The following is a 72,089-nucleotide window of genomic DNA, read 5'->3' on the forward strand; positions in this document are numbered from 1 at the left end:
TGTTCCAGTCTAACCCCCTCTTCCAATCACGGACGGGAGTACAGTCTAGTCATATATCTCTCATGGAAACCTACCCTATACCCGAAGTTTTCCTGCCAAAGCAGACCAGGGTGCATGCCCCCTGGGTTTCAGCCATGTCTCCCAAATCACTCGCGCTCATCAGGTGGACGGACTGGAGATTGATGAGACATTCCTTGTGTGAAAAGACCATTCAGGGATGGTATATGACTATTTGCTATGCGTGATTCAGGAAATGAAAGCTGGTCTACGAGCATGACCACTCTTCCTTCGTGCGGAAAACACATTACTCTAAAGAGTGAGGAGACAATAGCCTCCATGCAATAAATATAGTCTTGTCTAAGGAGTAGATTATAATGCAAGTGTCCTTAGACTACCATTACGTTCATTTGAACGGTTTTCCCTCTCAATGTTATGGGCACATTGGGAAGGATCCCTAACAGTCGACTGGTTCCTTTGTCAAAGCCTGTTAGATTTCTCATCTCAGGCAAAAGCGATGGCGAACCAAGCACTTTCCAAGTAGTCGAGGAAAGGATACTCACAGAAACCCCTTCATCTATGATGGTACCAGCCATAACCATTCTATATATTTGAACAATAATTCGGAATGGTACACTAGCTGGTAAACGGGGTCTGCCTAGTTGATTCCAGTCGAAGGAGACAACTAGGTTGCTTGGAGGTGGGACCAAATAGACGACCGGGTACGACTCTGACAAACTTACCTCCTACAGTAAAGGAATGGGTAAATTGCCCCCATGTTCATCGGAGTCTATGCTTATGAAAATAATTTGGACGGTGTCATCCTTATTCTCTTCTATGATTGTATCATCTGAAGACGGAACCTCTGAAGGCAAGACCGGGTCAACTGCCACCTCGACCTTTTGACTTTCGTCTGGTGTGGATTCAGATGGTTTTTCTTTGATGATAGAAACTTCGGCCGACCACTTGGGCGGGTCAACCGGATTCTTAACTAATGACGGACTCGGCAAGAGTTTTTTATATCCAAGAGGAAGTCGTAACAGTGAAACCGGACGATCGTCCAAAACTCTTTTAGCCTCGTCTAAGAAGGGACAACGGTGGACGACATGATCGCCTTTGCACAGTTTACAAGGAAATTTGTACTTTCCTTTTTGTCCTGGGGCTTCACTTTCACTAGTTGACGGTGTGTTTTCAACATGATTATTAGAGGTTGATGACACCAGGTTGTGCAAACGAGGAGACCAGTCCCTTAAGATCCGATGGATGCAAGGACAATCTCTATGATAGTGGTCTCCTTTGCAAATGACACATGGCGATTTAGGCCTGGTCTGTGCAGTGTGTGGATTTTCGCTAGACGATGCTTGGTTGCCCCCTTTCGCTTTTGGCTCCTTCTTCTTCTTCTCTTTCTTCTTCTTTTCCTTCTTATTCTCAGGTACTTTATTTTTGGCTTTACCGACCCCATCAAGCGAAGAAGAAGGAGGAGAGGAATAATTGGAGGAAGTAGAAGGTCGGCGGGTAACTCTGGATTCGTCTACTTGCTGATTGGATTGTTCAGGAATTGCGGTGTTCTGAACAACAGAGGTTGAGAAGAGCCATACGGGTAAACCGATTGTCAATCCTGGAAGCGACAATGTGGCCATATGGGGTGCACCAACATCTCCCCAAGAGGAGAAGGGACTAGGATTTCCTTCAAGGGGAATTCCTTGGTTTGTGGGTTCCATTTTCTCAACCTAAGATCAACGTAGGAAAGGGTGATGATTATTCCGTTTAAAATAAATTTTAAATGCTTTCACACAACTTGTTCTTTCAATTTTTAAGAGTCGAGAAAAAACAAAAGATGACTCTAGTCGCCTTCGATTTTTAATGAGCCTAACGTGACAAGTGGTCAGATGGACCTTTTCCGTTAAGGAGTCTGAAAAGGAACGAAAGGGACTGCTCTGGAAATCTAGGTAGAGGGATTAGCAAACCAATCGCAAAACTGCAGAAGACTTTTTACGGTATAGCAGTCAATCTTACCTAATGATGTGTTCAGTGCATTGCGATCGATAGGGTGGCAGACATGGCTTCCTATGGATAAAGGATTAAGCCTATTGTGGTCTCCCAAAATATACTCAACGGTACGTGGGAGCACAAGTCCGTACTGGCACTTATCGTCTCAAATTGGAGGAATCACCCAACCATCAGTGAGAAGAACAGTTACCAGGCTTCACGACGCCAGAATACGTCTCTAGCCTAGACTTCTAAATGTTGTGCGTTAGGTTTCAAAGTGTTGTTAGATTCATTGAATTTATTTTATAGTTGATCTTGTTTATGAAATTTTCCTTTCAGGTTCACCGTGAGATGTAGATGTGTAATTCCTAAAATGCAATCTAAGATGACAAACAGTCTTTTATCTTCTTTGTACAATGAAAATCCTAGCTACTAAGGAAAGAGAGGCAATATTCTTTCACAAAGAGAAAAGAGCACACTCTAAATGCACTTTCCTAAATCAAACCAATCAAATAGTCTAAATGCAAATGCACATGCATGTATTTGTTTTCGACTTTCTTAGTATGTAAATGGTAAAAATAAAGCTGATGCACAAATATGAATTACTTTTCAAGTGACAGTTATCAACAAGTTTCTTTTCTAAATAAAAAATGGAGGCAATCACAACACCTTATGATTTGGAAATGAATACTTGTTTTCGACACTAGAAAAATTACAAATTCAAACCAAATACAATAGTAACAGGATAATCGACTATCTACAGCAATCAAACTCTTTCCTATGCCTGAAAATGACACTTGCGACGCTTTCAAATCAAAGGACGACAGTACAATTACGTTACTTTTGCAAAGGAGAACTGAAAATGACCCAACAAACACACAAAAATATTTACAGTTCTTTTGTACAAAGGAGGCAGAATAACAACAAAGAAAAGGGGTTTCAAACAGAGATATACTGATCACAAGCAGCAAAATTCATGAATAGAACTAGAAAGAATGAACTACAGAAACCAAAACTGAACAATGCATAGTCTGATCAGCGCACCTGTAACACAGGGAATTTGAAATGCAGCGCACCTACTACACTCGAGAAGTGCGCTGAATTTCAGATTCACAGAACAGTACCTGCGCTGGGTCAAAGACGAGACTTTGCTTGGGTTCTGGGTGACATTTTACAGTTCAGTTCATGGGTTTTGGCCGAGCAAATGGTAATCAGTAATGCAACAATCAGGGGTAGATCTAAGGAGGATCTAAGAGCTATCACAAAGGGCCATCAGAGAGTTTGTAAATCAGTTGTTTAATTTATAAACAAATCCTGGAGATTGACTGAAGCGACATTTATCTACTTTGCATTTGCATAGCAAATGCAGTTCGAAAGCTACCTGGCTCGACTTCAGGCTCCGTCTGTAAGTTTATAAAATAGAAAACAAGGAAGATAAACAAACAAACTAATTCGTCCCCAGCGGAGTTGCCCTTTTGTTACAGGGAAAAGTGTCTACACAGAACTACTTATCCCACTAAGGTGTGATATCTACCTTAGAAACAAACAAAGCAAAGCTACTTTCATTTTTCCTTTATGAAGTATAGATGAGAGAAGAAAAAAGAAGACCAACCTCTGTCTTGCGCTAATCTCCTGATCCGATTCCTCTCTCTCTTGATAGTCTTTCGCTACTTGTTCCCTTGCACGCCCAGCTTCACAGAGTACCTGTAAGATCACAGTAGCATAGCACTATACAAGAACATGGATCTATAATCATAAACAATCTAGGATCAGATGCAAATTGACCATACAAATGCAGTAAACATAAATGATACAAGAATATGGAGGAAAACTTGAATAGCTTTTATTGATAAACAAGAAAGAGCCAAGGGGAGTTACAACCAATTGTTCTGACCCAACATCATCCTCTCAACAAGGAAGCCCCACTTCACCTCATACAAAGCTTAGATCACCCCACAATCTGATGTTGTCTCAAGAAACCAACAACAATTCCTTACAATATGCAAAATTCCAGCCTCTGGATCTCTGGAATGAGGGATCCATATGTAGATATCTGTAAGGGAGATGAGTCAGCATTTGATTTGATTAGTGTCTTCCCTCTGATAGTTCTTGCTTCCACTTGGATATTGATGATCTCTTACTCATCCTTGGTCGAATTCAGAGAGGCAAGTGTCACAGGAGAAGTTTCTGGAAGTTTCCATGCCTCTCCACCTCGCAAAATGACACTGCCATTTTTCACTTCTTGCCCATCGCACCCCATAGAAGGGATTTTTAAAATGCAATGCACCCACACAGTGCGTTTAGGTGAGATGCAACGCACTTTGCCTATGGAGCAGCTGAAATGATCCTGTTTTGACCAGTTCTGAGCAGTTTTTCATGGAGAACTTCTGGGAGAAGTTGTAATCAGTTGACCTTGTTCCTTTAGGGGTTAGAACAACACTTTTAGGGATTTAGGAGCCCTTGGTTTATGGACATTTCATGCTTGGAGTTGTAGTGCCCAAAAATGTCTATAACACTAACCAACATCCCTAATAGCCTATTCCTCCTATGCACTATATATCTTAGGCCTTCCACCCTGATGCTACGAATAATCTCTCTTAAGGTGCTCCTCACCACATGTCCAACACTCCAACGAACTAGTGCCCTCAATTTTATGTTGTTGTTGTTGTTTTGGCCCATGTCGCTGTCTAGCTATATTAAATCTCTTTTTACGATGCCAAATTTTCTTTCCCATCCATATGTTGAGGCATTTTCCTCTTACGATGCCATTTACCTCTACCTTTGTCTTTTCCTTTCCATCCATGCTGAGATTCATTCTTACACTTTTGTTTTTCATAACAATGCTTCAATTTCCAAATGACTTCCTCAAGTGACTAAGGCTCATCATACACAATCTGATCTCTAAATGCTAATGGAAAACCACTGAAAAATCTCTAAAATTTAGCCTTCTCATAAGTAAGATATGATACATACCTCAATAGCTCAAGAAACTTGGTCATATACTCTTCTTATGTCATTTACCCCATCTTTAACTCATATAATTTTAGCCTTTCTGTCGTAGTACCTTTTTGATAAGTACTTCTTCCTGAAAAGCCTCTTGAATTCTTGCCAACTCAAATCATCTGTCCTGATGTCTCTAACCCACTTAACATCTTCCCACCATATGTATTATTTACCTTTCAAGTTGAAGATAGTTATCCAGGCCTTTATGTTATCTGTGTACTCATGCAACTCAAAGAATTTTTTCATGCCAATTATCCAAGCCTATACATCTTCTAACTTATTCACATCTCCATCAAAAGTAGGTTGTGGTTTTTATTTCTTGAATTCATTCGGAAAGCACCCCCTATCATTTCTCTTGTTAGGGTGATTGCGATGACAATCATGATGTCTATCAGAACTAGAACTAGAATAATACCTGTACTCATCACCCCTTGTGGTGCATGTAAATTCTCAATGTGGACACAAATAATTCCTCTAGCCCGAGAGATCGGGTCTAGCCATAAACAAACAATCTATGGAAAATATCCTTAAGATAGAATCAAATAAGAGGGCCTACCTCTTAGAACACTATTCCACTTGGTGATGATCCTACTTCCTCACTCCAGCTACCTTTCATTTCCTTCCTTCGAATACCTGAAACAAGCAAACAACAACAAATGTGATAGCATACAAATTGTATATAGCCTACTTAACAGGTCAAGGAACATTAAGCCATAAAAATGTAAGATAACACTTCATGTAGGAAATCAATCAATAGTTGTATTCATGATGATGACGATGATGGTGGTGGTGGTGGTTAACATCCATTGAGACCAAATTGGTCTATCGGACCTATAATTTTCTTAGTTTTTAATTGTATGGCTCCTCGTCTTTCTTGGCGAAATTGGTGTTGTAGCTTTCTTTTTTTTCTCTACGGTCTTCCAAGTTTCTTTATCTTGCATCTCCTTCATCTCTTCTAGTTCTTGGGGCATTGGTGTCTTAGCTTCGTGATCTATTATGTTCGTCCTTTTGAAGATAGTCGGAGAAGAAGTTTGGTCTAGGAGATCTGTTTTGTTGTTAAATGAAGATTTCTTTTGTGTGGTATTCAAATCCTCATAACTGTTGATTCTTGAGGGGTTGTTGAGTTCACCCTTTTGTTGTTGGGCGGGGCTTTCCCCCTGCTTGTCTTGAGAGTTGTTTCGTTCTTGCCCGATTTCTTATGATTCAGATTTTTCTCGAGAGTATTCTTCTTTGATGAAAGTGTAGTGTTCTTTTTGTGCTCCTTCCCACCATGTAGATCTATGGTGATTTTTTCTAGTATAATTTTTCTGGGAGTCTTTTGGGAAATTTTTGGCTAGGTGGCCTGTCTCAAAGCAGGATCGACATCTAAAGAGGACACTTTCATAATCGAGTTTCTGGTTCCACACATAGTCTTTACTTGTTAGATGTATTTCAGCTAGGAATCTGGTGCTGAAGTCCACTTCCACACAGATGCGTGCATAGGTGGTTCTGGCATATTCCTCTGTTTCTGGGCACCTGCAATAAAATTTCCCAATTTCATTTCCAATGGTTTTTAGCGAAGAGAAATTCCATAGATGCAATGGTAGGTTTGGCAATCTCACCCAAACTATTGCTGAGGTTATGACTGTTGTTAAGGGATCGAATGATGGGTTCCATGGCCTCATGAATAAGCCTGATTTTTCCCAAAACCAAGGGCTGGAATCTAGAATACATTGTCTGCTTTCAAGGTTTTCAAAATATACTATAAAGAAACCCCTAGCATAGGGGTAGATATTAGTTGCATCAGGAATTAGAGGCTTCCATACCTCTGAGATCCAACTGTGGAGAGCTGTCAGCCGTGGCCAAAAACCATTGAATCAGCAAATTAGGGAACTTTTAGAGAACTTCAAAGCCTCATCAAGTGAGGCCTGGACCACCTGGATAGTGGGAGCTAGGGCTTCACTAACAATATGGGCAGGAGCTTACCGCCCAGAGGTGGACGGAACTGAACCAGCAGCTATTTTCGCGAAGCTGGGAGCCATCTGGAGAATGCTCTCCTGCTGAATATAAAAGATTACTGAGGAGAAGGCCACAAAAGATTGCCGAAGAGAAGTGAAGAGCCACAAATCTATAAACCACAATAAAGAGAATAGCCACAGATAGAAGGCCCAATCAATAATGAAGAGCCACAGATCTGTAAACTGCAGTAAAGAGAAGAGCCCCATGAAAAAAAAAATAGAGCCAGGAGGCCTAGGCCAACTGACGGCAACCACAATATCGAAAAATGTAGCACCAGTGCCGAGGGCCGCAGAAGGCCAAAAAAGATTGCCGAAGAGAAGTGAAGAGCCACAAATCTATAAACCGCAGTAAAGAGAAAAGTCGCAGATCTATAAACCACGGAAGGCCCAATTGATAGTGAAGAGCCCCAGATCTATAAACCGCAGCAAAGAGAAGGGCCCCACAAAAGAAAATAGAGCTGGGAGGGCCAGGCCAACTAATGGCAGCCACAAGATTGACACACCACAGATGTAGCAGCAGTGTCGAGGGCTGCATAAGGCCCAATCGATAGTGAAGAGATGCAGATATATAAACCGTAGAAGAGATTAATAAATTCAAAAAGAGATTACAACCAATGCCTTGACATTGTTGGTCTCCTCTGACGTATCCGGGTTCCCACAATTCTACTAGCATCTCATGGATAGCCCCAATAACGGAAGTTTTAAGGCCTCTTCCCTTTAGTCTCAAACCAAACCAAACACACTATTCTCCCTCAAACATACACTAGAAAGCTACAAGCTATAGATGTCTTGCTGATCATTCAAACTCAATCCAAAAACTAGTTTATCTTGGGAAAAGAGAGGTTTATATAGCATGGATGGAGGGGAGATTGTTGCTCTCATCATGGGAGAAAGTCTTATCTCTTGGGTTTGTTCCATCCTAATACGGGAAAGGAGCCCAAACTAACTTCCTCGGCTCCATCCAGCCCAACCATCTACCAGAGTTCCATTACAAAGCTTCTCAACCTGGAAGCTTTGACTCCATATTTAAAAAAATGTCAAAAGAGGATCGGCACGACTAGAAAAGGGCTCAGTCGCTCTATATGGTGCTAGTGCTAGTTTTAATCTTTGAAAAATGGTGCAAGGATGAAACTGATCAGTAGCGTTGGTCTTGTAGACTGGGGTAAAAGGAAGATTCTTGGGAAATGATGCAAAAGGGAATTATTTTGCTCATGAAGAGGGACATAGTGGGAGTTTCTTCATGATGGTAAAGCATATAGGGTTCACTGTAGAGGTCCTCTAGGATCGTGGATGGGGAGTACTGGGATAGTGACAAAATGTTGTGTAACAGATGCCCCCTAAAGCATGAAGGCTGAACTAGAGGGGTGAAATGCTTTACAAGTGGATGTGGGAAACCAAAGTCCGTTTTCAGAAAACCTACAAGAAAACCTATACATATACATAATTGAAAACTCTGACAAATGATACATGAATCATGGTATGGACTCAGCCATCCAAAGAATGATCATGTAAATGGATCCAAGGCATGGGTGTAGCCATCCAATCGAGAGGATCATAATGAAACCAAGGTATGTTCGTAGCCATCTGATAATGGGGAGGATCACATATAACAACTCATGGTATGGTCGCGGCCATCCATATGAAAGAGACATGTAATCAACGTGATCATGTCACATCACCTTGCAACCTGGATTTGTGTACTCTGAGCCCAGGGTCTTGTGCTCCAACACAACCCGATCAAAGTACAAATCCTAACATGTGAATGAATGTGTTGAAGTCAAACATGCTAGAAAGTCGCTTTATTACCAGTCAATGACGTGAACCGTTAACAAGTGCGAGAGAAACCACCAATAATGACAATGGCTCTCAAGGTACTAGAAACACAGTTCACGAAATGTGAATAAAGGAACTGAAGTTGAACACCCATGAAATCACCCGATCGAAAGCCAATGATGTGAACTTGCCATCCAGTGAGAAGAAATTGCCATTAGGGCATGCAAGCTCTAAGGTACTGGAAGGGAGTCTCTCGGCCAGCTTCCTGGATAATGAGCTGAAGTCGACAGGAAGCGACTGTGTCAAAGGACGGCCATGATGTATCCCACATCATCAACACAATACAAAGGGATGCAAATGATTTCAGATGATACAGAGAATTATAAGTAAGTGTAACTGCAGAGGGACTAACTCTTGGACATATTGGTCACACGACTCCGGTGTTTGCCAGCTTTTGGATCCATAGGATCGGCGGTCATGATGATGTGGCAGAGATCAAATGGAAGGAAAAAATTAATGGCCCAACCCAGGAAGGTCAATGATTAAAATGAGGATATCCCAACCCAACACGAAGCAGAAAGTTTTATGTTCAAGAGTGAGCTGCCGACACAACTGATAGAATTTCCAATTTTCCCCCACCATTCTGGTAGGTACCCCAATTATTTTTTACCACAAGATTGAAGGGGATAGCATGTGCTTGCACTATAAGTTCATCCTTCAGACAAATCCAACCTAGTAAGTTTAATGAGCCCTAGGAAGGAGAATCTCATGTCCATCATGGTGACGAATCCAATGTCATTTAATGTTTTAACAAGTTTGACAAAGGTGTAACTCGCCATCCTTTCCATGTTTAGAGAGTTTGAAAAAGACACGGAAAAGAAAAACTCCACATGGTCCCTTTTTGTACATTTGTGTCTCTCGAGCTCAAAAAGGTAGAAAATGATACTTGAGGGATTTGCTTGACTATTTTAGTCAAGGAGTACCTTTTTCGTAAATAGTTTGACCCAGCACGAAAAAGGGGTAAATGTATGCTCGGTAAACGATGTTTCGCAGCCTTTTAACGAGTTCAAAACGACAAGAGCTCAACAATATTTTCATGTTTAAAGGGTCGGAAAAGAGCTTGAAAGCAAACCCCCCATTTTTATTCTCTTTTACAAGTCAAAAATGGAAAAATACTCAGTGATCTTTTCATTTGAGTTTTACAAGTCGAGAAAAGAGCTTAAACATGACTCCAGTACCATCATCAACGATCTATCACCTGTCGATGCACAAAAGGTAAATGCATTATCCAATTTCTAAGGAAAAATAGGTCAAAAATATATTTAAAACCCTAATATTTTATGAAAAATGAATAAAAGGAGGAAAAATTAATTATTTTTTACCATTTTACCATTTTACCTTGTGTGGATCATTTTTCACCCATTTGTGCCTTAGATTTTTAGGAGCAGATTGCAGGAGATATGGGAGGCCATTTGACGATCCGTTAGTTGCAGGTAAGAGCCAAGACCTTTAGCTCCATTTTCATGCTTTTTTTGCCTGTTTTTAACTGTTTCTTGGATTTCTTGAGGGGGTTTTAGCAAAAAAAAATTACCCTTGGTCAGCGCTATTTCTAGGCACGAAATTGCGCTGATCAGGGGTTATGAACACTGTCAAGCACGCTGTCAGCACTATTATTTTAAAAACAATCATGCCAACACCGTGAACATAAAATTTTCAAGTTTTTGCCCAATTTATCTGATTGGATCCAAATTTTCTTAGCCAAGGAAGTTAATTGACTTCATTGTATGGTTTTTGCAAGGAAAACATCACAAAAAATGGTGGATTGGAAGGAACGTGAGAAATTATTCCTCACACCAGGTCTGCGGGCTCAACCCAAATTTATACGGTATTTGATCAGCCTCTGGGATGTCAATTAGGAAGGTTTTATAGTCTGGGACCAAAAACTGGAGTTGGAAACTTCCGACATTTATTTCATCACAGGACTATCCCGAAGAGGGGAACTAATAAATCTATATGAGTCAAGGCCTATTAGGGCAAGTGTGACCATGTTACTTGCAGAACACTACCTGGAAGCTATAAAATCAAAAGAAGTAAGATAGAGATCATGACTGTTTGGGATCTTGTGCTGAGACTGCTATTGTTAACCATAAACGAAGTAGTTGGGGCTTAAGCACAACATGAAACCAAAAAGTCAAAGTTTCAGTATGATATCAACCGTATGACGTGAATATCTTCAACTGGTTGGAAGCCATGAAGGTAAACATGAAGCGCCAGTTATCTAAAGAAAAGGTGGGAAACCTGAAGCAGTTTTTCTATGGTTTCATTCTAGTGACCTTCTTTTTGGAGAGGGTCCTGTTATTTCACTACCATCTTGCTGAGTTGGAACCACCATTTCCACGAGACCCATGGATGGTCCGTTGGAGTGCATTGATGCCAAGGATTACCGGGGGCCAACAGATGTCCTATAAGCTTCCCTTCTTCTCATGGTTATAGTGATAGTTGATCGTAGTAGAGGATTGGCCCTATAGTGGTACTGACTTCTGCAATGATCCAAATATGCCGCTCCCAGAGGGAGAGGATTATGACAATGGAGGTAAAAACAAACAATTTTAATTTTTAATTTTTTTGTTGTTTTTTAAATACATGCATTCCTGACATTTCAATTTTATAAATGCAGATGGGGGATGAAAGTGTCCTGTTGGGATGTCTTCGAGTGCCAGGCGCGTTGCTCAGTAGGTCAATGTCGCTCCTTATCAGGAAGGAAGCGATAATGAGGAGGAGATTGTGCGGAACCTCGAGGGATTGACCCATGGTATCCTAGAGTATGCCTGAGTGGGTGACATCCCATGCCAGTATCAGAGGCACACAGTGGGGGTATCAGACCGGATCCGCCGACTCCTGACTCGTGTAGTACGAGCAATTACATGCTACCATGAGAACCATGCCCATTAGTTCATAGGTATAGCATTCCACATTTTTTAGGCATGTGAGCCACGGATGTATCTAAACACACATATTATTTTTTGGGGTTTTTATGTATGACAAACATTATCGCCATATATATATATATATATATATATATATTTCCTTGCTTAGTATGATACAAATGTTTTTGTTTTTTTTATTTTCACATGTTTCGCAAATGTCTATCCAACACATAATTAGCTAATGCATCTATCAATGTATTCATATGCCTAGGAATATGATGATATGTAATGTAATCAAAATATCTCTCCAATAGACGAATAAGTAGATACATTTTCATATTTTGAGGGTTTCTGATGGAATATTTCCCGTTGAGTTGAAGAACAACAAGTTGTCAATCAAAGTTGACAACCAATTCCTGGATGTCAAGAGTGATAGCTTCTAACAACAATTCAATAACTACGCTATACTCAATGATGTTATTAGTTGTTCAACCTAGACAAATACCTTGAAGATCAATCAACTCGCCATGGGGGTCATAAATGGTCCATGCCACAGATGATAGATTCTGGGTACTATGGCAAGCACCATCAACAAAATCGATGTGAGGAGACACTGACATCTGAAAAGCAGGTAGAAACATAATAAGCAAGAAAGTTGCTTGCAAAACAACACACCAAACCACACTGCACAAAAATGAATAACACAGTATTGTGCAAAAGTAGCGATGAAAGATGACCTAGGCATAGTACTTTTTGAGATAAAGCCCATTACGTGGCTTTTCTAAGGGATTTCCCTCATAGTCAATAAGCTCATAGGCCCCTTTCTGTGACACACATTTAACAGTGTAGGGCCCATGCCACATGGGTACAAACTTTCTTGCCCCCCGCTTATCATTAGCTTGATCATACAGAAGAACCAAATCACCTTCAGAAAAATCTCGACGAGAGACAGACTGATCAAAATGGGACTTGACCTGCTTTTTATGTCCTTTTATGACCAAAGCAACAAGATGACGAGTCTCATCCAGTCATTCTAAATACAAGAGGACCTCTTCTTGAGGTGAGGTCTCAGGAGAAGTTCAATAGCCAGCTTGAGGGGTTGAATTTCGCACTCAATCGGTAAAATTTCTTCCAGACTGTAGACTAGCTGGAACGATGTGAATCCAGTTGCATCCTTGGTCGAGGTTTAGTAAACCCACAAAGCTGAAAAGTGCATGAGATGCCAATTTGACTTGTGCATCCCAATGGTGCGCTGAAGCATCATAACCAAGAATTTGTTCATAGCTTCAACTTGGCCATGGGCTTGAGGGTAATATGGCTTTGAGCCATCGTGGCATAGACCCAACGTAGAATTCATCTCAGCCATCATGTAATCTCGAAAATGGGAGCCATGGTCGGTGACAATGGCCTAAGGCACTCCAAACCTGGAAATAACATGATTGAATAGAAATTGAGTTACCGTTTTACCATTTGCAGAGTATGTAGGCATCGCTTCAACCCAATTGGTGAAATAATCCATAGCAATGATAATATACTCATGACCCCTGGCTGAACAAGGGTTACATGTCATATACTTGATGCCCCATTTGGAAAAAGAACAATGGTAATAACGGGGTGTAGGTGAGCGGGTGGGGCGCGCATTTTTCACTGATAAATTTAGCACTCATGGCACTTGCGAACAGCAAGGATGCAATCCTTGAAGATGGAGGGCCAAAAATAACCATTCTGAAGGATTTTTTGAGCAGTAGCATATCCAGATAGGTGACCGCCACATGTGCCAGAATGGCAGTCATTCAAGACTCTCTTAGCCTCCTTGAGAGTGAGAAAGCGGCGAAGAATTGAATCGACGCCAACAGGAATGACTGCTCATTGACACCAGTAGGAAGAGAAGCAGAGGGAAGGGAGTAAATAAACTTAGCGAAGACCAGTGGTTTCTTAAATTTGGAAGTAGTGAACACCAAATAGAATTCTTCGAGGATGACAATCCACTTCGAATACTTTCCCCCTAGCAACTAATGAGTCAGGATGTAGGTCATGGGGTTTCATTCATAAATCATAGTGGTAGTGCAGAGGAGAATGTAATGCAGAAAATGTTGAACAACTTGAACGACATTCAAAGACAACTTCTTGACATGAGCATAATGCATCTCGGTGTTGAGGAGGTTGCGGCTGAGGTAGTAAATAACATGTTCATTGCCTTCATCATCATCCAACACCATAGTGATGGTACTAGAGGCTGCAGCTAGATAAAGGAAGTAATCACAATGATAGTTCGGGAGGTGCAACAAAGGAGCACTGCTGAGGAAAAATTTCAGGTCATCAAAAGACTTTTGGGCAACCTCATCCCAAACAAACGGTGTACCTTGCTTGAGAAAACGGGTGAACCCTAAATCCATCTCAGCATAGTTCAGTACAAAATGACAAAGGAAATTTTCTTTTCCCTATAGACTCTATAGTTGATGCAACGAAGATGGAGGGGGTAAATTAACAATGGACTTGACTTTAAGAGGATCAAGGTGAATGCCTTCTTTCGAAACGATAAAGCCAAGGAGTCATTTGGATTCGACGTAGAAGACACATTTATGCAGATTCAACTGAATGTTGTAGTGTCAACAGCAAAGAAAAAATTGCCAGAGATGATCAAGATGATCATGGCATTTGCAAGAATGAGCGGGGAGACCATCCAAGTAAGGTTGAATGATGTTTCGAATGTCATGGAACGCATAAGACATCACTCTCTAAAATGTGGCCCTGACATTATTAAGGCCAAAAGGGATCTTTTTATATGTGAAGGTCCCCCACGAACAGATAAAGGTTGTCTAATATTGATCAGTCGATGCAATTTTTATCTAGTTGTAACTAGAAAAACCATCCATAAAGGAAAAGATTTCACTCCCAGCATATTCATGAATGATATGGTCAATGAAGGGAGTGGGGTAATTATCCTCTGGATAGGCACAATTGAGATCACAATAATCGACACAAACATGAATAGTGCATTATTTCTTTGTCCCCGGGACGATATTAGACACCTAATCTATAAGAGGGATTGGGTAAATAAATCCAGCTTTTAGAAGTTTTTCAACTTCACCCTTAATGGCGGCCGCTCTTCTAGGATGCACTAGATGAAGCCATTGGCGAACAAGCATCGCATGAGGGTAAGTCGGAATCTCATGCATGACTATACTTGGGTCAATGCTGGGCATTTATTCATATTACCACGCAAAAACATCCTGGAATTCTTGGAACATACGAGTATAGAACTTGATCTCATCTGGAGATCAAATTGCCCCAATATGGACATTTTCAACAACACCAGGCTTGACAAAAATATCAATTGGCATCATTTGGGTAATGTTACCCATGTTCCCTTCCGACCAAACTTCATGTGTCGTGATCGACGTCTAAAGTGGTAGGGTTGGGAACTGAGAAGATAACTTCTCGAGACAAGTAGACATGACCATCAGGCCAAGCAAGAACGAGGAATGATGATGAGTGTCATTCCAAGGTACTTCCTCCAAAGACATTACTTCCATGATACTCTTGTCAAGAAGAAAAGTATTGGCTAAGGGATTAGGGGATTTTAAAGAACCAATCCACAGGGATTGAGAGTACGCATCGAGAGACATTCTCGAAACAGGATGATCAGAGGATACTGAAGGAGAAGCTGAAACAATTTCCAAATAATTAATTTCAGCAGGGCTTAATGGCATAACCTTGCTCCATGTACCAACAAGATCTGATGAGGGAATGACCCAAGGATTAGACTTGACCAAAATCATGTTGACAGAGGAAACATGAGGAGGTGAGAGTGGAAAAATACCCATTAAGGTAGGATATTTAAAGAGTCTTGCCCCCACACTCTCATAAGGAGCACCAGTGTGCTTAACATACAAAACATTCCCATCCGAGGAGGAAGAAGAAAATAAGGAAATTGGTCGACTATGACTATCTTCCCTTGATGGGGAAAACAAATCACATGGAAAAGGGAGGAGGCTACACCATGCATGGCATGGGTCCAACTCCGTCCAAGTAGAAGATTATAGTTAAGATTAGAATCAACGATCTCTACTTCAACGTGTACTATCCTGCCCTCCAAAGTGATGGCAAGGTTGGGAAGGACACCAAATGGTCATGAATCACTTTCGTCAAAAGCTTCCAAAGTGTTAGGGGACTGGTTCAGAGTAGGAGAACCAATTGCCTTCCAACAAGCGACAGACATGATGCAGGTAGAAGCACCTTCATTAATGGTGGTCCTATGAATGGTTTTTTCATTTATTATCACGTGAATGAGAAAGGAAATCTGATGAGGTAAATGCGGAATGTGGTTTTCTAGGTCAAAACAAATGTGATTAGAGTTAGCTAGATCAATACCCCTAATTTCCGACAGTAATGATTTCTGCTGAGAAGGACAACTTTAAAGGACCTCAAGAGAAAACATAGCTAATGACGCTTGAGCCAAATCATCAACAATGTTATAATGTTGAGTGGCTCGAGCATTTGTATTGTACAAGGAATTTCGTAGCACACCTTGAGAAGGTGTTCATATGGAAAAAGAAGAAGGGGTAACTTCTTTCTCTTTCCCTACTGGCAGGGTAGGAGTTTGATAATATTTTAAACTAGTAGCCATGTTAATTGGTGTATTCATCATGAACACTTGTGAACCTGTGGAAGTGGATGACTGAGGCTGGTCTACCATTTGGGTCTGTTGGGACAGAAATGGCTCTTTCAGGACAACTGGGGTCCCTTTGAGCAAACAACTAACTTCAGATCATCTGGGAAAATCCTTAGTATAGTGATCTTCCTCATAAATGAAGCATGAATATTTTGGGTTTTGTTGGGAAGCATCACCAGCAGATGACTAAGGAGGACCCTGTTTCAGGGCATCAACTTTACCCTTGCCTTTGCCTTTCTTCTTACCTTTAGAGGATTTGTCTATTGTGGTAGACTGGACAGCGTGAATCTCTGAGGTTTTACCAAGGCTAGATGAATTGTAAGAGGAATCATTGGAAGCAGTGTTGGAGACTGACTTCTGTTTGGAAGAAGATTTGGCAGGGCTCTGAGTCACCGAACCAATTAATCCATCAATAGGAGGTGTAGTCAGAAACTTAGATGTCATAATATCAGATGATGGTCTAGGCACATCAGGTAACACATCATATAATGTGTCGGATTGTGAATAGATGAGGTCTAGATATTGGGCATGCGTGATGGCTTGTTCGTCAGTGACGCATCCACCCATAGCAATGTCCTCAACAATTTTGTTGACAAATGATTTGGTGAACCACTTAGTCGACAACTAATCAGCAATCTCAAAATTAATCAGGTGATGCCTACGTCTCCATTCATGGATGTGATCAGAGATGTGGGTCGCAGTGTCTTGCTTTAGCAACGTTAGCATATGGGTTCCCATTTCATAGTGAACTAACAACTGGAAATGTGTGAGAAAGGCCAGGACAAGAGTGTTAAACTCATGATAGGTATTTTGAGGTATCTCGATATACCACTTGGCTGCAACAACTGTAAGAGTTTGTTGGAAAAGTCGAAGATGAATGGAATCATCAATGTAGGAATTCGAGGAGCACCAGAGGTGATATGTCATCATGTGGGCTTGTGGATCCTCTTTCACTTTTCCTTCAAAATTCGGACAATCACTCGGGATCTTGGATGGAACTGGAGGTCAGTATGGTGAATGAAGAATCAGGTCATTCGTGAGTCTAGACACATCTGGCAATTCCAGTGTAGCCAAGAATGGAAATTGGGTATTGAAAGGCATCTAAGGTCGATAAGGGGACCCAACTAGTGAGACCCATCCCTGTTGGTAATTATTTTGTCCCCATAGTGGAGGATTTTGTCCATATCGCATTTGATTTTTCCCCCATTGTAAGTTACCTTTCCCATAGGGAGGATTCTTACCTTTAAAGCCTTGCAATTGTCCGTCCATAAGTTGTTGATAAGCAACATACAGATTAAAAGGCTGTTGATTCTAGTAGCCTTGGACATATGGATTTTGCACCTGATGTCCCTAAGCATAATTGTTTTGGACCTACTGTCATTGGACAAAAGGGTTTTGGCCCGGCTGCCCTTGGATATAAGGATTTTGCACTTGCTTCCCTTGTACAAAATTATTTTTGACCTACTGCCCTTGGACAAAAGGATGTTGAACATGTTACCTTTGGACATAAGGATTCTTCACCTATTGCTACAGGACTTGATCCTGACCTTACCCTTGCAAAGGTTGACCTTGTTGATATGAGTATAAGGGTTACTGCTACCCAGGTTGACCTTGTTGCTACAAGGGCTGACCTTGCAGCTGTAAAGGTTGTCCCTACACTGTAAAGGTTTACCTTGCGAAGGCATAGGCTGGGAGGATTGCGGCACATACTGCACTTGCGGCTTCATGGTTTGCTGCAATGGTTGCGAGGATTTCCCCTGTGGTTGTTGCAGTTGTCCTTGTTGTGGCATCATCTAGCCTTGCTGCTGCATGGATGGTCCTTGCTACAACGAAGGTTGCCCTTGCTACTACAAAATTTGTCGTTTTTGTTGCAATGGTACTTGAACAATTCCCAGAATGATGCCTTGAAAGTTCCCGAACTGTATCTGGCCATATCCACCAGGAGCGACAGATGGACCAGGCTACACATAAGGTCCGGGCTTAGGGATGTATGACAGATTAACCATCGCTGATGAACCATATGGAACATAAGGAGGTTGGTACTGAACTTGAGCCATATTAGGTTGCTGGTACTAGATTTTACTTGACCTAGATCGACCAATAGGGTTCAGTTGTTGGTACTGGACATTATTCGATCCAGCAGGACCAACAGAGTTTAGAATGACACTCGAAGAGAGCTAGTTCATTCCAACCATGTGAGCTCGTGAGCCACTCACATTGGTTGTACCAGACATCATAGAAACATGCGGACTTTGTCCCCCAGGCAGTGGCACATCCTATCCACTTATTGGAGGGATTACTTGTACCGATGAAACAAGAGGATTCAGAATGGTGGGTTGCACTAGGATTGAAGTAACTACAGAATGCACCATCAGTTGGGAGGTAGGGTTCTGAATGAACGGACCTAAGGTAGGCATAGCGACAGATGCCTAGATAGGGTTGTGATATAGCGATGATGTAGTAGGCATACCTGAAACCAACTGAGCTAAAGTCACGTAATTACACGGTAACTCAAGATGAACACTAATCAGAATGCTTCCTGTGTAAGGGAAACCTTCAGGAGGGAAATGATATTCCTACTCCTCGACTATGCGTGGAGTGGAAACCTATGAGTGTCCCAGAGAGGAGACTAGGATTTCGCCTTCTGATTCCATGGGTGAAAAAAGGTGACGATGGACGACCAAAGATGTTCGAGGGGATAATTCCAAAGGAATACCCGGATGAACATATGGACTATACAGATGTTGCGGTGATATCACAACAAGATCAAACAAAGGATTATGGGGATAAACAACCAGTCCAAGCTGACCTTCAGAAGTCAGTGGACTCTCAAGAGTCTTGATAGGATTATCCGAAGATTCCGATCCAATGTCAAAAAGTGACCCAGTATCTAAGGGAGGTGGAGGATGAGATGAAAAAGTTCGAATGCTCAAAACAATTCCAAGTTGAACACCTTGGTCCTCAAGTGATTGCGAAAATTCAGGAAAAGGCTCCTCAGATGATATTTTAGACAGAGGAGAGGAAGAGGAACTATGCAAACCTAATGGTTCAGCCACGATGATTTTGTCTCAATTAACCAAGAGATAGAGATCAATTCTAATGCTTTAAAATGTATTTAAAGGTATACTCACAATGTGGTCTAGAAAAAAGACTAACAAGAATGTTATATGATAGTGGGCAATTTGTGGTGCAGGTAAATTCTCAGTGTGGACACAAACAATTCCTCTAGCTTGAGAGAGTGGATCTAGCCACAAACAAACAATCCATGGAAAATCTGCTTAAGCTAGAATCAAATAAGAGGGCCTACCTCTTAGAACACTATTCTGCTTGGTGATGAACCTGCTTCCTCACTCCAGCTACCTTTCGTTTCCTTCCTTCGAATACCTGAAACAAGAATACAACAACAAACAACAAATGTGATAGCATACAAATTGTATTCATCCTACTTAACAGGTCAAGGAACATTAAGCTATAAATATGTAAGATAGCACTTCATGTAGGAAATCAATCAATAGTTTTATTCATATAAATTTAGAAAGAGATTACAACCAATGCCTTGACGTTGTTGGTCTCCTCCGAGGTATCCGGGTTCCCACACTTTTGCTAGCATCTCATGGATAGCCCTAATAGTGGAAGCTTTAAGGCCTCTTCCCTTTAGTCTCAAACCAAACCAAACACACTATTCTCCCTCAAACATACACTAGAAAGCTACAAGCTATAAATGTCTTGCTGATCATTCATACTCACTCCAAAAACTAGTTTAGCTTGGGAAAAGAGAGGTTTATATAGCTTGGATGGTGGGGAGATGGTTCCTCTCATCATGGGAGAAGGTCTTATCTCTTGGGTTTAGTCCATCCTAATAGGGGAAGGAGCCCAAATTGACTTCCTCGGCGCCATCTAGCCCAACCATATACCAGACTTTCGTTACAAAGCTTTTTGACCTAGAAGCTTCGACTCCGTATTTAAAAAACTTGCCAAAAGAGGATCGAAACGACTGGAAAAGGGCTTAGTCACTCTATACGGCACTAGTGCTAGTTTTAATCTCTAAAAATCGACGCGAGGAGGAAACTGGTCAGTAGCGTCGATCTTGTAAACTTGGGTAAAAGGAAGATAATTCTTGGGAAATGATGCAAAAGGGAATTATTCTATTCATGAAGAGGGACATACTCAGAGTTTCTTCACGATGGGAAAGCATGTAGGGTTCACTATAGAGATCTTCTAAGATCGTGGATGAGGAATACAGGGATAGCAACAAAATTTTGTGTAACACCCCTCCGTTCCGGAGCGTCCAACAACCTACCATCTCTCATCATGTCTGATATATCTGACCTGTGTCTACCAAGAGATCTACTGTCATATGCTCCATTTGTTCCATCCTCATGTGCATGGCTAATCTAAAGCAGCCCTTATCGTTTCAAGTCCAACAAACTCTAAAGAAGTATAGAATTGAACTTTGATTGCTTTTCTTGTGCCTGTATGATCTGATCATTATCTGGCTTACAACTCCTTATCTCTTCCTTCAAGCTTCTTAGTGTATCGACCAAATCAGAAGTATGCCCCACACCACGTTGCTCATCTGATGCATAGGTAAATTCTATGTAGTCTACCACCTTGTTATTCATTTGATCTATTTCTTCCTACAATTCATAATATGTCAGATAAACCAAATTATAATAAACCAACGAACCTTAGTATAGCTCGGGGATGATACCTTGTCGCAATATCACCAAATTAACGTGATACATGTATAACATAATCATAACAATGTATAAACATACACAAATAAATGTATCAACACATAAACATCACTCTAACTAGGATCCAATCATCAATGCAAGGCCATGTCAACAATGCATTCTATGACCTCATGCATGACAATAACCATTACTCCATTATACTCATTTCTACATGCAACTAACAGTATGCATAAACAATGCCTAGCCAACTACAAATACACATAAATGTATGTAGTCAAACATAATAGATCAGTTCTTACAAGCAATCCTACAAGACTGAACCAAAATATTCAAAATGTGACCTAACATACAAGGATGTAAGTAGGCGACATGAACTCAACATATAACTAACAAATAACCATATACAGTTAGTCACATACCCATGTCAATTACTCCTAATGAAATCAACATCAAATTCTCCATGATAACCATACTACAACCCTAATCCATCATTAAGAAAATGCAACAAGTATATAAGTGTAAGAGACACACATGCAATTGACATGCATGTATGACTAACACGTTCAAACCATTTAGTCCAAGAGTTGAACCATGCTATGATACTACTCTGTAACACCCTCCTCACACATCCACCCAAGTAACCATGCCAACCGGGGTAAACATGATACAAGAGACTAACTACTATGATTAGATTTGACCTCCTAGGTAACCTTAAGGAAGTGGAATAGATGGAACACCACACACCATCATTTAACATCGTCAACGGAACCCTTAGGAGACAAGTCAGTCACTCAGACAGTTGTCCCTAGCTCCCACTATTTCTTTGGACCTCTTGGGCCATAGTCACTCTCATGCTATGGGAAAGAGGGTGACTAAAGACCTAACGTCACTCTCATAGGCCTAACTGCCAGTGACTGTGGACCAAACTTGTCAGTTCTGTACCAGCAACCCCGGGAATTAAGCCACTTTTTCAGGCCCAGAGCCCAGGCCACTGCCTAGAATGGAACGAAAGCTCGGAATCAAGTAAAGCACATGGAAACAATGATGCAAAAGTAAATAGTTGATCAAAACCTTAACCAGACCCCTACTAGCCATGATAGGCATTTCATTAAACATATTGTCAACATGTAACCTACAGGTGTAAACAACATAATTAAGTGTAAGGATCTCATACTTATCTGAGAATCACCATGAACCATTGTTTCCTCATGTTATTTGTTGCCTTATCACTTATTAGGTCATAGATACAATATCCATTCAAATACAAGTAAGAACATGTTGAGAGCCAAACATAGTTCATGCCATAAAATGTACATATAACCAACATAATAGGAACATAAATACCATAAACATATCAGCCATCAAAATCCATATATACACCAGTACATTTACACATGAAAATAAATGGAAGTAATTTCTCATTAATCAATGCAATGAACCAACCGGTGATGGGACTATCACGTTCCACCTGACCATAGATTGGCTAAGCGAAGTCTCTCTTTAGCCAATCACCCCCATGCCATATTCCAAGCATGAACGTGGGACTCATAGACCACATAAAAAACACTAATCAGTGTGGATTTCATCGGAGTTCTCCACCTACATCATGAGGAATTTGAGTGCCTCATAGTATCTCAGGATTTACCATGCATCCACAGTCCGATTCAGGGATCACTAGGCCCTACATTAAGACATACTCTCCAAGCTTTACTGTGCATTCCATCTCAGAATCACTAGGCCCAACGAAGAGAAAATCACCTCTTGGCTTTACCGTGTATCGTGTCATTCACCGGAAAGGGTTCATAGTCCCACCGAGCCACACAAACCGGCTTTACGACAACCCACAGTCTAGTTCAGGGGATACTAGGCTAGTGGCTTTGTGCATCCTCAGTTTGGTTTAGGGACCACTATCACCATGTGTTTGTCAATTCGGTGATCGACCCCACTCGATTTCGAATCTAATCCGTCCATCCCACACAAACCATATGAGAGAACCCATCTCATCAAAGCTATCAGGAAATGGCTAAGCTAGGCTAAAAATATTGTCACAACTATCAAAACGCATGCCATGGTAGAAAAGGAACACATGCAACCCGATGCATGCCAAACCTAGCAAGGAAAATACACATGCAAGTCAATACCTGCAATGAAGCCTATTGTAGCTACTTGATCTCGCCTTTCCCTTCTTGATCTTTTCTTCCCCTTACCTTCTTTTCCTTTCTTGCTCCAATGCCAAAGTGATCCAAGAAAATTCTAAGTGTCCAAGAGTATGAGAGAGAGAGAGAGAATAATGAGAGAGATCCAAAGCTAAACTGACAAAAAGCTACCAACTGATCCTCATAAGCCTTTTTATGAATGAGGCCTCTATTTTATTCATTTTCCATTATTTTCCTTCATTTTCCTCGTCACATGCAACATGTGTCCTTTCACTTCCTTTTTCTCGAAATTTCCATTATTTTCATAAATAATTGTGCCAAAAATTCCATACCTTTTCCAATTTCCTTAGTCATAAACAACCAAAAGAACACCCCCAAGATGTCTTGCCCAACATTCAACTTGGAATAAGTGTCCCATTCATCCATGGTTATTCTTTTAACTTTATTACATGGAATTTTCACCAGGGTTGTTACAATCTGATAGTCCTCTGACATTCCATTTAAGGTGATTGTCACAAGATCAATAACAGGCACTAATTCTGGTATATCTCCCAACTTATCTTTCAAATCTTTAATTCTGGAAATAAATGCACTAACATATTCATTCTCTTCAATTTTGATATACATGAGCTTACTCTTGAGAAAGAGGACTCGATTTGTATTTTTAGTTTCAGAGAGCTCCTTCAATGTATTCCAGATCGAATTAAAGGTATGGTAATCACGAATATAAGGAATTATATTATCTTTCACGGAAATTCTTAATAATACCTTTGCTTTGTTCTCTCGCTTCTCCCAGTCTTGAATCAATGCAGTTGTTGAGTCTACAACATGATTTTCTTCTTCTCCCTTTGTGATGGTCTAAACGCCATAGCCTTCCAGTAGTGTTTGTAGCTTGAATGTCTAGTTAACATGGTTGGATCTGTCCAGTTTATTAGCCTCATTCAGATACATCTCTACAAGGGGATTAGCCATCTTTACAAAAATTCCAATTTCTAACAGTGCCCAACTTCTTACTTCACACTTCACGAGCACCAATAGTAGCTCCATGAATCCTTGATCGATTGATCAATGACTCCAACAACAGCTAGGGTCAACAGCTTCAAAGAAAAAACAAATGAAGCTCAACAGTGCACAATTTTTTTTTATAAGTTTTTCATTATCGATGCACTTTTCCTTAATAAGAGTTGCATAGATCTACTCACATTTTCTTCATAAAAATTGCGCAATCTACGCACTTTTCTTTAATAGAACCTGCGCAAATCTGCTCACTTTTTTCTTAAGAAAAATTTGCGCAATTTTCCAATCTGCACATTGTACAATTAACTTAGGGTGCACAGGTTGGCTATGATCCTTCTTTGCCTAAAAAATCCCAACTTGGCTCGCCTCCACTAGTCCACACCAAGATCCACTGCGCTCCACATACAACATGACAGTGACTCGATCCTCAAACGGACAATGCAACCTTCCAATGTGATCATGGTGCTCCACTCATGAATATGCAGATCTTGACTATGCCAATAGATCTTCACACGTGCACTCACTAATAGAGGAGGATCTACGCTCACCAGTCTTGCTCAACCACAAAGGTTCACCGTGTCAACCACAAGGGCTCAACTCAACCCTCACGTTCTCATACCAACTCAAAAATATGGAAGACAAAATTTAGGAATGAACCACACAACTCACAGGTGAGTTGAGTTGCACCTAGAGGTTGCCCAAGCAACGTTGCTAAACATTCATTGAATAAACAATCAAAAGATACAAATATTATAGGAGTCCATTTAGTTAGGGAGATCAAACAAATTCCTAAAAAATAGGATCTAACTCCTAAATACACACAAAATCAAAACTACCTAAATCTATTCTCCATTATTTTCAAGTGTTATAATGAGCATATATCCATTTTAATTTCGGATGTATCAATCAACTAGAGGGATCACATTTTTCAATATGCAAACCTCTTTTTAAGTGCAAAACTTGAGGAAATGTTTGCACCTCGAGATATTTCTCTTCAAAAATTGTTAAAAGAATCTATGCTAATTTTCAACAAAACAATAATAAAATATTTTAACTGTAAGATTTTTTTTTTTCATTCTTATTATATATTATATACATAATTAACATTGAAATATTTTATTTATTATTCACATTCTTCACATTAACATGTTAATACATGCCCCTCATATTTTGAAGTAAAAAACATATATTCATATGATATAATATTTCTTTCTTTCTACATACACATTTATTTATTTTTGTTTTCTTTCTCAATACATTAAATTATTTTTGTTATTAATTTATGAGTGTGTCAAATTCTATATTAAACATTGAAGTAAAATACAAATCTCCCTTGTAACCTATTAATAGAATAAGAACTCTCTCTTTTAATATATATCCATATATGTTAAAATATTGAAAATTTTAATTTAAATAATCTATTTTTCTCTATATAAGATTATGTTATTCCATATGGATATTGAAATATTATTATGTTGATATGGATGTTGAAATATTTTATGTATTGTTGATATTATTTTTTATTATTAATATAATTTTGTTTTAAGTATTACATGTCAATTAAACATAAAATGAATTACACATCATATAATATCAATAATATTCTTTTTATATGTCATATGTCTCCATATTGAGTGGTAAAGGAGTTACATATGTCACTGATGCTAAAAAGTAAATAATAATAATAATAATAATAATAATAATAATAATAATAATAATTATTATTATTATTATTATTATTATTATAATAATAATAATAATAATAATAATAATAATAATAATTATTATTATTATTATTATACAATGTTGATGTAAAATTAATGTGGAAATTTGAAAAAAGTAAATAATTATAATTATTTGGTAGGTAAGCACCCATTGGGGATTTGAACCAGTGACCTTATGGCAAGGAGTGCCTTAATAGTGCACCCATTTACTATCAATCCAAAGCCCCGTGGACATTATTATTATTATTATTATTAATACGATGTTGATGTAAAATTAAAGTGGAAATTTGAAGCCTTTTATTTATAAGGATTTTTTTGTTTTGTTTGTTTGTTAATGTGAGTATTATTTTATTATTTTTAAATGTAAGAAAACATCTCCATCATACTGGTTAGCATCTTGACACAACTAGCATAGCCATATAAATTAAATGACTTGTAAACATTAATTAAATTATAACTTTATTATCATTATAAAAAAAATTAATAATAATAATACCATGATTTTTAACTTGTAAATAGATTTTGTTACAATAATATTAACCAATACCATAATTTATTAATACCACAAATTTTAAAAACTATAAATTATATTGATATATCATTTTCTTAATTAAACAATTTACTTAAATTAACTAAAATATATCTTTATCATAATTATTGATAATTAAATTAAAAAAAATAAAAAATCCAAAACCAGCATAATTATTTACCCAATTAATATTTAATAAAAAAAATTCACACTTACAATTTCCTTAAATACCTCTCCAAAAATATAAAAGAGATATAAAAACATTACATAATTAACCAGAAATTATTAAAAATTATATAATTACTGAACATGGTTAATATTAATTTCATAAATAGTTGTCGTTCGATGGCTAGTGATTTATGCATATGCAATTCGATATAGTTTTATTTCGGAGTATTTTTGGTTGAATATATAGTTTGAAGAATTTTGTATATTAAGTTTGTTTATGCATATGGTAACCAAAACAACCAGTCTTTTGAGAGAAATGTGATAAACTATTTTGTACTTTTAAGAACATCGTTAAGATGTCTCAAAAATAAATTCTTCTATATAAATATTATAATTATATTTAAAAAACAATATTAAATATTTTTAAATTTAAATAAAAAAAAATTTTAATGTTTTTTGTTTCAACTTAATGTGAATAAAAATTTATTGGTTTTTTTTAATTATTGACTTAGATTGATTCTCAAGGGAATATGCCCAACCTATAGTGTGTTACAGAGTTCGTTAGGTTGCATTGACTTTTAATAAATTTAAAAAAATATTGCCCACCAATTTTCTAGAGGTTTGAGATTATTCCAATTCTAATAAGTTCATATTCTAATTAGATGGGGAAATTACTATATTCTAATTAGATGGGGAAATTACTATATAAGCAAATTTTATTTAGTAAAATGGTTCATTTTACAATCAAATGTGTAATTCCTTTTATTCTCAAATTAAATTAGATTCTTGCGGCCAGCTAAATTCTAGCCACCAATTTCCTAAGGATTTGAGATTATTCCAATTCTAATAAATTCATATTTTAATTAGATGGGGAAATTAATATACAAACAAATTTTATTTAGCAAAATGGTCCATTTTATAATAAGATGTTTAATTTTTTTTTTTTTCTCAATTTAAAATCGGCCCATAAATTTTTTTATACATAGTTAATTATGTAAATGTGTGCCTTGGTAAGGCATTCTTTATGTCCCAATAGTATTTTTGTTGAAATAATTTTTTTATATATATTTATGAAGTGTTAGATTATATCAACCATGTTAATATTTTTAATATAATTGTACTAATTATTTTTAAATCAATAGTGTTCTGAAACCAAACCCACTTAATATATTTTTACTTCAATTGGATGTGATGTGATTTAGGCAATATAAAAAAAAAAATTCATTTAGTAGACAGAAAACCCACAATGATGTGCTTTTACTTCAAAATGGATTTGATTGAGGCAATATAAGATTTGATAGACACAGCTTTAAGGTTATGTTTTTATGGATTTTTTTTGAATCCATGGGGAGGTTCAATCAGGTGACCATAATTCAGGGAAAATACATTTATTAAAAAATTATTTAAATAGTAGCAGCGATGAGGTTTGATCCTTGATCTCCCATAGATTAGGTTTGGCAGTTATAGATTCACCATGTCTTTAAAAAAAAAAATTATTTAAAAAAATTATTCTATCACAGTAGGACCAAGTCAACTAAATTAGAAATGTGAGTCACATCACACTCAGTAAGAACTCTTGGGAAACTCAAGTAAGCTAAAAGACTACGTATAGAAAATATCCAATTAAAGCGATCGTTTTGGAAGGGAAATATGGTTGAAAATGGAAGCAATTTTGAGCTGGAGGGAGGGTTGCTGTTGAGAGGTTGAAGTGTATAGTAAGCAGCTTCCCAGTTGGATTGGTTGCGATGGGATGACTTGAAAGCTAATGCCTTGACCTATGTCACTGGATTTGAAAATATATGAATGGATTTGAGATGTGATTATCTCTAGGATGATCCACAGGCAGTGGCAAAACAAAGCAGTTGACTTTGATGTGTGGTGGACAGTCATCAGAATTGGGCGTGGTTATCTTTATACAGGGACCCTCCAAGATCACTGAAAGTCTCAGTGGGACTCCAACATTCAAATATAAAATAAGTGCATCGATATTTATATTTGAAATCCAAAGACACGCAGGGAGCTTGATCCAGAATTGAAGAGCACGCCCACACCGTCTGCCCAGCACGCTCTTGAGCATGAATTCCATACGCCAAGCAACCACTGGACTTCCACTGAGTAAAACATGCATAGCCTCCTGCCACCACAGGACTTCCACTGAGGAAAACAACCATGCTCACTATTTGCCCGCATGTCACTGCCTCTCTCCCTTCGATGGATCACAATCCTGCACCTCCACTCATTATAAACCAATGCAACTTGCCTGCCTTCTCTGCATAAGTTTCCCTGCCCTCCCATTAGCTCCTGGGCTAGTACAACACTTTGTTGCCTCGTCTGTAACAGGTATTCATCTCTTCCCCTGTGCATGGGATGAGAAGGAGGGACTTTTATGTAGGATATTTTTGGTTTTCTTAAGAATGATTGTTGCAAATTTTATAGCATAAAATTATTTTATCTGTCAAAATTATTTTATCTGCTCAAAAAATTATAGAGGTTAAAATTATAAAAAATTGAATATTTTTATAAAAATATCACTAAATATTATATAGTTGATATGTTAAAATTACATGTTTTAGGAGAGTAATGGTGCAAGATTTCTAAATTTTAATGGTTAGCCTGTTAAGACTGAAATTCACCAAAATTTCTAAATTTTAAGATATTATTTCATCGGTTAGTGTAGTATAATGGTACAAGATTTCTAAACTTAATTTTCATCTTGTTCGGTTTTCATCTTGTTCGGTATTGTAATGTTTTAGTGTCATTGTTTAATGATTATTATGCATTTTGATATTTGGTGGGCAGAATGGATCCATGTTATGGAGAGGAGGCTGCGCCATTGGAAGAAGAGCCACCGATAGAAGAGGTGGCATTGGTGGTTCCTGTGACAGATGATCCATCTTTGCCTGTATTCACATTTCGTGTGTGGATTTTGGGATTAGTGTCATGTGTACTGCTCATGTTTGTGAACACGTTCTTTGCCTACAGAACGCAGCCCCTCACCATATCTGGCATTTTAGCTCAGATATCGGTGCTCCCCATTGGAAGATTCATGGCTGCCACTCTCCCAACTAAGAAAATGCAGGTACCCTTTTTCGGTTGGGAGTGGAGTATGAATCCAGGGCCCTTCAACATGAAAGAGCATGTACTTATAACCATCTTTGCTAACTCTGGTGTCTCATATGGTGGTGGAGATGCATATTCAGTTGGGGCAATCAATGTTATGAAAGCTTATTACAAGCAGAATCTTAGCTTCATCGCAGCTCTCATCATCGTGCTCACTACGCAGGTAAAACAATACATATCCAGAGTTTTAGATTTTTGTGACTAAAAGTTTTGATCCATTTTTTCGGGATTCATTACATTGAATTATTTGTGCCAACGTTTCCAATTAGCAACTCGCCAGTGTGGTTTATCATTTTATTGTCCTGAAAATGAACCAACAAGTTTGTTTGGTTCATCATTAGTTGCTTCATCATTCCATTACAATGTTCAGTAATTTATAAAAACAGAGCTTTAGCATCTTCATCTTTATGACCTAGCTATCATTTTCTTCAATACAGAATATAGAGCCTCTCTTGTTTGTGCTGTTTAAAACATCACTAATATGACATTTCTGTCACCCCAGATTTTAGGTTATGGCTGGGCTGGTTTGCTGAGGAAGTATCTCGTAGAACCTGCAGATATGTGGTGGCCTTCCAACTTGGCTCAGGTTTCTCTCTTCAGGTATGCACATTCTCTTGGCAGAAAGGAAATCTAGCTTGTTTCTCTACATCTTAAAAAAGGCCGATTTGATGTTACGTTTCCTGCACTGTTAGGGCTGTTACAGTTTGCTACGACTTAGAAAATCAACCAAATTTAAAATTTATGGCGAGTTGAAATTTTATTAATAACATCACCAACTTAATTATGTTTCCAACAATATGAGGAAGAAAAGTCTAAGCTTACAAGTTACACGTTTACTTCAAACGTTAAATAACTATTCAAATATAAAAGCACAATGTTCAGCTACTACCTGCAGACCTGACCTGCCAGTGAGTTGCTTTCCTTGGTTCATTTCTTCTTCTTGATATTTTTAACTTTGAAGAAATTTCAGACAAAACATCAAGTTCTTCTACTTATTTGAAGCAATTCCAAGTATCTAGTATATTTTCAAATATATTTAAGAAATTTCTGAAGCATACTTTTAAGGCAATAAAACCCTAAGTCCAAATTTGAGTTGCAAATCATCTGAAACTTTACTAAAATATAAAATATATTCTTGGATCATTATATATATCTTAATTAATATTTTCATTTTTTTATTACTAAATTTGTATTTTTTTTAATCAGAGTATATCGTTGCCTTCTGCAATTTTCTATGCTATGACAGCTGAAATGTATTTTGGTCTATAACTTCTCCACTGTTGTTATCTTGTTTCTCAATTTTAATAAATTTTCCTTGATTAAATAAATTAAAACTCAATTTTCCTGCAACCATTTTCAAAATAGGGTCTACTTATGTCAAAATAAATACACTTGCGTTGCTTTGTTTGAGCTGAAAATTGCTTATTGTGAATCTTCTTGTAAGGTGTCACCTTGTCTTCGATTTCCTTTTCTGTGACATTAGTAGACAAACCTTATGCTATACCACAAAAGTTTGCTCAAAATTGCCATCTTCATCCTAGCGTTTATTTTGGGGCTGCTCCTACAAAAGTAACCCTCCAGTATACTCCCCTTGAAACACGGGTAAATGATTAAGATTATAGAGATAAGATCCGTATTCTTAGTCATTGCCTGTCAACCTTTAACTTAACAAGCAGTTTCTCAAATAGTCTGGGTTTCAGTAGAAGTCTTGCGCAAGGATTTCAACAAATATCTGATATCAAAGAATCCAACTATATTGGATCGGAAATGTCTTTTTTATGTTGCAAGAATCAGTCTGATTATTATGGTCAAATAGAATTTGATAAGGGTGTTGTCACTCATAGCTCTTGTTGAGGGGTGTTGTCACTCATAGTTTTTATTATCAAATTTAACTGGATTGCAGATTTTGGGAATATTTTGAAATTTAACAGATTGTCTGTCAAATTCAGAAATATTCAGTTAAGTTTGACCTGATAATATATCAAACTCAACTGGATTGCAAATTTTGAAAATATTTTGAAATTTAATGAATTGTCAGTCAAATTAAAAAATATTCAGTTAAATTTGACCTGAAGATATAAAGAGAAATATTTAGTTAAGTTTGACTTGAAGATATAAGGATGGCTCTTCTCATGGCCTCTTTAATTGCCAGAATTGCTCATTAGCATTTTATAACGACCCATCCAAGACGATTCTCTTCCTGTGGAAGGAACCAAATATTCCAATCGACTAAGGGTAGCAATCTCTTACCTCTATGTTTTCCACAGGAAGTAGAGAAAGGTATGAGTAACGAGCATGTCTTGCTACCTGAATTTTGTCTGCTATGCCAATCCTTCCTAAGAATGGAATATCTTGCGGCCACCATTTTCCAAGATTTCCTTTTAAATTTGTTTAGAACCCAGTTCCATATGTCTTTTCCTGGAACATGAACAGGCCATGCCTGAGTAGCTGCCTTTCTCTCCGGCAAGATAATCTTCAATCTTTTACCGAGCCATTCATGAAGATCCTCTGCAATTGTCTCTTTTTTCACTCATCACTGCTCTATGGCTTCGGAAAAACATGTCTAGGCACCACATGGTACCTAACTTCTGTTGAATCTGAAGTGATCATTGAACCATCTGTAGAGTGGTCATTAAGCAGTTGCCCACCATCAGGTACTAGAATATCTTGGATCTGTCTTTGAACTCAAGCAACTTTAGAAGGTAACGAGAGACAATTGCTGCAACCATATACAACACTGGAGCTAAGTGGAATCCTTTTGAGGTAAATATTTTAAGGGGATTACCTAAAGATGGCTACCCTTAACAATACAGCCTAGGTGAGGCATTAGTATAGATCGAACTGCTCTGGTGAAGAAGTTTCCAAATCCTAGCCCCTGAAAAAATCTTAAGATTGTCATTCAATACTGTCATACACCTTGTTAAAGATAAGTCTATTTTGTGAGCGAGAGCATTTTACCTAGTTTCCTTTTCCCACTCGATGCGTTCCTAAGTGAGAAGGCTATTCAGAAGAAAACAAGCTTTGATAAGTCCTGTCTGTTGAGGCCGAATTATTCTTGAAGCTGTATTTCCGGTTTGTAGCTATATCACCCATGTACACTACAACACTACTTCCGTAGAGGCCATATCATGTTAGCAATCTTGTCGAAGTTGATAGCAAATTTCAAGTTCCAATATATGGTATTGCACTTTAGGCCCATGGAATTTTCCACTCTGATAGCATTAAAATCAAATTAAGATATCCAAAATTGATAACCTGGTCATCCCTGAGCTTATGTCGAATGCAGATTCAAGTATATTGTAGATCTGGGTAGTCAACATGTGGCAAAGTCACCTAAAGTTTTCTACATATTAATTGGATACCTGGAATCTGCAATCTAAATAACAAGGATGCCCTTGCCTTTTATCACTACTTTCCATTTCATTGAATAATGAAAAGCGTTAATAGAATTTAAGTCAAATTGTTACCGGGCACCCTGTAGAATAGAATTTGAGTCAAATTATAACCGGGCACTCTGTAGAATCTGCTTAGTTAATTTCTCTTCCAGGATTAGTCAAATGCTTCCAGTTATAATCTTAGTTTTCCTTATTGGCAAATACTAAGCACCATGCAATGAGCCAATTATTGTTCACTGCTTTTCCATATTGTCTAGTAGATGAGAGTAAAGTAATATTCAAGGAGAGGATAAAAAAGCAGTAAGCCCATAATTAACATGATTAGCTTACTACATGATGCTTAACATGATTAGGTTACTACATGATGCTTAATATTTGCCTTATAACCAAGTACAATATAACCATTAACCATTATAATGTAACATTCTTGCATATGCTTTTTACTCCATTTTTTCTTATATGAAAACCTTTTTAATGTGAATCAGGGCTCTTCATGAAAGGGACCATTCAAGAAACAGACTATCACGAATGCAGTTCTTCGCAATAGTTGCAGTGGCCAGCTTTGCATACTACGCATTGCCTGGATACCTATTCACAATTCTGACATTTTTCTCATGGGTTTGTTGGATATGGCCACATAATATCACAGCTAATCAAATTGGTTCAGGGTACAAGGGTTTAGGTATTGGAGCCTTCTCCTTTGATTGGGCCGGAATTTCTGCGTATCATGGAAGTCCCCTGGTCACACCATGGATTTCAATCTTAAATGTGGCGGTTGGGTTTGTAATGTTCATTTACATAATCGTTCCTTTATCTTACTGGAAATACAACCTCTTTGACTCTAGGAAGTTCCCCATTTTCTCAAGTAACCTCTTTACTGCTACTGGTCAGAAATATGATACAACACGGATCTTGACACGGCAGTATAATTTAGATGAAAGGGCCTATAATGAGTATGGCAAGTTATATCTTACACCTCTTTTTGCACTTTCTATCGGTTCGGGCTTTGCAAGAATTGCAGCAACTATTACACATGTGCTCCTCTTCAATGGACAGTGAGTCCCCCTACCCAATTCATTTGTTCCTTTCTTTATTGCTCTGAAAAATTTAGAATACACAGGGTGTCCATTCTTCCATTCTTGTAATGATGATGAAGGGTGGTGGGTTTTATGATTACAGTGACATGCTTAAGAGGAGCAGATCTGCTATAAATGCTGGCAAATTAGATGTGCATGCACGCTTGATGAAGAACTATAAGGAAGTCCCAGAATGGTGGTTTCTCATTTTGTTAGCTGGCAGCATTGCATTCTCTCTTTTATTATCATTTGTTTGGAAAGATGAGGTTCAACTTCCATGGTGGGGTGTCATAATGGCATGTGCACTCTCATGGTTGTTAACTCTTCCTATTGGAGTCATTCAAGCAACTACAAACCAGGTTTGATGTCTGCACTTTCTTCCTCTTACCCTCTTGTATTGCTTCATTGTATGCCCCTTGGAGTGTGAATGTTCCAGGGAATTTGGCATTTCTTTCTTTTGTTTTTATGAGGGGATGAAACCCAATTGCCTAGTTTAACTGACCGAAGAAACTTTTGCTATTTTCATACAAAAACAGCAACCAGGTTATGACATTATAGCACAGTACATATTTGGTTACATATGGCCTGGTAAACCTATAGCGAATCTACTGTTCAAGATTTATGGCAGAATAAGTAGCATACATGCGCTCTCTTTCCTTGCAGACCTCAAACTTGGTCACTATATGAAAATTCCTCCACGATGCATGTACAGTGCTCAGGTGTGGTTCTTATTTTTGAATATAAATGCTACTCTTGCTTTCCATTTTTAAAATTTTAGTTGTTTCTTCGAATATGTATCATGGTTTTCTCTATCCATTGTGGTTATCAGGGTGTGTCAATTGGGGTTATCCAGGTGTTTTCTTTGTATATGTATCATGGTTTTTTATGTCAATTGGAGTTATACAGAGTGGTTGTGGTTGGGAGGAAGGAATGGAATCTTCCCATTCTATTTCAATTTTAGATAACCAGAATGGTTGTGATTGGGAGGAAGGAATGGAATCTTCTTACTCTGTTTCAATTTTGGCTAGTGTTGAATTCACATTCTGTTTCAATTCTGACTCGTGTTGAATTCACTTTTAAAATTCCTTATAATGACATAATAGATATTAACAATGACTAATAGATATTAACAGTGACATAATAGATATTGACATAATAGATATTAACAGTGACTAATAGATATTAACAGTGACATAATAGATATTGACAGTATATGTATATTTCTCGCATGGAATATATGGTGTTGTACCTGTGAAAAAAATAAATGTATGATGATTTTCTGTATGGTTGATATATTTTTTATTACATTCAGGTGCTAACTCAGTTTGATTTCCACAGCTTGTTGGCACAGTTGTTGCAGGCATAGTGAATCTGGGTGTTGCATGGTGGATGCTGGAATCTATAGACAACATCTGTGATGGGGATGCTCTGCCTCCTAACAGCCCTTGGACATGTCCAAAATACAGAGTAACATTTGATGCGTCTGTAATATGGGGTCTTGTCGGTCCAAAGCGTTTGTTTGGACAGCACGGGCTCTACAGAAATCTGGTCTGGCTGTTCCTCGTGGGTGCATTTCTCCCTGTGCCGGTTTGGATTCTGAGTAAGCTGTTTCCCAAGCAAAAATGGATCAAACACATAAACATACCTGTCATTTCATATGGGTTTGCTGGCATGCCTCCTGCCACTCCTGCAAACATTGCTTCTTGGATCATAACAGGTATTGTCTTCAATTATTTTGTATTCCACTACCGGAAGAGATGGTGGCAGCGATACAATTACGTGCTCTCTGCAGCCCTAGATGCTGGTACAGCCTTTATGGGAGTGCTGCTATACTTCGCATTTGGCATGGAGAATAGGGATTTAGAATGGTGGGGAACAGATCTAGACCATTGTCCTCTTGCTTCCTGTCCAACTGCCCCAGGCATCGTTGTCAAGGGATGTCCAGTGGTTTGATTGCCTAGTGTTCTCTGTTCCAGAAGCAATTAGCCTTCACTTTGCTGGGGTGAAACAGATTGCTAGTAGCTACCACTTTAGCTCAAACGTGCCGGGAAAAAGCTATCTTGTCTTGGTAGTATAGATTTGTAAAACATTATAGCTGTGGCATTATCTAATAAAATAGGGTGGAACATAAACACCACACAAATTCTGTGCAGCCATTACAAAATATTTTAATTAGGGCAACGGGGTCTCTTGAAAACTGTCCACATGACAAGGTCCGCTATTTAAAAGTGTCCAAGCAATCTATATTTGTAGACACGATTAATAATAAATCTCTGTATATTTTTACACTGAATTTTACACCGTGAATATTAATTTTTTTTCGTATTTATGAATATATGAATCTATTAGAGTTAGGGTTGTGAAAATAAAGTGTTCCGGGTGAGGAGGTTTGAGTTTTAAATCTTCCTGATTCACTTGTGTTTGCTAAAATGATTGGAGTTGAAATTATAATAATAGTGATTTGATTTGAACCGTGTCAAGTTAATACTCCACCAAACCAGTTACAGAGTCCTCTGAATAAAAAAGTATAATTACATAAACTTATTATTATTGAGCTAGTTACTGTTTCTCAAATTCAGGAACGTACTTCCAAATATCACCTCGGTTACTAATCATTTCACATCTATGCTGTCTGTCCGGTTATCCAATGCCATCTCCACTTCTTTTAGCCAAGTTCTCCCATCACTTAATAACCGTTGAGTAGGCAAAATTAGCAAGTGGCAGTGGGCAAATTATACCGGCGCTGTGCTTGGAGTAGGCAAATTATAGCGGCGTTGGGCTTGAAACATTGGTGTTTGGAGTTGGGTTAGAGTATATCAACATTCAAACATGCATGTTGTTGCAGGAGGAAACCAATCCAATGGAGTAGATAGAAGTTCACGCCTACTAAGGGTTGGGAGGAAGTCAATGCACATGATCCTATGCAAGTCTCAATAATTATTATTGTTGTATAGACCAACATTTCATTTGGGTGATTTTATCCATCAATGGTATTGTTTATAGCGTTAGAAAATTTTAAACTAGCATTTGCACTTTATGTTGCAAAGGAAACGCCGTAAGGCATAGAGTGGGGAAGAATAGCGACATGTGAATGGGCATTGTTGAAAGCAAGGGTGGATGATAATGTGCATTCTGAAAATGGATATTTTGTTATGGTCAACCTAATGCATTCATTAATTAGATGACAACGAAAAAGTTTCGGGCCCAGGTTGAAACAACACAAATCTTTTCTGCAAGACTGAAATTGCCTAAATGATTCCTCAATCAATGGAAATAACCGTTTCCCTTCTCTGATACCTAAAATACATTGTAGGAGACCGATTTTTCAAGTAACTTAATATAACTAGCAATCGGCCCAAAAAGTGCAAAGAGAGGCCGATTACAGACAAGTTTTTTTATGTATAAAGTGTTGAGAATGGAGGATCTCGGATTAGACTTTAATTGGACTCCGTTGGTTTGGGAGATGTATCATGTGTTACCATTTGTGCATATTATGGGCATAAAATTTGTTATGATGATGGAGATTATTTTCAACCAGTTGTGGGTTGGCAACAACTTTTATGAATGCCTTGGGTAAGATTCCATCTTCTGGATAATGGGAATTCCAGTGTCCATTTAGTCTATACTAGAGTACAATGATTGTTGGCAAAGCTAAAGAAACTATCATCAATGTATAGAGCCAACGTAACTCGTAGTCATCAGTTTTTATCCATACAGGGCTATGATTATAGGTACCAGCCAATTGAGCGGGCAGCCGGTGTATTTGCTAAATAGGGATCATGTTATCCTCGTGGAGTTATTGGTTGTGCTTAGAAAATATAAAGTAGGATTGAGCATTGACTCGATGGAATTTTTGATAAGTGTTGGCCAATTTTATCTATTGTGTAATCATCCAAAACATAGAGGCTAACCCAAGTGGTTGCTTCAGTGGAAATTGTGTGGCCCTTGCATTATCTAGGTCCTATAGAAGAAAATATCATAACTTAATTTTAGAGCACATTATGCTTCTCAGCAGAGGGATCAGTGATGCCTTTGAATCAATTACCTCATTGGCATTTGCAGCTACTAGCATTTGAATAATGTAGACCTGGGTAAATATTCTTAATTATATGAAGACGATAACACTTTGTAGCTGCAACTGTGAACAGTAGGTGATTCCTCCTATAATCTGTGGAATTTTAAGGCATTGAGTATTAAATAACTGGTAGATGATTGTTTTTTAGTTTTCATGTTGTCATTGTAATGCGAACATTTTGTCTTGGAAATTTTTACAGTTGCTTCTAATCATTCCAAAATTTCAATAATATTTGAATTACATGAAAGTATTTTTCTATTCGAGTAACACCATGGGTTAATTATTTCGCTGACTCCATAGCTAAAGATACCTTGGTATTTTTTCGTTTGTTTTAATATATTTATTAATTTGTGGTGGATATGAAATGGGTATATACTATATAGTATTGGGATATTTATGGTTTTTCATGTTTTGTAAAAGAAATTGTTGCATTTGAAGTTGTTTGTGAAGTATCTATTACAATTCCTCTATTAAATAAATTATATTATTATAGTACGTTGGTTGTCTGGCCAGTTGAATGAAGATGACATCTCCAAATAAAATTTATGTAGCTCTGTGAAGTTCTATGCCGAAATGTGCCAACTAAAAAGATTCATTATTTTATCATTAAAAAAACATAATTCATTATTTTATTGTGTAAATGCCATAATTTCCGTTAAAAATGGGACAATCATCCACTGAATAACTAGGAATTATAAGCCTCTCTTCAATTCTATTTTTTGGGAGCTCCAGAAAGTGGCGGCGTCGCTGCAACTGTATGTAGAATTGATGCAATATTTTCTTATTCAAAGGTTGAAACAACCCTTTTTTCACAGAAAGTAGAGTAGATCTATGGACAATATTGTAATTGGTGTACACTTGGCTAAAGTATATATTGGGATGGATTTTGGAAGACGCATCTAGCACATTTTTTACTATACTAGGGAATTTCATTAATAATATAAATATGCACAAAAATATTTACAGAGACCTCGGCAGAATCCGTTAGCTTGAGACTTTCAGGACAGTTTGATCGAACAATGTTAGGTTGAGAGACTTTGAGGACATTTTTGATAATTCAACGTTCATGTAAACCTGGAAAATGGCTTTCAAAAGAGCAAATGCTTAAGTTGCGATCAATTTTGCATTTTAGAGAAAACAATTGTATATACCTGTGTTGTATTTGTAACATATTTTTTGAGCAGTAATGGTTATGTTTTGCATTAGGAGAGGGTTGTAGTTGAACTGGTCAGTGGTGTAATACAAACACGGACCGCAGCCTTCACATAAAATAGTCATAGCCAGTTTCAAGCTATTCTGCTCTGGTCGATTCTACATATCAAGCAGGTATACTGCCCGTGGCGACAAAAAAATTACACTACAATGTGGATAAAATATTCGAAGAAAATAAAAAACATTGTACTGGAGGGACATCAGTGTTGGAGGACTGGAGGGACATCAGTGTTCAAACCCCCTCGGCCACTAAAACTGCTGCTTGGTTAAGAGCTTGTTTTTTTGGACCTAAAGAAATAGGTTAATGGCCTAAGATCTTGTGTTTTTGGACCTAAAGAAATAGGTTAATAGCCCAAGACTCATAGGCATTTGGCAGGAGTGAATGCTTGCCACCTTACAGACTACGAGTGGGTTATTCTAGGTGTCATGGTTTTTTTGAATAACGATGACGAGTCACCTTGCATTAGTAGATACTAGCTAGAGACAACTATCGTCACTTTGATAGTAACCAGAGGTAACTGTGGTCACTGCTAGTTTGACAACTGCGTTATGAAAGGTTTTTCCACTCTTAGAAAAAAAATCAGTGTTCAAACCCCTCGCATATCCATAGCTTCTAGAGAGTTGGCATGTCGTCATCTAGCTAGTTCATGGGGGAACAGATTCTAGATTTTTCTCTGCCGCCAAAGAAGAGTTGCGTGTTGCAGCCCTAGCTCACATACCTCCAAAGGAAACATCCTCGAACAATAACTCTGAAGACAGAGAGGCCATTGGGTTGGGAGACAAAAGGACAATGTGAGGACAACCAAGATGGGCCAGCACTTTTATTTATCAACAAGAAACTTCAAAGAACTCTGCCGCAAATCCAATTCCAGGGAGACATAAGGACAGTGTGAGGACAACCAAGATGGGCCAGCACTTTTATCAACCAACGTTAAAGCACTTTGCTGCAAATCCAATTCCAAATGTGACCTGCGTGGGACCTGCATGAAGGCTTTGAATTTTCCTATGACTCCTTAACATTGAGTAAATGGATGCTTGAAACTATTGGTTATTTATAAGTGATTTGTTTGCGTGTTGTAAAATCCTAGTGATTGTAACTATACCATGCTTATACAGACTTTCATTTCTTGGTATCTATGTTCTAAGTTTTTAATTGAGGTAGCTTTGTTAGTAACTTAGTAACTTAGTGTTACATTTGCTCATAAAAATCTTGAAATGTACTAAGAGCTTGTCTTTCTGCAGGGTAATGATTGTGAATATCGGCACAGTGAAAGTGCTAGGATCAATCCCAGAGATTGCTGGTACTGGCTTGGGGGCAATTGTCTAAATCCTACCTGTGCTTTTAGACATCCTGTGAGTTTCTCTTATTATTAATAAATTTTTAATTAAGTCGCATTAATGATACATTTTCTAGAAAAGGCTGATCCTGAAGTTTCCATTGTAATATAGTCCATTAGCAATAAGACAGTTTGATGAAATCTCTGACAATCCCTTAAATGATCTTTATTCCGATCCTTTCTAGCATGATTTTTCATTGCGCCTTCTTGGCCCTTCCAATTATTCTTCAACTCATCAGGGATCCCTTCAGCATATCTGTTAATATGGTAGATGTCCCTTTGTTGTGCAGTATTATCACCTCATCTGGTTTGTTTTTCTAGTTACAAAATTGTTAACTTAAAAGTCCCACAGGTCTTTCTTTTTGGACTGTATTCTTTATTGTTTGCATTTTTTTTATGGGCATTAGTTTTCTTGTATTTTTCATGTTGTATTTTATGTGGTTGTGGATTCTTTTCACATTTTCCGTAGGAATTTTCTTGATATTCATACAGGTTTGTCAAGAATATTTTCCTCGTACTTTATTATTATTATTATTATTATTATTTTGTGTTGACGACTTTATACATTCATTTCTGCATCAGTGTTTGTATATAGATCCAAGTAGTGCACTCAATTACGGGTGTTTTAATTTCTCATCCATTATCTCTAATAAATAAACCTAATTGTAGTGTGTGTTTCTGATATTTTGGTTGTTTCTTGTTGTATGTCTGTCTTTTGGTAATTTTCAAGACTGTAAATATTTCTTTGTATAATTTTTTTTTTAATCTATTTATGACACTAAATTGTGTATCTGTGTTTCCTTTTCAGCCACTAGATGGTTTGTTAGGAGCACCAACACCAGCAATAGTGCCACCATCGTCCTCAACATCGTTACCGGCATCTGGCACTGCAAAGAAACCGAAAGTTCCCTGCTATTTTTTCCAGTAGGGATATTGTGTAAAGGGTGATAAGTGCCCTTTTGTGCATGGTCCGTTTTCAGGAGCTAATCTAACTTCTCAAAAGACAACAAAACCAAGTCCAGCAGTTACAGAGCCTCAAGCAAGTGGGAAACAAAAAGTCAATGAAACTTAAAGCAACAGAGATGGAAAACATCCATCTGATTTAAGCTTTCCCAAGGGAGTGAAATCAATTGATCCTAATGCAGTGCAGTCAAGCAACCCCATGAAATTGAAGTCAAACAACTTTCAGGTAGTGCAGTCAAGAAACCATGTGCTAGCAAAGGCAAATACCTTCAAGGTGTCAAAGTCAAGTAACCCTGTTGCATTGCAGTCCAATAACTTCCAAGCAGGGAATTTGGGCAATCCTTTAACACTGCAGTCAAATAATGTCAAGGAAGCCCAAGTGCAACTAGAAGCTAGACATGTCTCTCAATCAAGATCTCAGCCTACCTATATAAAGGGAAGTCCACATGAAGTCGAACAATTTTTGCCAGAGATTGAACCTACAAGACAAAGGATACATGATGCTTCAAGAAATAGGTCTCGGATATGCCCGTCTCATCCTTTAGAAGATAGACTACAAAATGGATTAGAATCGGAGGATTTGCTGGGTGGATCATCTCCAGGATTTGATGCACTTGTGGATGATGGACTTGAGCAGCTAAGCCACCGAGAGGATGCTGATTATTATAAACATGATATGGAATCTGGAAGAGATGCAATCAATGGTCGAGAAAGAAATATGCACAACAAACGAGAGCTTGTCCGAACTGGCTACTATGATGCTGAATTTCAGTATGACCATGGAGCTTATGAACCATATAAAAACAGGGGATATGAGTGTGGTGGATGAAAGTAGTCTAATGCTTTTGATGACAGGGCTCTGGAGAGACCGATTGTGCGAGAAAGGAGGTCCTTGTCTAGTGAAGATGATCCTGAATGGAACAATATGGAGGATCTCCGCCACCGGATTTCAAAACATAGGAGGGCTGGTGAGGCTAAAGTAGTGGATAGCCCCTCAAAGAGACAGCATGTGGATATTTGACATGGTGAATTTCACCGTGGCTCTAGGAAACAAGATGATGACTGTAGACAACAAGATATATACAGGGACCAGTTAAAGCAAGGTATGAATCACAGTAGTAGGCGATTGCAGGGTAGGATTCAAGTAGAGGCTAGTGGCTTCAAAAGAGAGCCATCTAACGATATAGAAGTTGATCAAGAAGGCAAGTTAGAGAGGGCTTGGTCCAGAAGCTCACCAAGCAGACGGGGCTTAAATGATCATTTCAGAAGCAAGTATCGTGAAAAGGAGAGGGGCAGAATGCCTGCAGATGGTTCTATATCATTAGAATCCAGGGTACCTAGAGGTCAAACTTTTAGGAACACTGAAACAAGGACAGATGCCATAAATTTTGCTGGGCCTAAGACTCTTTCACAAATCAAACAAGAAAAGAATCGTGAGAGCAGTGAAGAACCTTCCACTGCACAATCAACAGAGCATGGATCCTCACAGAATCCCTCTATGAAGAGTCTAGACAAACACAGACAAAATCTTCCTTGGAAAGGAAGGAAGATGAGATTGGGCAAGGTAATTAGTGATTCAAGTGGGGAACAAGAATTTCAGGCTCCAAAGCCATTAAGTGATATTCTAAAGAAAAAACGGAAAGTGACTCAAGAAAATGGTGACAATGAAGGAAATATACCTACAGAAGGGCAGGGTCAGACCATTCAGAGTTTCAATTTGAGCAAGGGAAATGATGGCTTTCCACCACCTAAAAAAGATGTTGAAGAGGGAGAACTTCCAGCTGGTGACAGTTATACATCTGAACTGCCCACTTTTACTCCTGGGGTGGATGACACTTAGGCATCCAATGACGTGGATACTCTTGTAGAAGACAAACCATGAGCCTTTTCAAATGGAGCAAAGCCTGTTGTAGTGGATGACCAGGAAGATGCAGTAATGAATGATGTTGTTCACAACATTGAAGATGAAGATGTTGACCATGAAGATTATGATTTGGAACATGCAGAGAATGAAGGCAATGAAGAGTGGGAAAGGAATGAAGATGAGCAAGAAGATGAAGACTTTCTAGAAGATGATGATGACGACGACTTTGCTAGGAAGTTTGGTGGCATCTTCTCTTGATTAGTGACTTGTATTAGAAGATCTGTTGAAAGCTGTTTGCAAATCTGTGCATGTATTGGCAAGCACAATGGTGGTTTTTGTTGTAGTTTTGCTTGGAATGTAAGTGTAAAATGCCAATTTCATGTGTTGCTTGACATGATGTTCTCACAGTGATTCAAGATAATTGTTTCTTTTGTCTGTACTGAATCTGATTAATGATGATACAGATCCTATTTGTTTAATATTATAGAGAAGCCTATGCAGAAGAAAATATCATAACTTAATTTTAGAGCATATTATGCTTCTAAGCAGGGATCAGTGATGCCTTTCAATCAATTACCTCATTGGCATTTGCAGCTACTAGCATTTGAATAATGTAGACCTGGGTAATTATCCTTAATTATATGAAGACGATAACACTTTGCAGCTGCAACTGTGAACAGTAGGTGATTCCTCCTGTAATCTGTGGAATTTTAAGGCAATGAGTATTAAATAACTAGAAGATGATTGTTTTTTAGTTTTCATATTGTCATTGTAATGCGAACATTTTGTCTTGGAAATTTTTACAGTTGCTTCTCATCATTCCAAAATTTCAATAATATTTGAACTACATGAAAGTATTTTTCTATTCGAGTAACACCATGGGTTAATTATTTCGCTGTCTCCATAGCTGAAGATACCTTGGTATTTTTTTGTTTGTTTTAATATATTTATTAATTTGTGGTGGATATGAAATGGGTATATACTATATAGTATTGGGATATTTATGGTTTTTCATGTTCTGTAAAAGAAATTGTTGCATTTGAAGTTGTTTGTGAAGTATCCATTACAATTCCTCTATTAAATAAATTATATTATTATAGTACATTGGTTGTCTAGCCAGTTGAATGAAGATGACATCTCCAAATAAAATTTATGCAGCTCTGTGAAGTTCTATGCCAAAATGTGCCAACTAAAAAGATTCATTATTTTATCATTAAAAAGACATAATTCATTATTTTATTGTGTAAATGCCATAATTTCTGTTAAAAATGGGACAATCATCCACTGAATAACTGGGAATTATAAGCCTTTGTTCAATTCTATTTTTTGGGAGCTTCAGAAAGTGGCGGCGTTGTTGCAACTGTATGTAGAATTGATGCAATACTTTCTTATTCAAAGGTTGAGACAACCCTTTTTTCACAGAAAGTAGAGTAGATCTATGGACAGTATTGTAATTGGTGTACACTTGGCTAAAGTATATATTGGGATGGATTTTGGAAGACGCATCTAGCACATTTTTTACTGTACTAGGGAATTTCATTAATAATATAAGTATGCATAAAAATATTATAGAGACCTCGATAGAATCCGTTAGCTTGAGACTTTCAGGACAGTCTGATCGAACAATGTTAGGTTGAGAGACTTTGAGGACATTTTTGATAATTCAACGTTCATGTAAACCTAGAAAATGGCTTTCAAAAGAGCAAATGCTTAATTTGCGATCAATTTTGCATTTTAGAGAAAACAATTGTATATACCTGTGTTGTATTTGTAACATTTTTTTTTAGCAGTAATGGTTATGTTTTGCATTAGGAGAGGGTTTTAGTTGAACTGGTCAGTGGTGTAATACAAACACGGACCGCGGCCTTCATACAAAATAGTCATAGCTAGTTTCAAGCCATTTTGCTCTGGTCGATTCTACATATCAAGCAGGTATATTGCCCGTGGTGAAAAAAAAATTACACTACAATGTGGATAAAATATTCGAAGAAAATAAAAAACATTGTACTGGAGGGACATCAGTGTTCAGACCCCCTCGCGCACTAAAACTACTGCTTGGTTAAGAGCTTGTGTTTTTGGACCTAAAGAAACAGGTTAATGGCCTAAGAGCTTGTGTTTTTGGACCTAAAGAAATAGGTTAATGGCCTAAGAGCTTGTGTTTTTGGACCTAAAGAAACAGGTTAATGGCCTAAGAGCTTGTGTTTTTGGACCTAAAGAAACAGGTTAATGGCCCAAGACTCATAGGCATCTGGCAAGAGTGAATGCTTATCACTTTACAGAGTATGAGTGGTTTATTCTAGGTGCCATGGTTTTTTTGAATAATGGTGACGCGTCACCTTGCATTAGTAGATAGTAGCCAAAGATAGCTGTCATCACTTTGATAGTAGCCAGAGGTAACTGTGGTCACTGCTGGTTTGACAACTGTGTTATGATAGGTTTTTCCACTCTTAGAAAAAAAATCAGTGTTCAAACCCCTTGCATATCCATAGCTTATGGAGATTTGGCATGTTGTCATCTAGTTGGTTCAGGGGGAACAGATTCTGGATTTTTCTCTGCCACCAAAGAAGAGTTGCGTGTTGCAACCCTAGCTCGCATACCTCCAGAGGAAAAATCCCTGAACAACAACTCTGAAGACAGAGAGGCCATTGGGTTGGGAGACAAAAGGACAGTGAGAGGACAACCAAGATGGGCCAACACTTTTATTTATCAACAAGAAACTTCAAAGAACTCTACCACAAATCCAATTCCAGGGAGACACAAGGACAGCGTGAGGACAACCAAGATGGGCGAGCACTTTTATCAACCAGCTTTAAAGCACTCTGCCGCAAATCCAATTCCAAATGTGACCTGCGTGGGACCTGCATGAAGGCTTTGAATTTTCCTATGACTCCTTAAACACTGAGTGATGGGTACCAGTTTCAAGTGCACAAGGTTCTATTCTCAGAGCATCTTATAAGGAGATTTTGAAGTTAATAGATATGATTGCGGGAAATGAAGGAATCTGCATCACGTTTTAGCATAGGAAATGTAAAACAAATGCGACAGAGAACAGACTTACTCCAAACACTTAAGCGATAAAAGCAACATAAGAGTTCAAGTATTTAAAGATAAAATGCATTAGATGTTTTCCATAAAATAAAACCCTAAAACCTACTGCTATAGACTGTAAAGGCCGAGAAGAATGAACCACTAAATTGTTCTACCGTGATCAATTCAGAGTCTGAAATACAAAAATTTAAAAAGGCTTTTTGCAGATTAGAAAAATGTGGGTAAAGGGTTAGTTAATGCCAACCTGGTGGATAAGAGACAGGTCGAATTCCGCCCTGAGAACTTGAAATTCCCTTCAAACAGCGGTGGAAAGCTCTGATAAAACCTTTGAACCGAAAATTAGTGAGTGAGAACCTGAGATTGGGCGAATGAAACGGAGCATAAAAGGTCGAAATGACGAACTTAACGAAGAATAAACTAAGCAGCTCGCAAGGGCAGAAGGAATACCTAGCTGGTTCATGGGGGAACAGATTCTGGATTTTTCTCTGCCGCCAAAGAAGAGTTGCGTGTTGCAGCCCTAGCTCGCATACCTCCAGAGGAAACATCCCCGAACAATAACTCTGAAGATAGAGACGCCATTGGGTTGGGAGACAAAAGGACAGTGTTAGAAAATTTTAAATTATAGTTTAATAATAAATAGAGTTCAATCATGTAATAGTGTAAATGTATATATTTATAAATATAGTATAGTGTTTATTTTTAGTGTCAAATGAGCTAATATTTTGATGTAATTATGTATAATTATTATTTATGTATTTTTGTAAATTTTATAAATTATGCTTATTTTTTTTTTTTTAATTTTTTTTGAATTGCAACACTTTATATTCCTTATCAAAAATATATTACATAGCTTTTATTTCTAGTCACCACACCAGAATATAAAGAGCTAAAATATCTTGAATGCCCACATAAACATGCTCTTCAATTTATCGACATACAATAACACAAACTTTCCATAGGTCATTTGCCAACCAATTTCACTAGTGATACATTACCCAAATGAAAACATAATGTTAGGATAGCACTGACCAAGTCACTCATGTCCAAGAATGGGAGACATGAAATCTTAGCAACCAAAACCTGGCTTCTTCAATTCTTCACTAAAGCTTCTTCAAGAATATGTATGTTCCTAGAATTGGAGCTTTGCCTAATACCAAATGTGTCATTACACCTTAAAACCAACAAGAAATAGCTAGAACACACCCAAAACATAACGAAACTTAGCAGACCATAGTGCACCCATGTTCAACGAAAGATTCAAAACCAAGAGATTCCTCATGCATAGGAGGCGATTAGAACAATGCAAGCTCTAAAAAGAAGCCATAATGTTTCTTAAGATGAGTACTCCCAAAGCCAAATAAAGAACCACCACCCTAGGATACATAACACAAAGGAGCCCACCATAGATTCAAATCGAATTGCAGGAGTGGCACTATTAAACATAGTGTTTGTGAGCCATAAAATAACCCATAAATGGATAATAAATAGAGCATCATCCAACATAAAAGCATCAAAGAAGAAAAGTTGAATTGGATTCACAAGTAATTGACAGACACTACATTGAGAGCCACAATCGCACCATAACAAGACAAAACCCAAAGAGGCCATAAGATAAAAGAGCCAACTAAGAAAACTCAAGCCCATCTAGAGGTACACAAGAAGAAGAATAAAACTACTTATAACATTGTGATTACCCAAAAAAACTAGAACAAGAGACTAGACAACTTTTCCCATTAAAATTAAGATTGTCAATGAACAACATAATCCAGAGCAATGTACTTCTGAGCCAAAATATAATGAGGACAACCATGAAGAGATCATACCTAGATAATGCTTGCCAAAAATTTTGACAAAAAAAACATGAAATTTTTGAAAAATGCAACAAGAAATTCTCAATTTGATTTTTCCTTGATTAAATTGAGAAAATTTGAATTTTCACATCAACAGACAACTTGGATGTAGTTAACTTGTGTGACATGTCTTCTGTCACCCAATTTACTTAGTAAATTCAAGTTGGAGGAGTTAGAGCTTGGTTAAGCATGTGTGATTGCTAATTTGTAGCAATCAAGGTCAGTTATTTCAAGTTTTTTTTCAATTAAACTAGTTCCAACTGTTGGAGGAACTAGTGGAAAGTCAGTTGAGTAGTCTTCAATCTAACTCAGTGATCATCTAGTTAATTGATCAATTAACCCAAAATAACTAGTGCATGCAGATAATTTGAGTTCCCTAGTTGTGGTGGAGATTCCAAGGCAGTGTCACATCGGTTGTAGACTAGTCTTGAGTATACATGTGTTGCATGCAGTCCGCTGGTCAACCTTGGGAATTACACAATAAATTTTAGGAATTTCCTAAATAATAGGGGCCTAATCTCTCAAGGAATTGCACAACGAAATAAGGGCTCAAGCAGAGGTAGAAATTCACTAAATCTAGGTCAGAGCTTCTTAATGAGCAGAGAGATAGTTTATTCACTTGTAGGTTGAGCTCAATTGAGCAAAGCCATTATAATACATCTCTATTCATCAGATTAATATAAGCAGGCATAGGGGTTTTTAGTAGATTGCTTTTCCCTGGAAAAATATGGTGTGTTTTGTGTTATTTCTCATTACATGTTTGTGATTGATGTTCTAAATTGTGAATTGAATTTTGCAAAGCACTAGAGTATGTTTGTGTCTTGTGATTTTAATTAAAACTTCATGAGTAGTTGCAAATCTACACCATAATTTCTACATGGTATCAGAGCATGATTCACATAAGAACGAGAATTTCATAGTTGTTTCTCAGGAGGTTTTAATTTGCAGTTCAGTGTATTAGGATCTCTTAAGAATTGGGAAGATGGCCTTCAATGGATTGAGGTTAGAGTATACTTTGGAAGGCAACTCGAATTTCATTGCACAAAAAGGATTGCATGGAGGCAATGTTGGACGAAAATGTCTTACTAGAATACATCAAGAGAGCTTTTGCAAAACCAACAAAATCTGATGCAAAAAACCCAACCTAATGGAAGAAAGATGTAGCCAAGGAGAGGAGAATAATCTTGGAGGGAGTGTGAGATCACATTGTCACAAATATCCATGGGAAAAAAACTCCTTATGCAATGTGGCAGGCACTGACAGATTTGTTCCAGAATAACAACGACCATAGGAAATTGGCGCTCAAGGATAAACTTTGAAATATCAAGATGCAAAAGAATGACACTATTCAACAGTATTTGAGTAGGTTCACACAAGTTTGTGATGAGCTTGTAGGAGTTGGTGTTATTGTTTCAGATGATGACTTGGTAAGCCTAGCCCTTCTAGGCCTTCCCAAGAGCTGGCATAACTACCAAGATTTGGTGAATGGGAGGGAAAAACTATCGAATTAGGAACACTTATGGTCTGATTTGGTGCAAGAGGAAATAAGGTGGAATACTAGATATGAAATTGCATATGAGGGAGAGGATGAAGAAAAATTTGCATTGGTTAGAAACGGAAAGAAGGGAAAAGGGAAGAAATATCAAACCAAACCAGAATCCATCCAAGGGTGCAAGAAGAAAGATTTGTCCAAAATTAAATGCTTCAATTATCATGAATTCAGGCACTATGCCACGAAGTGTCCACACAAAAATTCAAGCAAGAAGACCTTAGGAGGAGCAACAGGTGAAGTTTTGGCTTCACAGTTCGAACTTGACTTCACCCTTATCACATGCATGACCAACACAATGATGTGAAGCATGGGTACTTGGACTCTAGTGCCTTGCTCCACATGACAGGGTGTAGAGACTTTTTTAGTGACCAGGAGGAGAAATATCTCTAGATTCACATCAAGCTGGGGGACAATGGAAGGTACAATGTGACTGAGATTGGTACAGTCACCTTTCAGAGGAAGTTGGACTCCCCTCTCATACTCAAGGATGTATGTTTGTTCCGGGCCTAAAGAAAAATCTCATCTCTATTGTAGTTTTGGACAACCGTGGTTATGATGTGATCTTCAACAAAGGGAAATCATTCCTAAGACACGTAACCACGAGACAGGTGAAGAAGATAGAGGTTTGTGTGAAGAAACTGTATAAGCTAAATGTGGAAGATTGTGTTGCATTGATCATTAAGGAAAAGAAAGTGCAAAACCATGATGTCGGTGAAATTTGGCACATAAGACTTGGCCATTTGCATCATGGCGCCTTAAAGATTATGCAACAAATAACTACTAGCCTCCCCACAAGAGCACTTGAGCAACATGATGTATGCAAAGGATGTACTTTGGGGAAGTACACAAAATCCACATTCCATGATTGGGACAATAAAGCACATGCAGTTTTGGAAGCGATTCACTCTGATGTCTACAGACCTTTCTCGATAGCCTTCACTGCTAGACACAAATATTTTCTCTTTTCTATTGATGGCTTCTCAAGGAAGTGTTGGATATTCTTCATGCAGGTGAAAGATGAGACATTCTCCAAGTTCGTACAACTCAAGAAACTGTTGAGAAAGAAACCAACAAGAAGGTGAAGGCTCTCAGGAGTGATAATGGAGGTGAGTATGTTTCAAATGAATTCAAAAATTTATGCATGAAAGAAGGAATTCAAAGGGAGTTGACAGCACCCCACAACCCATAGTAGAATGGGGTGGCTAATAGAAAGGACCGTAGCATTGTGGGAGCTGTGAGAGCTATGTTACATGACCAAGGCCTACCTCTACATTTATGGGCTGAGGCACACATTGGTCTATTTGTAGAACTGGATTCCTCATCGTATTCTCAGTATGATTACACCTAAGGAAGCTTTCTTTAGGAGGAAGTCAGATATGCCACACTTCAGGATTTTTGGAGCATTTGTTTAATGTCATGTCTCCAAATAATCAAGGAATAATATTGAGCCAACAACAATGTTGGGGGTATTTGTGGGTTACACAAAAACTGTTGAAAAATGCAACAAGAAATTCTCAATTTGATTTTTCCTTGATTAAATTGAGAAAATTTGAATTTCCACATCAACAGACAACTTGGATAATGTTAACATGTGTGACATGGCTTGTGTCACCCATTTTACTCAGTAAATTCGAGTTGGAGAAGTTAGATTTCAGTTCAACATGTGTGATTGCTAAAGTTTGTAGCAATCAAGTCCAGTTATCTCAGGTTGTTTTCAGTTAAACTAGTTTCGCCTTTTAGAGGAACTAGTGGAAGGTTAGTTAAGTAGTGGGACTTCAGTCAAACTTAGTGATCATCTAGTTAACTGATCAATCATCCCAAACTAGATAGTGCATGAAAATAATTTGAGTTACCCAATTGACGTGGAGATTCCAAGGCAATGTATCATCAATTGAATACTAGTCTTGAGTGTACAGGTGTTGCATGCGGTCATATGATCAACCTAAGGAATTGCACAATTCAATTAAAGGAATTTCATAAATTATAGGGGATAATTCCTCAAGGAACAACGCAGGGAAATAGGAGCTCAAGAAAAGGTAAAATTTGACTAGGTCTAGATCAGAGGTCTTCAGTGAGTAGAGAGATAGGCTATGCACTTGTAGGGTATGCTCAGTTGAGAAAAGAAATTTTAATACATCTCTATTCACTTTCTTAATGCGAGAAAACATTGGGTTTTTTAGTAGATAGTTTTCCCCAAATAAAAATACCTGTTTCATGTGTGTTATTTCTTCTTACATGTCTAAGTTTTTTGTTCCAAATTGTGAATTAATGTCCACAGAGAAGTAGAGTAGGTTTGTGTCTTGTGATTTTGATTAAAAAATCGTGAGAAGTTTCCAATCTAAATCCTAATTTATACATGGTATCAGAGTTGGATTCACATTAGAGAAGGAAATTCTAAGTTGTTTCTTAGAGGTTCGAATTTGAAGATCAGTGTAGCAAGATTTATTTAGAGCTGATAAGATGGACTTCAATGGACTAAGGTTAGAGTAGGCTTTGGAAGGTACCTCAAATTTGTTTGCATGGAAGGACCACATGGAAGTAGTATTGGATGACAATGGATTGATTGAATATGTCAAGAAAAATATTCCAAGACCACCAACAGTTGATGTCCATGACCTTGCACAGTGGAAGAAAGATGTAGCCAAGGAGAGGAGAATAATCTTGGAGGGAGCCCAAGATTATATTGTCTTGAATCTCCGGGGAAAAGAAACTTCATTCACGATATGGAAAACACTAACAGAATTGTTAGAGAATATAAGTGACCACATGAAGCCAGTGCTCAAGGATAAACTTTGAAGTATCAATATGCAGAAGAATGACACTCTACCATTGTATCTGAGCAGGTTCACACAATGTCATGATGAATTGGGTGGGGTCGGTGGTACTATCCCTGAAGATGACTTGGTAATTCTAGCCCTTCTAGGCCTTCCCAAGCACTGGCATAACTATCAATATTCGGTGAGTAGGAGGGAGAAACTACTGAATTGGGAGTGCTTATGGTTTGATTTGGTACGAGATGAAATAAGGAGTAATACCAGAGATGGGACTTCATCCAAGGGCGAGGATGAAGAAAAATTTGGATTGGTTGGAAAGGAAAAGAAGGGAAAAGGGAAGAAATCCCAATCCAAACTAGAATCCAGTGAAGTGGGCAAGAAGAAAGATTTTTCCAAAATTAAATGGTTCCATTGTCATGAATTTAGGCACTATGCCACGAAGTGTCCACATGAGAAGGCAAGCAAGAATACCTCAGGAGGAGCAACAGGTGAAGCTTTGAATTCACATTTCAAGCTTGAATGTACGCTCATTTCATGCATGGCCAACAAAGTGATGGGGAGCATGTGGTACTTGGACTAAGGTGCATCGTTCCACATAACAGGGTGTAGAGACTTTTTCAGTGGCTTGGAAGAAAAATATTTGCAGATGCACAATGATACGAGAACAACAAAAGATATAGTGCGATCGAGATTGGTAAAATCACCTTTTAGAGGGAGTCAACCCCCCCCCAAGGCTCAAGGATGTCATGTTCATTCCAAGCCTAAATAAAAATATCGTCTCTGTTACAGTTTTGGAAGACTGGTTACGATGTGATCTTCAACAAAGGAAAGGAATTATTGAGACACATAACCATGGGATAGGTGAAGCAGATCGGGGTTCTTGTGAAGAACCTGTATAAGCTATATGTGGAGGATTGTCTTGCATTGGGCACAAAGGCAAAGAAGATGTAGAGCCGTGATGTCAGTGAAATTTGGCGTAGAATACTTGGCCATTTGCATCATGGTGCTCTGAAGAACATGCAACAGATAACCATAGGAATCCCCGGAGGAGAACGTGAGCAACAAGGTGTATGCAAAGGATGTACCTTGGGGAAGTACACAAAATCAAGATTCCATGATCCGGACAAAAAAGCACATGTAGTCCTTGAAAGGATCCACTCTGATGCCTATGGACCATTCTCGATAGCCTCCACTGCGTGGCAAAAATATTTTTTCACTTTTATTGATGACTTCTCACAGAAGTATTGGACCTTCTTCATGCAAAAGAAGGATGATACATTCTCCAAGTTTGTATAATTCAAGGCACTGGTTGAGAAAGAAACGGGCAATAAGGCGAAGGCTCTCAGGAGTGATATGGAGGTGAGTACGTGTAAAATTAGTTTAAAAAGACATTGTGCAAAAGAAGGCATTTGATGAGAGTTGACAACACCCCACAATCCACAATAGAATGGTTTGGCTGAGAGAAATAACCGTAGCATTGTGGGAGAGGCGAGGGTGATGTTGCATGATCAAGGCCTACCTCTGCATTTGTGTGTTGAAGCATGCAACAAAAAAATCTATTTGTAGAACCAAAGTCCTCATCATATTCTTGGCATGATTACACCAGAGGAGGATTTCTTAGGGAGAAAGTCGGATGTGTGACACTTCAATATTTTTGGAGCCTCTGTTTACTTCCATGTCTCCAAATAATCAAGGAAGAAGCTAGAGCCAAAAACATAATTGGGGGCATTTTTGGGTTACATTGGAACTCCCCGCAACTACCGTGTGTACTTTCCATCCCTCATAATGATAGTTGTGCGAATGGATGTAAAATTTGATGAAGATAAAGTGACATTGTGCTCTCTTGAGAGGGAGCTTCAGATCCCACTAGAAGAGGATATTTTAGCTCCAAAGGAGGAAAAGAAGTCGTGGAGCATATACAAGTTGAGGAGCAGAGATTGGAAACAACCACTCTAGCATAACCATCCAGAGAAGGAAGAAAAAGGACCAGGGAAGTTAAGGGACTTGTGTAGGATGCAAGGGAGAATTTGGGTGCTCCTTCAAATCAGTGCATACAAAGAAGGTCACCAGATCAATACATTGGATACATGGATCTAATGACTAAGCTTGTAGAGACTAAGCCATCCTACTTTGAGGAAGTAGTAGAGAAACTTTTGTGGGTTGATGCAATGGTGGAGGAACAAAAATCCATCACTACAACAAAACACTGTGATTAGCATCCCTTTTTGCTTCCTTTTTTGCATCTAGAGCTCATTTTTGGTGATATTTGTGTCCATTTATCAAATATGGTGCAAAACTTGATGCAAATTTTGCACCGAGTTTTGCACCAAGTCTTACACCAAGTTTAGCACCATGTATTGTAATGGGTTTTGCACTAGATTTTACATCAGGTTTTACGCTAGGTTTTATGCCAAGTTTTGTGCCATCCTTTGCACCACATTTTGCATCAAGTTTGGCACCTAATTTTGTTTCACCAACTTTTGCATCCTCTATTTCATCCACTTTTTGCACCTACACTTGCATCAACTTTTGCATCATCTCTTGCATCGTTTTTAAAATCATTTTTTGCATCCATTTTTTGCATCCCTTTTGCAGCAAGTTTTGCATCAAGGTTTGTGTCTAGTTTTGCATCTAGTTTTGCATCTAATTTTGCATCTAATTTTGTAGCATCCTCTTTTACATCTTAATTTTCATCCATATTTACATCCTCTTTTTGATATGTTATTGTGTCCACTATTGCATCCAATTTTCTTGTGCCATAATTTGCACCTAGTTTGGCACCTCCCTTTGCACCCATTTTTCCTTCTAAATTATCATCCACGATTTCATCCTCATATACATTTAGGTTTTCATCAACTTTTACATCTATTTTTGCATGTCTTTTTGTATCCACTTTCTGTCTCGATTTGCATCAAGTTTTGTGTCTCATATTGCATCTACTTTGGCATCAAATTTTGTTGCATCAACTTTTACATCCATTTTTACATCCATGTTTACGTCCACTTTTTCATCCCTTTTGCATCTTATTTTTCATCTTCATTTGCTTCTTTTTTTTCATCTATCATTACATCCACTTTTGTTGTGACACAATTTGTGCCATGTTTTGTACTTACTATTGTACCCATGTTTGCTTCCAATTTTGCATCCATTTTCGAATCCTCTTTTGCATCAAATATTGCATCTATTTTTTCATCCACTTTTATGTTGGCTTTTGCATATCATTTTGCATATTCTTTTGCATCTACTTCCATTGCATCCATATTTTGCATCCAATTTTGTTTCTCCTGTTGCACCCATGTTTTCATCCACGTTTACATCCCTTATTGCATGTTGTCTTTCATCTAAGTTTGCATCTTTTTTTGTGTGTGTTATTACATCCACTTTCTCATCCACTTTTGTTGTGCCACAATTTGTGCCATATCTTGTGCCTATCGTTGCAACCCACATTTTCTTCCACTCTTGCATCCAAATTTGCATCATCTATTGTGTCCAAGTTTGCATAAGATATTGTTTATGTTTTTTGCATCCCATTTTTCAGCTACATTTACATCCACTTCTGATGCGTCCAATTTTGTTTCCATTATTGCACCCATGTTTGGTCTATGTTTACATCCATTTTTGCATTCATGTTTTCCTCCTTTTTTCATCCAAGTTTGTGTCATTTTTGTATCCACATTTGTTTCACCACAATTCATGCTAATATTTATGCCTACTATTGCACCCATGTTTTCTTCCACTTGTTCATCCATGTTTACATCATGTTTTGTGTCCAAGTTTGCATCAACTATTGCATCTACTTTTTCATCCACTTTTGTGTCAATTTTTTGTCTTGTTTCGCATCTACTTATGTTGTGTCGACTCTTCATCCAATTTTATGTCTATTTTTCCCCATTTTTTTGTTCACTTTTGCATCCCTTTTCCAACACTCATCATATTTTTTGCATTGATGATATTCCTTATGACATTCACAGTTATGAAAAACTGATAAAAATGTCAATAATTATGATGATAATGATAATGAAGATGATGACGATGACATGATTTGTGATTATTATGATAATGGAAATGATGATAAAGATGATGGGGGTTACAATGACAATGATGATGATGATTCTAATGACCTTGGCCAATCTTCCCAATTTTTAAATGTTGTCGTGGTCATAATCGTAATCATTATCTTTGGCGTCGTCTTCCAAGTCATCATCATTTGATCATCATTATCATTGTTTTCATCTTGGTCATCATCAACAACAATAATGGCATGAATGATTATTATGATGTTCATGACAAAGATGAAAACAATGATGATAGAAATTACATTAATTATGATGATGGGGATGATGAAAATTATAATTACGATGATAATGGTAGTGATGATGATGATCATCGATCATTTCTCAAAAGTAAAGTTGTTATTTCTCTTGCATATATCATGTGTCCTAAAAACCCTTTTCGAGCACTCGTAACATTTTTTGTGTTGATGATATTTCTTACAACACCTACAATTATGAACAATTGACGACAATGTCCATAATCATGATGATTATGGTGATGACATGAATGGTGATTATGACGATAATGCAATGATGAAAGTAATGATTACGATGATGGTGCTGATGATGACACTCCCTCTAAACTAGGGAGTTACTCATAATGAGACAAAAAGGTCCTCTCAAGTTGAAATATTCATATAAGAAGGGATCTGGATTGATAAGCATCAACAATTATTTACATCATCATATCCAACATTGTCAAAATAGCAGGGCCTTGACTAACAAGTTATATATCTCCATTAGATCAGAGCATAATGTTGGGAGGAATAAATTTGGACACCAATGCCTCTCTAGGAACTTACCCCACTAGGATGTTCACTAGGTATGTCCTCACATGATCATTTCCTAATCCACTGTCATAATATTTGACACGAGGAAGTGTATATTCTCATGACTATTCTTATCTTGGATTAATGTACTTGAATTATGGTGTTTAGTCCTAATCAAAGTACAAATTCTTAAAGAATATTGGTCCCATATGTTTATCCAATCCACTATTCTCCCTAATGGTGTCTTTAATAGGCTTAAGACTATTAGTCCTGGCCATATTCCATGACACATGGATAATATGGTGTCCACCCTCACTCCCTCTCAACGAGGGAGGAGACATACACAAGCATAAGCTTTTATCAAGAATACCCATCATTTTCATAGAGAATAACATCATTAATTTGTTTTCATCGTATGACGCCTTTATGGTTAAGCATTCATAGAGTTGTGGAAAAATATTTTCCCTTTTGTCATTTGTGATGAAATAAAATAAAAAAGTGAAAGCCAAAATCATTAAAGATACACTGTAATGATTTATCTAAGTCTAAACTCTAAGGTTGAAGTGAAAATTCATGTAAATGTTATATCTATGAGTTGTGCCAAACTTATGAAAACCTTATTCCCTAAGTCCTATATATAAGAAAATGAAAAAGAAATAAAAATAAGGCCCATTGAATGATAACTCGTGTATTCGCTCCCTCTTTGGAAAATGTATGAATATATGCACTCCCAGCCACACTTGATCACATGTTTGTGATGGTTAAATCATGAAGTCCTCTTCCCCCCTTGCATTTTCAGTTCATCAGTTAAGCACCTAATTGAGGATCTAGGGAATTTTTGTTGCCCAAGGGTTTCATGATTACAATTGGTTTACTTATGTCACACTATGGTCAATTCATGTGACATAGTGAAATATTTAAGTTTGTGGAGTTATTAGAACAATGTATTAAGTTAATCATCACACACACATGTATTACATCTCATTGATCCACATGTGTGGGTTGGATAATCATTGCTTGATAAATTTAATGGAGACTACTTTAGGGCTTTGATGGTATAGCTTACAAAATCTCTTGTTAAACATTGTGATTCATCCTTTCTTTTCCTTGAGACACTTGATAATATTGAAGTCACTCCCAATAATGCATGGATATGGGGAGTATAAATTACTTGTGATGGAAATAGAATTGAGAAATAGGGGTTTTCCATTTGCGATGCTGGATTAATAGAAATTGGATACATGGTAGTAGTCCCTAATGTCAATTAAATAAGATTGTATTGTCATAATGTGAAAAGAGGTAAACATATTAGTAACCTTGATGTCCTGATCATTCCAAATAATAGCCATTCCACCCAAGTATCTCTAAGCATCAATCACTACTACTTTGCAATTCCTCCCCCATTTCATAATTATATTAGGTAGAACCTCACTTAATATTTTTGTTTCTTATATCAACATTATTGATGGGTGATTTGTGTACCATTGTTCTTTTAGGAGTCTTTGTTTTCCTTTACTATTGAGGACCCTCATGTTCCATGCAACTATTTTCATGGAGAATTGACACAAAAAGGAAGTATAACATGACTAAAAAATACATGTTTCAATATTTAATTGCTTGGACAATAACGCTTCATGACTCCTATATTTCCTTAACCTGGGACCAAATGGTGAACTTGATGGCCTTAAGGGAAATTGACCAATGAAAATCTCAAAAAGAGGTGACTTTTGACTTTATCGCATACAAGTTAATATACTAAAAAAATTATCCATAAAAATTTCATCAATCAATGAATCATAAAAAAGAATATCCAAAACAATTTCATAAAGCGATGAATCATTGCATTATAAAATACAATCTATAAACCTTTTGGAAACTTATTGCTAAACCATGCTCAAAATCAACATATTCAATATTAATATTTAACAATAATATGGACAATAACACATTTTTAGAAATTAAATAACATGTTATGAATCCTAAGAAATGTCACTAATAGGAAACTAAAAAGCATGCAATTAATGGGAGTGACCACTCATGGCCACCATAAGACAATTAATTTATTAAGACCAAGATTAATGAGGACAAAGATATATAAAGGACAAAGGCAAACCTATTTTAACTTTATTGTTTTATTAGGTGCAAGTTGAGCATCTCAAGATATAATGAAGAGTAGAATTAATTTTATTGCATGAAGAAAACCCAAGCACATTCTCTAACTTACTGAGGAAGAGATGTATAATATGCATCTCAGCGACACAACACATGGCATTAAGTTACTTTTCTATATATAATTTAAGCTTCTAACATAAAATCACAAATTTAGCATGAATGGAATGTTTAAAATCCATTTTTATAAAAACAAAATATATTTTTTATATAAAAAAATACCAAAAAATAAATGTTTTTTTAAGGAAAAATAAAATAAAAAAATTACTAAAACTAAACATATATTAAAGGAAAACTAAAACATAAGCAAATAATTTTTATTTTTTTAATTTAAAATAATTTTTAGAATTTTTTTAAAGAGTTCCCTCCTTTCTAAGAAGAAAAAATAATAGTAGAAATAAGGACAGACCAAAAATCTTCCTTTCCCTGGTAAGTGTTTCCGACCATTCATTCCACTCATTCAAGTTATTTCATAAAATAGGGATAAGTGTTATTTCACACTCTTTTGGCAAACACTGTTGAGCTTCACATGTGATATATCTATTTCTTGATGGAGTCCTTGATATATTGATCAAGTTTTGATTCCTTGAAGATTAATTAGAGAAAAGAAAACATGAGCACTCTTAATTCCAAGTTCAATGCCTTTGATGGTGGACACGAGGCAACGGGGAGGTTGCTATCGTGGTCATAACTCCAAGTTCATTGTCTCTGATGGTGGACAAGGCAAGGGAGGGGGTTGCAGTCATGGTCATGGAGTTTTCTCTTTTGCATTATATTTTAGGGAGTTCAAAGGAATTTGAATGGAACCATTGTCATCACTAGGTATAATGGATTAAGTGTGATAATGGATAAAATGAAGTAATTATTTGTGATCATTTGTTCTTGAACGAATATTAGGCTCCATTTTATCATAGAGAAAAGTACATGCATTAAAAAAAACTCAATATTTGATGTGACATTCATATTGTATGTGACTTATCTTTCATTAAAAACAATTTACTTTTTTCATGTGACATTCCTTTTTGTTAAAATTTATTCTATTTCTAATCTAAATTACAATTGTAATTTGAAATAAAGATTCCAGTAACTCTTAATTTACCAATCGTGGATGGAAATCATAAGAAACATTCACAATATAATATGAAGAACAAATCGGTACCTACTTCATATGCATTAATAAATGCTTCTACTACTTAATGTGAATTACAAGTGTAATCTTAGTTGGATCTCCAATATATATTAAACAATATTTTCATTTTTTTTTAGTATTATTAAATGTTATTATGTCCTACCTCATTTTATGGTTAGCATTGTAATAAAAATATGCATTGTGCTATAGAATTAGTACTAACATGTAATATTGAATTTTTTTCAGAACGCTACAGGGAATGACCATGAAGATGATGATACAAAATATGCTTAGATTACATGATATATCAGAGATGATGATAATGCAGCTGGTGATGGCATTAGTGATGATTATGTGGATGATATTATCCGGATGGTCAGGATGATAATCATGGAAATGATCATGAAGATGATCTTGACTATGATTTTCATGGTGCTAGCTAGCTATGCGTTATTTTTTTATATTTAGTTGGGATGTCTTAATATGGTAATCATACATTTGAATTTTAGTTGATTCAAGTAATGATGATGATACTATTGGTACTATTTTGTTACCTTATGAATATGTTGAAAATTATTTACATATTTTTTTATGAAGAGTTATTGTGTATGATGAGATTCCTATTTTTTAATGGATGTTGTGAATCTACCTTAGAATAATGATATCTATGAAACATTTTTATTTGGTAATAATACATTGACTTTTAGTTGATTTGATTAAATATGACGATGATATTATCATTTTTATCTTGTTATTTTATGTATATATTGAAAATTATCAACATTATTTTGATGGAGAATTACTATGTATGATGATATTACAATCTTTTGATGGATGTTGTAATTTACCTTAGAGTAATGGCGTTCACGAAAGATTTTTATATGATAATCACACATTTGAATCTTAGTTGATTTGATTAAATATGACGAGGATATTATTATTATTATCTTGTTACTTTATATATGTGTTGAAAATTGTTAATGCTTTTTGATGGAGAATCATTATGTATGATAATATTACAATTTTTGGATGTAATGTTGTGAATTTGTCTTGGAATAATGATATCTACGATAAGTGTTGATTTAGTAGTCATATATGTATATCGAAAATTGTCAATGATTTTTTGATGGAGAATTGTTATATATGAGAACACTTCTATCTTTTAGATGAATGTTGTCAGTTACCCTTAAATTTGTTTACAAATATTAAGTTATCAATTTGAATTGTGATATCTTCTTAAATGTGTTATACATGAAAATACCTCATCATCATCTAGGAGGAGAATACTATGTTGTTAGTTGAAATATCCCTTTCTCCTAGACTATATAAGACTATAATGCAAGTTATGTACCATGAGGACCACGTTATCCTAGTCTATAACAAGTTTTCCCCTTCAACTAACTTTTGTTACCAAAATGCTCACTTAGGAGGAAAAAAGCTCAAGTTAACTAGAATGTGACACTCTTGTTCACTTTCGGAAACTCATATGGTGGAATGTGATCTCTTTATCCTCATATTTAGATTTTTCCTAAAAAAATAAAAGCATACAAAAGTGAGAAAGAGCCATAAAGCATGGGAAAGCTTTTTCCTAAGCACAAAAGCATCTAAAAAGTGGAAAAGGCCATTTTTATATGAGGAAACATTATTCACCCAAAATCTTTTGTCCAAATTGAACTAATGAGGAATTTGGGAAATATTCATAGCCTTTACTTTCCTATATATTGGAGGCTTGACCATTGAGAAAATCATGGGAATTATTGTATTGTTAGGCTGCTGAGATCTATCTTGAGAGGGAGAGTTTTGGATCTAGGAGTTGGGGGAGGTAGTGTTGCAACTTCATCTGATGGTTGTAACTTTCCTCAAACTCCTTTATTAATATAGATCGGTTGTTCTTCCTTCCATATGCTGCTATTCATTCTTTGCTTATTCTATTTAACTAATGAATGTACGTGATTTTGGTTTATATTTATTTAATCAGTATTATTTATATGCTTATGATAGTTTCTATTATCAAGATATTATGTTGTGAAGGTTTCTTTGTTCTCTCTCTTATGTGTAGGACCAAGTTTTGGAGCTAGGTAGGAGCACTTCCCGGCTGCACTAAAAACTCCAACAAGACCTGCATGTGAGGACTCACAAGAATTCCTTCTCTTTTTCTTATTCTATACTCTACATCTTGATCTACTAAGAATCCTGAGCCTTAGAACAACCTTTCTCTTAATCGGTATGTCCTAGGTTTCTAGGATAAACTAAGAGGGTTTTATGTTCATTTAACCATGCATTAAATCTTGCAGCAAAATGATATTTAGAAACTGTAATATATTTCACTATGTAATTGAAATTAGTGAAATGAACCCATAAAGGGGGTCATAAATAGAAATAAAATTAAAACTCTAAACAAGAAGACAAAAGTGGATATAACCCTACATGCAAAATTGGAAGTAGAATTGGATGTTAAATTAGCTGTCAAAACAAGATGCAAAAAATGACACAAAAATGTTTTTAAAGTAGAATTAAAAGAGGGTGCAATACTAGACACAAAGAAGGGAACAAAACAGGGCATACAAAAGGATACCAAATTGGGCGCAAAAAAGGATTCAAAAATTGACACCAAAATGAGGATGCAAAGAATCGTGTAAAATTAGGATGCAAAATTAGGTGCAGAAAGGATGTAAGAATAGAAACAAAACAAGATGAAAAATGGGACTAAAAAATGGTGAAACCAAGGATGCCAAAAATGATGCATAACTAGATGAAAATTCTAACTAAAATCTAGATGCGAAATGAGATGAAAATGTGGACACAAAATGTGGCAGAAAAAAAGATGCAAATTTGGATGCCAAAAAGGATGCAAAAATTGACACCAAAAGGAATGAAAATTTGGACATAAAAAATGGTGCAAAATTGGACAAAAAAGTAGAAAAATGGTGCAAAATTGGACACAAAAGTAGAAAAGATGGTGCAAAAATGGGCATAAAAATGGCTCAAATTTGGATGCAACATTGGATACAAAATGAGGTGCAACAAATGATTCAAAACTTGGTGCAAAAGCAAATGCAAAACTAGACGAAAAAAATGGCTCACAATTGAACGTAACATTAGACACAAAATAGGATGCAAAGGAGTACACAACACATGGTTCAACAGAGGATGAAAATTTAAATGTTCAAAAGGATCAAAATTAGATGCAAGAATGGTGTTAAAAATGATGTTAAATTGGACGCAACAAATGATGCAAAATTAGATGCAAAATATGGTGCAAAATAGGATGCAAAAAAGGGTGCAAAATAGGATGCAAAAAAGGGAGGCAAATAAAATGAAAAAGTGGATGCAAAAAATGGTGTAGAAATGGAAACAAAATTTGGCACTAAATCAAATTCAACATATGGTGCAAAATTGGATGCAAAAAGTGGTGTAAAAAAAGGCACAAAAATTGGCACAACAATAGATGTAAAAATAAGTACAAAATTAGAATAAAAAATGGCATAAGACTAGATACAAAAATTGGCGCAAAATGGAAGCAAAAAAAGGCACTATATCAGATGCAAAATATGGTGTAAAACTCGATGAAGATTATGACACAAAACTAGAAGGAAAGACTTGTTGGAAATAATACTGAGAGGGGGGTGAATCAGTATTATGAAATCAAACAATTTTTCATTTCCATACTCTGATTCATATACGCTACTTCAGTTAAGGGAATTTGCGTGTACACGCAACTGTGTCTAATGCAACTAGCGTATTTATAGTAAAATTATGATTTAGTTAATCCATTAAATGTTGATCTTTAGTTAGTGCATCAAAACTTTATTATCCATATGAACAGTAAACAGGTGCAGTAAAATAGAACAGATCATCACACACAAGAAGCACACATGAACACCATGATGTAAGGTGGAAACCCAATGTGGGTGAAAACCACCTATTGCAATCGTCTCTATCTTCTTTTATTAAGAAACTTTTTTTACAATATTTCTGTACTAGTGCAACCTTATACCAGTACGCAGGCTTCTACCTACAGAAGGTTACAACCTCCTCTCGTTCTCTAGCTTCTCTTAGAAGGGAGCTACAACCCCCTTAGCTCTTTTACTATCTGATCCTTTTACTAGTACGTAGGCACCGACCTATTGAATTCTCCAACCTTTACTTGTTTTCCAGCTACTACTGAAAGGAGCTACAACCCCCTTATCTCTTGTACTAGCTGATGTACTAGTACATAGGTGCCGACCTACAGAAGGCTACAACCTTCTCTTTTTCCTCCAGGTACCACGTTTCATAAATTTTTAGACTGGATACTCATGGAACACAACATTATAATCTGAAAGGCCACGTTTCATCCAATTTTCATATTGGACCCATAAATATCATTGAAGCAAAAAAAAACTCACCACTTGTATCATCAATCTTTGAATTACCCAATACTAAATCACTGAAACCCTTTCAACAAAACACAATCACTAGAACACATAGTAGAACACAAAAATCTGCAACAAAATTCAGAACCAACTATATCATCAGAAATCATACATCAGAGTACATACGCTACTTGGAAGAGCAGAACCAGCGTGTATACGCAACTTCACCAAAGCGAACCAACGTATATGCCATTAATTACTTACTTATAACTTCGTTGCACTTCCTGACTTCAGACATACCCAGATCATTACATATACAAGGATAATATGTATCTTAGTAACCAGATCTTGTCCATTAGATCACATAAAGATAAGTCATTATGATCCTGATCCATTATAGATCTCATCCATCAACATTGAAGCTAAACATAATCAACCAATCTGAATATGCAGAATACTGACACTAGTAAACAGTCACCAGAACTCAGACTTTGCATCAACTACTAGAACCACCTGTAACTTCAAATATCATAGTGTATATGGTATACGCTACTTAGATGAATATAACCTGCGTATGTATGTGCTTTTTTCAAAGTCAACTAGCATAGACATCTATACATATTCATTCATGAGTTGTAGCTATTTCAAACTTAAGTTATACCCAGATCAGAACATTACATGCGTCAATATACATATCTAGAATAAACATGATCAAATCGTATAGAGATGATTCATTCCAAGCCATTAGATCCCGATATATCCTTAGATCTTGCTCTCCATTAACTGCTGAGATTCCTCCTTAGCTTAGATCAAGCAAAGCATCATGAACCCATAACCTGCATATCAGATATTCAAGACTTTCTTAGTGCCTTTGCCTAATGATCTTCTCCTCCTTTTATAGTCTTAGGCCTTACTCAATACCATGGTCCAAAACCATAGAGAACCAATAACATGGAACCAATACCTGGGTTTAACACATCGGACAAGATACCATGGTCCAAAAAACAAGGACTAAATACCATGGAACAAAACCCAATGTACGTGCCTTCCCTTGCATGAAAGTGCATGTATACGTATACGCACTTTTTGGTTGGCTAACCCACATGTATACACGAATTTATCAAGGGGAACTTGCGTATATATCTTTTTCTTCATTATGTGAGCATGAACTGTGATCTGTCATCTTAGTAAGTTGCCATCAAGGACAACACCTGTATCATAATGCCAACAATCTCCCCCTTTGGACTTGATGGCAAAGTTAAAGTTCCATACTGAGCACTATCATCTTAATGAGTTGTCATTGTACATTACATATGAACTGCTTCCTTTGAGCTGTCATGTATTCTGTCACATTTGGTATCTCTTAGTTATATATAAGTGAGTTGTTCTACTACAAGTGGGTTGCCATCAAGTACAACACATGCATCATAATGCCAACAATCTCCCCCTTTGTACATGATGGCAACAACCATACCAAGTCACTCTCCCCCTTTGACATCAAGGGCAAAGGGTGAACCAAGATATTCTCTTCCTTGATATACATTCCGTTGTCCATACTCCCCCTTAGTGCTTGTTGAAATCTCTGATTGATCTCCCCCTTTGTATATGACAAGGTGTACCAATATTTCCATGCTCCTTCTGAGTACATGCTGAAATCTCTGCTCTGTTGAAGTGTGATGTTCATGCTCCCCCTAACTGTAAGCAAGGTCCACAAAAAGATGTTTTACAAGAAGAACATGACTCTATATATCATAAATGACCTTCCTATCACCAAAGACTCATACATACATCCATCTCCCAACCAAGTGGGGATATACCAATATTGACTCATCCACCCAACCAAGTGGAGATACACCAGATACCAATTGTTTATACATGATTGAAATATTACATAATCCTTCCCATGCATAGTGGGGGTACAAATTACATCATGTGACCAAAAGGGATTCATCAAATGACTACAATAGACAAAGACAAACTATTACATCGTGAGTCTTGATATGACCTTTACATTGAATGATATAGATGACATTTATAACAGAGACCAAACATCTAAATAAGACCATGATAGTCATCAACAACTATCATACACAGTGTATGATCTGCTCCATAAGCATCTGTGAACATCATCTAGACCAGCAACCTGTGTATGTCCATTAGTGTAGATAGCATCAACCTGTGACAAGATATGTTTGCATATAGATATCAATTCATCCTCTTGATCTTGAGCATTATCATAGCCTTCCATGAATGAATTTTGCATATGACATACAAAATCATTCACATTATATCATATGTGAAAGTCACCATAGCCATCTCATCAACATCAAGATCTGCATGATCTTATATATCATCCATGTATCATCACTGGAGGACATCCCTCATCTATATCAATCAACATATGTAACTATCAACCTGTCATCATATGGGTAAGAACTCATCATCATCATGTCTCCAACAATGCAACTTTGAGTAATCATCCATGTATCCAGCATACTGTATATAGCACTACAAGACCTCTTGATATCATCAACAACAATAATCCTCATCCATGTGAGTGCCAAGAACTATAGGAATCCTGCATCATAACTGTATTATATGTCAACAGCAGCATATGAGTGACTCATCATCAAGTAATGAAATTTTGTATTCAAGCTTTGTACTTCTCCTTATCCTTATGAAGATCACCATGTAAGCACCATATATGCATCATCAGAGAATCAACCACAAATTTGATCTCAACATCAACTATGTAACCCCAAGAATCATATGAGATTTTATCATGGACAAGTCATAACCATATCATAGAAAGATGTATCATTTAGCCATATAAGCATCATCACCAAGGACTACTAACTATAATGCCAACAATGCATTATTAAAAGTATATGCTCCCCCTGAACCTGTGCCATCTTGTTTACTGTCAGATCTAATCATGCATATATCAGAAAGAAGTATCAAGGCCTCATTAGACTCAAAACACTTCTAAACATCTTACAAGTATCAAGACATTTCCACACATCATCATTAGATTGTAACCATTATCAAACAAAGAAAATAATGGACTGAATCATATCAGACGCTTTTCCTGAGCCTGTCCCACTACTTTTCTCAAACTGACATATATGCAACTGTGCACTGTCTAATTTGTGTATATACATGACTTATCTTTATGAAAATTGCGTATGAGATTGAGAACACTAAAGTTTTACACTTTCAGCTTCCTCTGACTCTGTTATGTCTGTACATTGTGCTGTGCCACATTTTTCTGACTGTACTTCCTTCTTCTTCCATATCTTCAAATGTGATCATGTTTTCTCCTTTTGGTATGGTGCCCGTACTTTGTTCCTGCATTCCTTTGCTATATGTACCAGCTTGTTACATGCATAACATCTTACATGTTTCATATTCCTTCTGTAGCAATCAACAGCTTTGTGACCAAACATTTTGCAAGAAAAACAATATCCCTTAAAGTACCTGAAACGTGATGATATTTCTATGTGATGATCTTGAACCATTCTACTTCTGCATCTGGCTACAACATGTCCAAGATTATGACATACATAACATTCAACATTATTCATCGGAGGAGTAAAATATTTTCTTTGAAGAATTTCTTTCCTTGGCTGTTGACCTCTTATCTCCTTGTTGATTATTTCAGATTGTGCATTAGACTTCATTGTCTTATTTTGTGAGCTAGATTCATCTTCAACAGATTCATGAAAACCAAGACCAGTTTTGATAGCAGGAGACGTTTGACTACTAAGAATATCATCCAAGATCTTAATACTATCTTGAAAACGTAAAAGCTTATCCTTTTCTTCTAAGTTATCTTTTAGAATATTTACCTCAACCTGAAGTTGCTCTTCCTTTTCATGATACTGCTTCTTCATGTTTTCTTCAGCTTTCTTTCCTTCTTCCAACTGATGTTTTAATTCATGAACTTCGTTTTCTTGTCTTTCAAGAGCTTGGAGTAGTTCTTTATTCTGCTTATTTGATTCTTCAAGATCATCTTTTAGCGAGAGGATCGTAGCTTAAAGACTTTCATAGTAACTGGATCTTTCTCTGAGTTTCTTGATTGTTGTGCTCCTTTCATTTACTTCATTTCTTAATGATGTCACTTCATCCTGCAACTTTTGACATTGATCTTCCTTTTCCTTGAATAGCTTCCTTACCTTGTTTCCTTCCTCTAGTTGAGCTTTTAGTTTGGTAACTTCTTCTTTGGAGATACATTCCCTTTTGTGCAATAGATCTTGTTGATCTCTAATTTTGTCTGTAAGCCTTTTAAATTCTGCCTCTATTTGATATCTTTCTTTCTCACTCATAAGAGAAAATTCAATTGTTTCACTATCACTTTCATCATCTTCAAATGGATGGAGAAATGTATCACTAGAGGATAAAAAATTCATACCTGATAGTTCTTTTGCTTGTTCATCTTCATTTTGAAGTGATTCTGAATCTAAAGTGCTTCTTCCACATATTCCCCAATCAATTCTCCCACTGTTGTAGTTCATCTGAGATGTCTTCTTCTTCTTAGGCGCTTTCTTCTTAAACTTCTTTCCTATTGTTCTACAGATCTCCTTCAAGCGATCAAGCTTGTACTAAAGGACCTGCTCTGATACCAATTGTTGGAAATAATACTGAGAGGGGGGTGAATCAGTATTATGAAATCAAACAATTTTTCATTTCAATACTCAGATTCATATACGCTACTTCAGTTAAGGGAACCTGCATGTACACAGAACTGTGTCTAATGCAACTATTGTATATCCAGTAAACTTATGATTCAATTAATCCATTAAATGTTGATCTTTAGTTAGTGCATCAAAACTTTATTATCCATATGAATAGTAAACAGGTGCAGTAAAATAGAACAGATCATCACACACAAGAAGCACACATGAACACCATGATGTAAGGTGGAAACCCAATGTGGGTGAAAACCACCTGCTGTAATCGTCTCTATCTTCTTTTAACAAGAAACTTCTTTTACAATATTTCTGTATTGGTGCAGCCTTATATCAATACACAAGCTTCTACATGTAGAAGTTTACAACCTCCTCCCATTCTCCAGCTTCTCCTAGAAGGGAGCTACAACCCCCTTAGCTCTTGTACTAGCTGATCCTTTTACTAGTACGTAGGTGCCGACCTACTGAATTCTCGAACCTTCACTTGTTTTCCAGCTACTACTAAAAGGAGCTACACCCCCCTTAGCTCTTGTACTAGCTGATGTACTAGTACGTAGGTGTCAACCTACAGAAGGCTACAACCTTCTCTTTTTCCTCCAGGTACCACGTTTCATAAATTTTTAGACTGGATACTCATGGAACACAACATTATAATCTGAAAGGCCATGTTTCATCCAATTTTCATACTGGACTGATCAATATCATTGAAGCAAAAGATCACTCACCACTTGTATCATCAATATTTGAATTACCCAATACTGAATCACTGAAACCCTGTCAACAAAACATAGTCACCAGAACACAGAACTCTGCAACAACATTCAGAACTAACTGTATCATCAAAAATCATGCATCAGAGTGTATACGCTACTTGGAAGAGAAGAACCAGCGTGTATACGCAACTTCACCAAAGCGAACTAGCGTATATGTCATTAATTACTTACTTATAACTTCGCTGCACTTCCTGACTTCAGATATACCCAGATCATTACATATACAAGGATAATACATACGTTAGCAACCAGATCTAGTTCATCAGATCACATAAAGATAAGTCATTATGATCCTGATCCATTACAGATCTCATCCATCAATAATGAAGCTAAACATAATCAACCAATCTGAATATGCAGAATACTGACACCAGTAAACAGTCACCAGAACTCAGACTTTGCATCAACTACCAGAACCACCTGTAACTTCAAATATCATAATTTATATGGTATATGCTACTTAGATGAATATAACCTACGTATGTACACACTTGTTTCAAAGTCAACCAGTGTATACATCTGTACATATTCATTCATGAGTTGTAGCTATTTCAAACTTAAGTTATAACCAGATCAGAACTTTACATGCGTCAATATATAGATCTAGAATAAACATGATCAAACCGTATAGAGATGATTCATTCCAAGCCATTAGATCCCAATCTATCCTTAGATATTGTTCTCCATCAACCGCTGAGATTCCTCCTTAGCTCAGATCAAGCAAAGCATCATGAACCCATAACCTGCATATCAAATATTCAAGACTTTCTCAGTGCCTTTGCCTAATGATTTTCTCCTCCTTTTATAGTCTTAGGCCTTACTCAATACCATGGTCCAAAACCATAGAGAATCAATACCATGGACCCGATACCTAGGTTTAACACATTAGACGATATACCATGGTCCAAAAACCAAGGAATAAATACCATGGACCAAATATACTTTGCTATCTCACCATTTTGGGCTTCATCAAAAGTGAAGCGGATGCAAACCTCTATCATATCTTGGTAGAAGGTAAATTGTTGATTATTGGTTTATACGTTGATGCTTTGATTTTAACTCGTGATGAATAGTTGATCAGATCTTGCAAGGAGGACCTTGTAAGAGAGTTTTAAATGAAGGACATGGGTCTCATCCACTACTTCCTTGAATTGGAAGTATGGCAAGGCGATGGGGAATTGCTTGTCTCTCAGGTAAAGTATGTCGATGATATACTTCAGAGGTGTTGGGCACAA

At 37.1% G+C, this 72,089-nt stretch overlaps 1 protein-coding gene across 2 annotated transcripts; it reads left to right on the top strand.

The window, feature by feature from the left end:
• Positions 1–28,682: 28,682 nt before the first annotated feature.
• On the top strand, positions 28,683–36,537 carry LOC149142257 (oligopeptide transporter 3-like). 2 transcript variants are annotated; one of them, XM_089448396.1, is made up of 7 exons: positions 28,690–28,992; positions 29,452–29,935; positions 30,275–30,372; positions 33,653–34,222; positions 34,347–34,602; positions 34,780–34,962; positions 35,582–36,535. In XM_089448396.1, exons 2-7 carry the CDS (start codon positions 29,453–29,455, stop codon positions 36,194–36,196), a joined length of 2,205 nt encoding a protein of 734 aa, XP_089304522.1. In that variant the 5' UTR covers positions 28,690–28,992; position 29,452; the 3' UTR covers positions 36,197–36,535. The 2 variants fall into 2 exon arrangements, with proteins under 2 accessions (XP_089304523.1, XP_089304522.1); XM_089448397.1 differs by lacking the exon at positions 34,780–34,962 and having other exon boundaries at positions 28,683–28,992; positions 35,582–36,537.
• Positions 36,538–72,089: the final 35,552 nt, after the last annotated feature.

The sequence above is a fragment of the Pinus tabuliformis genome, chromosome X (genome assembly GCF_031772625.1).
Source record: "Pinus tabuliformis cultivar Carrire ecotype Pingquan chromosome X, CPIR1, whole genome shotgun sequence".
NCBI classification, from domain to species: domain Eukaryota; kingdom Viridiplantae; phylum Streptophyta; class Pinopsida; order Pinales; family Pinaceae; genus Pinus; species Pinus tabuliformis.

Excerpts from the sequence above, each read along its gene's own strand:
- LOC149142257 (XM_089448396.1), top strand. The coding sequence starts at position 29,453 with ATGGATCCATGTTATGGAGAGGAGGCTGCGCCATTGGAAGAAGAGCCA. Across the intron at positions 29,936-30,274 it reads TCATCGTGCTCACTACGCAG|ATTTTAGGTTATGGCTGGGC; the intron begins GTAAAACAATAC and ends CTGTCACCCCAG. Across the intron at positions 30,373-33,652 it reads GCTCAGGTTTCTCTCTTCAG|GGCTCTTCATGAAAGGGACC; the intron begins GTATGCACATTC and ends AATGTGAATCAG.